We start from the raw sequence: 60,948 nt of genomic DNA, 5'->3' as shown, positions 1-60,948 counted from the left end.
ACTAGCATAAGGCCAAGAACTGACCCCACTAAAAACAATCCTGCTTATTTTGATTCCCTGTTTACAGTTACATTTTGAGACCTATCAGCCAGTTTTTAATCCATTTAACGTGTGCCATATTAATTTTATATCATTCTAGTTTTTTAATAAAATGTTGAGCATTATCAAGTCAATTTAAGCATATGTCTTAGAAGTCTACTTTTAACCCTTGCTTAATTCTACCAAAACAAGCTAAATTGATTTAGTCAGACTAATACCACTTTTCTGGCATAGGCAAGGTCTATAGGACTTGCAAAAGGTCACATTGAGCCAGCTCTCCTGAGCCCCAATCCAGTGTCTTAACCACAAAGTCATCTTTGCTCTCTGATTGAAATTAAGGGAGTTATCTGAGGGTATGTCTACACAATGAAATTAGGTCAATTTTATAGAAGTCGATTTTGAAATCGATTTTATACAGTTGATAATCCCGAGTCTGCAGTAGCTCTTGTCACTTCTGCAGTCCAGCTCCACAGAGATGAGTGACTGCTGAATCCATGTAGCAACAGGTCTATGCCCCCGGCAGTAGATCCTCCGATGTTCCAGAAATCCTAAAACGGACCATCCGTTGCCGGTGTCTTCCATCTGCAGTTAGAAGAGAGACAGTTATTATTTTGGGGCATGTATTAGTTTAGCCAAGGGAGAGTTTAAGGGCCTGGGCTTTATGCTCCCTTACTGGAATCTATTTGTGGGTAGTCGTATTTGTAGTGTTCCCCATAGTGAATCTTCCCCCAGTTGTATCTATCCCTTAATAAATCTTCTTTCTGTTTAAGGTTAGATTCTTTCTATCCTTTAGGTCAATGCAACAGGGGTGGGAGGCACACAGATTTCTAATTCTCCCAATTGATAGATGCTAGTAGGAGTCGAACCCGTTGTATGTGTCACCTCCTTATTATTCTACACAGAGATTTGGGGTAACAAAACTCATGTGCAATGAGAATTACCTTTTAGTTTTACCATGACTGCTCTTAAATTTCAGTTTCCTTTTCTTTTACTTTCCTCCATCTTTGCACATTAGCTTACCCTTTCTGCCTGCTGAGAATCTTAGATTCCGACAATAGAAATGTACTAATTTCTCTCTCTCTCTTTAGTGGCTTGTCATACATCACATAAAAAGAGTTCTATAAAAAATACATTGATTGCGCGATGTTGACCTGTAGGAATGATGTTACACACTAAAAGTTACACCATTGGTTTGGCAGGAAAAGCAAGGAAGGAAGGAAATAGAATTCACTGGAGACTACCACTCCCTAAAATAGAACTGTTACACTTTAAAGGATGGAGCTTCTGAATGTCTTCAGTGGACTGTCCTATCAGTGCAGATAGGTGAATGGAGTGAAACTAGAAATCTTCATATAGAGCATTTCTTTTTCGGGATATATTTACATAATAATAAGAAAAGAATCCTTTAATCTCAAGAAATTATAAAATCCTCTACTGTGCTTGAATAAAGGAATCAAAACATTGAAATCTTTGCTCCTTCCTATACAAACAAGTCAGTCTTTATTAAAAGAAAATTATTTAAAACACTCCAAAATGATACATAAAACTCCACCTACTCAAAAGATAGCAATGAAAATAACAGAGGTATGCTTTTAAACTTGCTTGTAAGGTGTTTTTGGTACATGATTATATTCTGTTAGGAATGTTGCTGCAATTCAAAATGGAGATTAGAAATTCAAGATGGCGCATATGTTAGGGAGGGTTTGAACTCCATCTTGGTGCCCTTCTTCATGGCATTTTCCCGCCAAAACTCTGTTTCCAGGCAGAACTTGAGGGACTGAGAACTGGCTGGAACCGGTTGGGGGCAGGGCCTGTCAGAGTGGCCTCAGAAAGGCGCTCCACAGAGAGCGTCTAAGGCTCGCTGTCAGCGCAGATCTGTTGATCTCCTGCTTCGGCAGTAGATCCTCCGACGTTCCAGAGATCCCCAGAGGGATCATCCGTTGCCGGTGTCCTCCATCTGCAGTTAGAAGAGAGACAGTTATTATTTGGGGGCATTTATTAGTTTAGCCAAGGGAGAGTTTAAGGGCCTGGGCCTTATGTTCCCTTATTGGAATCTATTTGTGGGTAGTCGTATTTGTAGTGTTCCCCATAGTGAATCTTCTCCCAGTTGTATCTTTCTGTTTAAGATTGGATTCTTTCTATCCTTCAGTTCAATGCAACCGGGGTGGGAGGCACACAGATTTCTAATTCTCCCAGTTGATAGATGCTGGTAGGAATCGAACCTGTTGTATGTGTCACCTCCTTATTATTCTACATAGAGATTTGGGATAACAAAACCCACGTGCAATGAGAATTACCTTTTAGTTTTACCATGACTGCTCTTAAATTTCAGTTTCCTTTTCTTTTACTTTCCTCCATCTTTGCACATTAGCTTACCCTTTCTGCCTGCTGAGAATCTTAGATTCCGACAATAGAAATGTACTAATTTCTCTCTCTCTCTTTAGTGGCTTGTCATACATCACATAAAAAGAGTTCTATAAAAAATACATTGATTGCGCGATGTTGACCTGTAGGAATGATGTTACACACTAAAAGTTACACCATTGGTTTGGCAGGAAAAGCAAGGAAGGAAGGAAATAGAATTCACTGGAGACTACCACTCCCTAAAATAGAACTGTTACACTTTAAAGGATGGAGCTTCTGAATGGCTTTATTAGACTGTCCTTTAAAACTTATTACCAGACAATGTTAACATCCCCACAAACTGGAAGTAAACACAGAATATTAGCTTCTGTGTTTAAAACTCCCCTCCCACTTGTACGTGCTTTTCATCGTTTTAATTAAAAAACGCGAAAACAAAATATTAATCACCCTGCAAAGGGAATTATCAAAATTCTGCAACCACATGTTCTGAATGCTGCCAATCGCCAGGCTAAACAGGGGTACTCAACACTGAAAACTCAGTTATATTTTTATTGTTAAGCTCTATCCTCTATTTTTATGTGGTCCTATTACAATGTAATGCCACAGGACGCATCAAACTATTAAACACCTCTGACATGTTGAGCTAGTCTACAGGGAGTGAAGCAAACATTTACCTTTTTCTAAAGAGCATAGCTTGCAAAGTTGCTACTACTGTGTTCTAAAATTTACATCCTTTGGGACAATATTAAAAGACCCCTAGTCATTGCCAAATTGCGCAAATAGAGTAAAAAAATGATACTTATTTGGTTTCCTATAGACTGGCTCCATGTTGCAGGGAGAGCCTTGAATAATGTAATGCCTCCAACTGGCTAAACCATCATGTAAGAGCTGGAGTCAATTATCTGGGCTACACGTCTTGGAAACTAACAAAAATCAGAAATGAGATTTTCAGTATTTGTGTGCTGAGTGCCCTTGTCAGTCTGGCAATTGAGGCATTCAGTGAATACAAGCTAAAGGGGCCAGAATTTTGACAATTCTTTTAACAGCAGGAGCACATTTCAGATCACCAAATTCTAAGAAGGATTTGTCTGTCTGGAGCCTTTGACACCCGTTAACACCCAACAATACTAAAAAAAGCCAGAGTTCTCAGAAAGTTAAGTGCCAAGAAACAAAAATAGAGGGCTTTGTGAGTTTGTTTTGTTTGCTTAAGGACCTTGAACCTTCTGAACACTGCTAAAACTGTTAAATATCTATGTCTTGAAAACATTTGGAATCAGAGTATTCCCTCTTTTGCAGCACATTCTTTCAATGCATATTTCCAGTATGAAGCCTGATTAACTTTTAACTGAAACCAATCATCTGATTAATAGCAGGAAAGATAGGAAATGAACATAACATGGAGCTGAATTTAACAGTGTGATCATGAGAAGATGTTTTACAAATCTATGACAGCAAGGAATACTCCCAGTTTTACACACAGGAATGTCCTGAATCTCATATGTCATTCATTCCTGGCAAAGTCTGTCCTTTGTCTACATATACTTCATTCTCCCCCCCTCCACTCCCCAAAATACAACAGCAGTCAGTTACATAAGTGCTGGTCTAATTTGTGCCAGATTTAACTACTGTATACAATAACTTTTAATGAAGCATTTCATCTTCCTATCTGAACAGTGGGCTAGATGAGCAACTTAATCATACTACCAATTACATCTGAAGTGTCACAATACACAAAATATTTTAAAGCAATGCAAGACAAAATTTGCCCATGTAGATCTTTGTTTAGTTTTAATAAAATGTCTTGACTCAGAGGAACTTTCATACCAGAGCAAATGTGAAAGCGAGAACATTTTCTACACAAGCAAGCAATCCTTTTACAGTCCTTTGCCTGAAACTTGCTAAATCCCCAGTTTCTACCGTTTTAAATGATCTAGGCTCCATCCTTGAAAGTCATTGGGAGTTTTGGGTGCCCAAGAACTGCAGCATCACCCCTTTTAACTATCATAAACTCTTTCTGGTTTTCAGCCTCGCTCCTCTTTCTGCTTAATTCTGCAGTGAAGTCATCATGAAATTGAGAGTCTGTTGCTGTAGAAGCAATCGTGATGTCACAAATTCAGCACTGCACTGTAGACATATGGAGAATATAGTGTTACCAGATGTTCCCATTACTTTGGGGTATGCTCATTTATTCGGGTTACTCTTCTGGGGAAGGGGATTCTGTAATCCTATCAATGTACTGCTTGTGTCACTTGTGTTTTCATATGGAGCTCTACTTCTCCCTTCTGCAAGTCCCCTCCCAATGAAGGTATCCTGCAGGACCTAGGTTCCCTAGGGCTGGGTTACTGCAGCCTCAGAAAACAGATAAACACCCATCCACCCACACATACATTAACAGAGCAAGTCTGAGCAGACCGGGTCAATCAGCACTGTCAAGCTGACCCCTTATATGTCTCTGGACTCACTGGGATGGATGAAGCAGCACTTTCAAGCTGTCCCCCCTTATATGCCCCTGGGCTCCATGGACTGGGTCAAGCAGCACTTTCAAGCTGTTACCCTTATGTGTCCCAGATTCAGCACGTCCCTATCCCCAATCTCACAACACAATTGTACTGGCAATAAACTACTTGATGAGCAAACCCCACAGTATTTTGTGTGCTGCAGGGATCTTTAGCATAGGTAAAAGAAGCGTTGCTGTAGAGTGAATGGGGGAAGCTAAAAACACAAAAGTTTTTAGTAAAGTTCAGCAAGAGAGAGAGAAGCAACCAACTTAACCATAAAAGTTATTTATTGAATAATAGTGATAACTACACAAGGAGGGCTAAACCAACATAATCATACATGATTAAAGGTTAATACCCTAAGGTAGAAAGGAAAACAGAGAGAGAGAAAGAGGGGGGGATCTCACCCACTCCATGAGGCTTGAACTGGTCGGGGTTCCCAGATGATGGTGGTAGCTGAGGGTCCTGAATGCTGGAGACAGGCAGAGCCCCCAGCACGATCAGTCAGGAGAAGATGGAGTTCCAGTGGAACTGATGCATAGTTTGGATCTAAGCATCAGAACCCTGACTAGAGGGTGAGTAGGGATTTTTGTAGAGAAATGACAATGGTTGAAGGGAGAACACTAGATTTGTTTATAGGTAAGCTGATGACTCAAGAGTTTTCTTTAGACTAGACAATAGGAGCTGATCCCTCTTGGCTATGGGTGGTGTTTTCTTCCAGGGAGCTCACAATGCAACTAGGCTGCTTCAGTATTTGGATATCAATTAAGGATTCATTACTAGAATTGGTCTGATAATTGCTGAGCTGGGTGTGTGCAGACATAGGTTCATTGGCATCTGGAGCAGAGATTCCCAGGATGCAGTGCTTCCCTGCTTTTTCTGGTCCCAGAATTCAGTGTGGTTCTCTGTTCTCCATTCTGTACGTAAACTGAGATGTCTTCCTGTCCCATCTTCCATACAGATGAGGCTAGGGGAGTTGTCTCTGCTCTCCATTCTGTATGCTAATGGAGATGTCTTCATCTTGTCACCCTTGTCAGGAGGGATCTAGGTGTGTCTCCCAACACCCTTCACTGCTCTCTGCAAGTTTTGTCCTCTGATATGTTTTGGTTTATGCAGAGGATGGGGGCGAGGGTGTCTTTCATGAGTCAGGCTGGATACTGCACCCTGGTTCCCCAAGAACAGAGGTGTCTGGTATCAAGTCCCCCCGTTGATGGGGTGCTTGCGCTGAGCGAGTATCCCCATCACATCCTTCCTCCGTGGTACCGGGTCTGATCCTCCATCCATTGCAGCCGCCGCATCAGTTCTTGTATCCAACAAACCAGCAGAGCCAGACCAATTGCTAGTATAATTTGGAAACCGATGATCACCACAATGGGGTGAAGCATGAAATTTAAAAAACCTGTTGCTCTGGGGCTCCACCCAAGCAAAGTCTCCCACCAAGAGTGATGGCCTGTGTTTTACCTTAATGGCAATGAGACCCATTCCCAGTGAAATGGGGGAAACCTCCTTGTTGAGCTCAGGATCGGCATTTAAATGTTGTACAGTCCATATAGGCACAGAAAACTTAATATCACAACTAACAATGGTGGTTACATTATAGAAACCGCGATTAACGTAAGGCACCATAGGTGGACCCAATGTCCATTAATTAATACAATATTACATCTTGTCCTTACACACACACATGCTTTACCAATATAGACAATAACAGACCCCTCTTCCTGGATAAATCTAAGGAATGTTGAGACTTATTCTGAGGTTACCCATTCATCCCAACCCTTATGGCTAGTTCCTATCAGGGGAACACATGCAGGTGCAATGTGAATTTAAACCAAATTGCTGGCATGAGCTCGTCACCATGTGTGCCCTTTAATGGAATTACCGAGTCTGGGGGACCTTGCTGAATCAAGTCATGTCCAGCTAAAGTCCAGTTCAGCAGTTCCCAGTTCACAACGAATTGTGTGATATTCTTGCCTGCTGGCGTGATCAGAGACAGCTGCAGTTCCTCTCCAGGTAACGGAGGTGTCTGAGTTCCAATGACAATGATGACAGGTAGGGGCATGGTTGTTCCCCAAACAGCGGAGGAAACCAGGGCTACCCTGCACCTTCCGCCACCCTGGAGGCTGTCACTGGGTGTGTTTGATGGTGTACGTCCCGTTCGAGACCACAATGGCTTACAGAAGAATGGGATGGAGTCTGGGGTGGGCTTAGTTCCATAACAAAACTTGAGAGACTCTCCAGTGGCACTCTGCGTGCAATTGGCAACGCTTTCCCAGGGGCAACCTGAGTAGTTGCCAACAGCGTAGAACTGGTAACGATGCTGCAGGGCCAGGGGCCCTCACAAATCATAACCCAGAGCCACTCACAAATCATGCAGAGGAAGGCACCAGCCAAATCCCCACAGCTCCCAGCCTCGTGCCACCAGAATATATTATCCTAGAGTGGCACGGCCGCTTTTTTTGTTTGTTTGTTCCGCTCCGGCCACCCTGTAGGAGGCGGCGCACGGAGGACAGGAGCGCCCTGCAGCAAGCTCGGCAGGGCAGTCCTTGTCCTTCCCTCCCCGCCGACTGGAGAGGAGCCCTGCCGGCAGGGGTGCGGCAAGGCGGGAGGGGCCGCGTGGCCGCGCCCTGCTGTAGCCCTGGTCGCCCCCCTTCTCTCTCTCTCTTGCCCGCTCCCTCCCCCTCCCCCCGGTAGCTGGTCCCCCTGCACCTGTGCTCTGGCCGCGCCGCAGGTTTTTTGTGGTTTTTTTGCTTTGCCGTTCTGGCTGCCCCGTTTTATTTTTATTTATTTATTTTTTTGCTTGGGGCGGCCAAAAAGCCAGAGCCGGCCCTGCCCTCTACAGCTCTAGATGCACTGTATAATTAAGTGGATTTTAGTCCTTCCTCTGGATCACTGGATGTCAAAACAGCTTCATGATCCCTCTCAATGAAAGATCTGAGATGCACAGAAAAAGCCAAGGTGATATTTTGTGAAAACTAATTAGCTAATGAAAAGCAAAGTATGTGCCCCAAACCTTTTCAACTAAGGTACTCCAAGATAAAAAGGTTTTAGAATAACATGGCCTTTGAATCAGAGATCTTCTATTAAAATGTAACTCACCCAACAAATGTTTCTAGGCACTAGGCAGCCCCAGCAAGGGCGCTGAAAAACAAAATCAGCCTCGTGTTTGAAGGGTTATCCAGAAACAGAAGACCGATGATCTAGCAAGCAAGGCCATATTTATATATGGGGCCTGACATGGCCCCCCTCTTCAACTAAAGTGGTATCTGAATCCCATATGATTGAATTCCCACATATGTCAAAACTCTCAAGGTAGTTGGGCAGATAAGGATGTAATTTCTCCTCTAAGGGTACTTTACACTCTGATGTTGTGATAATTGGCAGCTGGCTGGGCCAAATTCAGCAAAGCTGGCCCAGGAAGGTGTCAAGTTCAAAGCTTTGCCCGCAAAGCTCTATGTGCCCTAGAGGAGATTCAGCCCTCAAGAAGGAGATGGTGTTTCCCCCAGTGGCGCTGGAGGCAGCCTTAATGCCTGTTGGAAATGCATAGGAGCTCCACTGCCGTATGCTCTGCCCAGCCTGGCCCTACCCCCTTTCACAAGTATGGCTCACTTCTGTATTGCAGTGGCTCTGTTCCTGTAACCACGGTTGTTGCCATTTTGCCCTGTTGCACCCTGGTACTCAGCAGAAGTTCAGCTTCGTTCCTCAATGAATTTGTCCCACTGTACTTAAGATGGAGGAACTCCTGTGTTACATCTGCTGTGGAAAGAGATGTCTTCACTAGGCCATGCCAAGGCAATGATATTTATATTTTTAAATAAGCACACTCTTATACATACATTAGCCAGCACACTGTGCTGGGTATATTTATTGTCTGTAGCCAAGTTTTATTGGCAAGTCACGTGGTGATACCTCAGAGGAATTCTCTTCTAATGAACTGCTCTTCCCATGAGGAGGTGGCATGGGATTAAAGAAATGCTGGGACAGCCATTTTCTTGTCCTCTTGGCTTTGCAGTGAAGGCAGGGTAGTTCGCTGATCCAGTGGCTCCCCGTATTCCTTAGCTTCAGTAGTTCTATCTTTCTGTGCCTGAGGCTAGCTGTGGTGGGGATATATTCTGTTTCACTTTCCTTCCCCGAGGATGCCCCTGAATCCAAGTTCTCGCTATTTATGTCTGAGGAGTCGCTATCACAGACAGTCTGCTGGCTGAGCTTTGAGTCGAACCTTGCTTGCTTGCTTTCTAAGTAGGCCCAGGCTGCGGCCATCACCGAATAGAGGGCAGGATCAGCGGACTGGCAGGTGTGCTCTTTGTTTTTCCCATTGAAGAACTTGCTGGTGAAATTCCCGATGTTGAAGCGGCTGTGACGCATGCAGACAGAGTCCCTGGGAACGAACAGAAGAAAAATAGCTTAGCCACACTGTAATCCATAGATTCCTAGATTCTAGGACTGGAAGGGACCTCGAGAGGTCATCGAGTCCAGTCCCCTGCCCGCATGGCAGGACCAAATACTGTCTAGACCATCCCTGATAGACATTTATCTAACCTCCTCTTAAATATCTCCAGAGACGGAGATTCCACAACCTCCCTAGGCAATTTGTTCCAGTGTTTAACCACCCTGACAGTTAGGAACTTTTTCCTAATGTCCAACCTAGACCTCCCTTGCTGCAGTTTAAGCCCATTGCTTCTTGTTCTATCCTTAGAGGCTAAGGTGAACAAGTTCTCTCCCTCCTCCTCATGACACCCTTTTAGATACCTGAAAACTGCTATCATGTCCCCTCTCAGTCTTCTCTTTTCCAAACTAAACAAACCCAATTCTTTCAGCCTTCCTTCATAGGTCATGTTCTCAACACCTTTACTCATTCTTGTTGCTCTTCTCTGGACCCTCTCCAATTTCTCCACATGTTTCTTGAAATGCGGCGCCCAGAACTGGACACAATACTCCGGCTGAGGCCTAACCAGAGCAGAGTAGAGCGGAAGAATGACTTCTCGTGTCTTGCTCGCAACACACCTGTTAATACATCCCAGAATCATGTTTGCTTTTTTTGCAACAGCATCACACTGTTGATTCATATTTAGCTTGTGGTCCACTATAACCCCTAGATCCCTTTCTGCCATACTCCTTCCTAGACAGTCTCTTCCCATTCTGTACGTGTGAAACTGATTTTTTCTTCCTAAGTGGAGCACTTTGCATTTGTCTTTGTTAAACTTCATCCTGTTTAACTCAGACCATTTCTCCAATTTGTCCAGATCATTTTGAATTATGACCCTGTCCTCCAAACCAGTTGCAATCCCTCCCAGTTTGGTATCATCCGCAAACTTAATAAGCATACTTTCTATGCCAATATCTAAGTCGTTAATGAAGATATTGATCAGAGCCCGGTCCCAAAACAGACCCCTGCGGAACCCCACTTGTTATGCCTTTCCAGCAGGATTGGGAACCATTAATAACAACTCTCTGAGTACGGTTATCCAGCCAGTTATGCACCCACCTTATAGTAGCCCCATCTAAATTGTATTTGCCTAGTTTATCGATAAGAATATCATGCGAGACTGTATCAAATGCCTTACTAAAGTCTAGGTATACCACATCCACAGCTTCTCCCTTATCCACAAGACTTGTTATCCTAGCAAAGAAAGCTATCAGATTGGTTTGACACGATTTGTTCTTTACAAATCCATGCTGGCTATTCCCTATCACCGTACCACCTTCCAAGTGTTTGCAGATGATTTCCTTAATTACTTGCTCCATTATCTTCCTTGGCACAGAAGTTAAACTAACTGGTCTGAAGTTTTCTGGGTTGTTTTTATTACCCTATTTATAGAGGGCACTATATTTGCCCTTTTCCAGTCTTCTGGAATCTCTCCCATCTCCCACGATTTTCCAAAGATAATAGCTAGAGGCTCAGATACCTCCTCTATTAGCTCCTTGAGTATTCTAGGATGCATTTCATCAGGCCCTGGTGACTTGCAGGCATCTAACTTTTCTAAGTGATTTTTAACTTGTTTTTTTTTTTTTTTTTTTCTGCTAAACTTACCCCCTTCCCATTAGCATTCACTATGTTAGACATTCCTTCAGACTTCTAGCTGAAGACCGAAACAAAGAAGTCATTAAACATCTCTGCCATTTCCAAGTTTCCTGTTACTGTTTTTCCCTCTTCACTGAGCAGTAGGCCTACCCTGTCTTTGGTCTTCCTCTTGCTTCTAATGTATTGATAAAAAGTCTTCTTGTTTCCCTTTATTCCCGTAGCTAGGTTGAGCTCATTTTGTGCCTTTTCCTTTCTAATCTTGCCCCATAGTGACCCTTACTCCATGGTGGTAGTGCCTTCAGGTTCTCCTTCCTTTGAAGGGCTAGGAAGGCTGATAGAGAGTAGGCAAACCTGATATAAAAATATATCCTCACAGGCAGCAGTGGGTAAAGCTTACATCAGTGGATAAAGACCACATCCATATAGCTAAAAAACACCAACCTTGGAGGCCATGCATCCCTTGAGGAACCTCCCTTAGGTCTAATCCTAACCTGCCCTGCTTTCGTTTAAGGCCACTGCTTCTTGTAATATGTCCTTAGTCAACAGGTCTCCCCTTTATGAGGTTCCCCTTCACTTTCTCAGACAAAGGGGAGCCTAAGGCAGAGATCCTGTCTGTATTCATGTACACTAGCTGCCCCACCATGCTATACCGTCACCTCCACACACCCAAACAGAAGCTTGTAGGACAGCAGCAGTCAAGGACACATGGCAAGGAAGCATTGTGCAAACACATGGCCAAAACATGGGCAGCCTTGGCCTCCAATGGATAATGGGTTTTGGGGGCTGAATCCAGTCTGTTCCAGGAGGAGCAAACTCTCCTTCTCTCCCTCCAAAGGATAGGTAAGCAGCACGCTCTGCCACTAGAGCCTGGAACTCACCACTAGTGAATTTCCCATTTCGAAAAGGAGAATAACCGGGGTAGGGGGTAATTTGACCCTTAGGTCATATCCTTTCAGTATTTAATAGAATCATCCTACCTTCTTTTCTCACTTGATTCCTTTAAAAACAGGGCAAGAGAACCTGTGTCTCCTTAGAGCAATATTACAGCTCCCTTCATTGCCCATGTTCTATACCGCATGGATTCAGAGCCTGCTAATCTGTGCTGCCAGACATTAACCAGTCTCCCATGGTTGGCAGGCCAGCAACCACTCTCATTTTGTAGTAGTGACGATGCTGTGCATGAACTGAGGAGAAGGCAGGATACCTAATCATTGCATAACACTGGCAGTGGCAAAGCAGAGATCCGGGGAGGATCTTGAAGAGGATCATGGATAGGTAAAAGTAAAGGCTTAGATGCATCTTGTAAACCAAATTGGATTAGATTTGTCTCATTCCTCATTTCTTACTTGCAGGCAGCCTGCCTGTGTGTACTCAGGTGGTGCAGCCTATGGTAGCTGGCTACAGGTAAACTTGGCAATTCCTGCATCAGGGAATCATTGTGTAGCATGGAGGGCAGTGTATCCTGTAAGCTGAACAACAGCCTGTCTGTAATAAAACAATGAATCCTGCACAAGCAGTGTCTGCCTCCCTTTTTCCCAGGAGTTAGACGGCCACATTCACACTATCCCTGAGTTACAATTACTGAAGTCCTTTAACCATGATTCCTTTTACATCAGACCTTTCAATCTGTTGATCATCATTTTTGCATTTATTTGTATTCTTTCTATTTTATCACTATCTTTTTAACGGTGAGATACCCAAATCTGTACACACTGGATCAAATTCAGCTCTGTTCATGCTGGAGTTCATGTGAAGTTCATACAGTTCAGTGGAGATAATCTGGATTTACACATATATACATGAGAGAATTTTTCCCATTATTCTACGTGGGGCCTCACTGATGCTTCATACAGAAGAATTTTTACCCCCTTATAACTAAAAATGCTTCTCTTTAGAGATCACATTTACTTTTTAATCCTCAGTCCACTATTTCCTCTTTTTAAAACCCTTTTGATAGCCTAATAGAACTCAAATTTACCTTGTGATTTGCTAGTCCCTTTGCCAGAAGGTAGTCCTTCATCTCGGCATTTCTGGTCAATCTGTGTTTCAGAAAAACATGAATAAATGGTATAGAGTTTGCTATTTAGAAGGATTTTTAATAATTTCTACTCAGTGGATACTGCAACAATGTACAACATTGTTTCTTAAGTGGGCTAGTGAAAGATGTCATCCTGACTGTCCTGGAGAATAAAGTCGATTATTCATATAGAACACATATAGCAATGGCAGCAGCAGTGCAAACTTCTCCATGTTGCCCTGCTGTTGAGCCTCAACACTGACCAGGAGGAAACCTTCTAGTGATGGGAGGAGTGTTCAATGTCTTTGGCCTTTGTGCTGAGACAGACAATAAGGGTGAGGGACAATAAGTGATAATGAGTTTTGTGGTGAGAACATTTGTCGACTGGAAACTGGACTAAGACCCCACATTTATTTCTCAGGGGCCACCAGATAGTTTTTGGGTGGCAACATCTTTCAATACAAACTTGAGTTGGACTTGAACCAATGATGTGGAGGTGAAGGACTCTATTCATTACCACTCCTCTGAGCCATCCAGTTCAGCCCCTCATAGCACAATTTATTAGTAGTAACTGATGATTAACAATTAATTTTTATAAATAACACACTGTTTTTAAAAAAGATTGGGGCATTTGTCTCAAGAGCTATCACAAGAAGTGGTCAGAACATGTTGATGACATCATTTTTGGAACCATAGTAAGATGGATGTGTAATCTAAGCACAAAGAAGACCTATTGTATTATGTTGTGAAGTTGCATTTGCTCCAAACTTGATGTGTTTAGGTTTTTAGACCTGTTCCTGTGAGGTGCTGGGTGCCTTCAACTCCATTTCAAGTTCATGGGAGCTCAGGAAAATCAGTGCCTGCTAGGATTTGGCCCCTAATGTCGCACAATAATTCTGTTTTCATTTTTATGTTTCTGTTGCTTTTGTTCCCATGTTTGGGAAACGGATCAAAGATTGAAGGGCTTCCAGAACAACTGAAACCCTTTGATCACCACCCCGATGGGCTGGCTCTATAGCTCCATCCTCCACCCCCTTCTTCTTTCCTCCCTTCCCCAGGGCAACAGTCTCTTCTTACTATGTGCCTGTTGTGGGCACCCGCTGCTCCTGTCTTTGGGTGGCTGGCACAGCTGCTACTGCTAAATATGTGTTTGATGGTCAGCTGCAGTTCTGGGTCCCCCCTACACTGTTCCTCTCTCTGTTGTTGCTCCCCTTAATGTCCCAGTCTTCCACTCCCACCTAGTCTTCTCACCTCAAAATGTTGTTGTGACAGGATTGCCAGGGTGCAACCTGGGACTGTGCCCCTTTAACTCACTAATGTGGGTTGTCTCTGTCAATAACTTACTGGTGACAAGCAGCGAACCCCTCCAGATGCTATTACCACTCAGTGCAACCACAGATGCAGCCCCATACCCAGCCAGATTGTATGAATGCTCCCAGAGCCAGTCACAAATCATGCAGAGAAAGGCACCAGCCAAATCCCCCCAGCTCCCCGTCTTGTACCACCAGAATATATTATCTTGCAACTCCTCCAGACCCTTTCTTGAGCAATTCAAGTTTATTAATTGATTCACCATTTCCTCAATGGAAAGTGGAAATGCACCAGCCTTTGTAACCTGAGCAGATTTACCAAGCACTTCAGTCAAACCCACTGGTAAGGATAAACACTAGACTAAGTTTATTGATTACAGAAGATGGATTTTAAAGGATTATAAGTGATAGGCAAAAGTCAGAGTAATTACCAAAGGAAAATAAAAGATAAGCACACAGTCTAAATTCTCAACCTTATTAAACTAGGCAATATCTGGACTAAGCAGTTTTTCTCACCCCGCTGGATACTGCAGGTTGGTTACAGTCTTTCATATGCAGGCTCTCCCTGGTAGCCTGGGAACCAGTCTCCTCAGCTCCAGAATTCTCCTCATTGCCTTCAGTGTAGGTTGGAGACAGGGCCGGCTCTAGGCACCAGCAAAGCAAGCAGGGGCTTGGGGTGGCAAATTTGCAGGGGCACAAGAATCCAGCATGAGGGTTGAGAACCAACAGGGAGCCCTGGGAGCTGTAGTTCCTTGGTTAGCTCCCTGCCTATAGAGCCAGCCCTGGAGCAGGGAAAGAACTACATTTCCCAGCATTCCCTCGGCTGCAATTAACAGGAAAGGGAGGGGGAAGGAGTGTAGAACTGAAACCTCATGCTACAGCTTGCTGTGAATGGTAGGGACAGAGCCAGCTCTAGGTTTTTTGCCGCCCCCCACCTCAAAGAGGACCCAGAGTGCTGGCGGGCGGCGTGGCGGGAAGAGGCCTGCGGGGTAACACGGCACCGGTTTCCCGGGAATGGGGCGTTTCGTTCGTTATCAGCACAGCTAAGATGGTGACATTTCAAAAGGCAACAAAACGCTACGTTAGGAGAATCCGGATCTCCCATGGTCAGGGGGCTGGAGAGCTCAGGGCCTTTTATCTCTAGTCCCCCAGCTGGAACCCAACCCAGACAGCTGTTCAGTGACCTATGTGAAATGGGTACATGGCGCAGTGCAGCACAACAGTCCACAGTGTCGTTGGTCCAGGGACCTCCACTGCTCCCTACAAACGGTCTTCCCCTCCTCCCCTCCAGGCAAAATAAGTGACATGCCCACTTCACAGGGACTTCTCCTGAGAACGGATGGGGAGAGAAGTGAAATCCCGCAGCAAATCAGAGGTCAACTAGGAAACAGCACCCAGGAGTCCTGGCTCCGAGTCCTCTGCTTGGCCCACTGGAGGAGATCAGAGAGAATGCCAGCAACGGTGCCAGACATGACAGCAGTTTTGTAACATACACACCCAGCCGCTGGGGACTAGACTGAGACCCCCACCCCCCCGCCCCAACTCATTTAACGGGGGGGCTACCAAGCAGACGTCAGATGTGAAAACTTCTGGTGACCATCCAGGTGAGTTGCAACCCAGCTGGTGACCTAAAGAGTGAAAGGCTCCAATAACACATTAGCAATCCCCTTCCTGCCACCAACACAGGCGGGCTGTGAACTGGCACCCTAAAGGTATGAGGCTCTGTGACATTTAAAGACACTTTATCCTAAGACCGTGCAGAAGCCAGTCAATAGTCCTGGTCACCGGCTTTCTGGGCTGGCTATTTGCTGACGCGCCCGAGCTGTTGGCCGGAACAAATTGAATGGCCCTGTTTGCATTTCAGTTCTGCTTTCACTCACTCCAGCTGTCAATTAAAATGAAGCACCTATTAAAAGAAGAATTCATTTGGGGAAAAGCCAAATGCTCTTAGAAGAAGAGAGAAGGGGGAAGATTAATCAGCTTTGGGGCTGGGTGATTTTTTTTTTGCAGGTTCCCCACAGCTCCACCAGGGCTGATAATGCATCGGGCTGGCAGGTGTCTTGTCTACCAAGCCCAGTTTGGAGAGTCACATGTGCAGTGGCTTCATATGGACTGAGAACAGGGGAGGAGAGGGTTAAACGCACCCAGAGGTTGGTTCTGTCCTGCCCTGCAGGTACAAGCTGTGATGGGGGGAGGAGGAGACTGCAGTTGTGACAACCCCAGAAAAAGAGGAAAATGTTGCTTTTCATACCAAACCCCCCCCCTAATTTTAAAGCCTCCCAGAGAGAGGGGAAAAGAGAGAAAGCTGCATGCGCAGGCCACACCCCACATTTCTCACCATATTTTGCAGCCCCGAGAGGCAGAGGCACCGGAACATGGGGGCCAAGGGGCCATGGCCCTCCCACTTTTTGAAAGTGTATAGGTGTGGCCCCTGTCCACTTTTCACCAGGGGCCCGGCCCTCTGCCCCTCCTCTTCCCCCTGAGGCCCTGCCCACCGGCCAGGCAGGAAGCTGGAGCCTAGCCCAGGTACAAGCGGCCCGGGGAGCCCGAGCAGCTGTGGGGAGTCGCAGACCCAGGGGCTGCTCTCGGGTCCCCCACCCTGGGCAGATGGAGGGGCCCGGGCTCCCCAGCCCAGCTCCAGCTTGGCCAAGGGGCAGGGCCTCAGGGTGGGGAAGCAACCGAAGTGTCAGATTCTTTCTGCTGTGCACTGAGTGGTGCTAAGCATGTCAGGGTTTTTTTAGGCTGCAGGAGACACAGGCCAGGTTCAATTCTTGATGTTGTGGTACCCTGTAGCCTGGCGTTTCTGGGTGTCATGTTCTTCTGACTCAATGTAACGGATTAGACGGGGTCACGTTGTTTCAATGGGACTCAAGGTTTCATTTATCAGAGGGTAGCCGTGTTAGTCTGTATCTACAAAAACAACTAGGAGTCTGGTGGCTAACAGACTAACAGATTTATTTGGGCATAAGCTTTCATGGGTAAAAACCTCACTTCTTCAGATGCGTAGAGTGAAAGTTACAGAAGGTTTCATTATCCACCTCCCACAGGATGGACCATAGGATAAAAAATACAGTAACATCTACCTCACTGGGGGTGAGGGGGTGGCGTGGATTGATGTTCATTCTGCGATTCTAAGAGAGAGCCACTATCTAAGTGCTAACAACAAACAATAAATAGCAATACCAGCTCTTATAAAGGGATTTTTATCAGTAGATCTCAAAGCACTTCACAATGTTACATCATGTGTCTCCAAACAGGTATTACTCACCACTATGTACTTCTCTCTAGTGAGAGATTCGGGGGAGTCCTGGAGCATCCTCCACAGGCTGTCTACTACACTGAATTCCCAGGAGAGGAACTTTACTAGTGTATAAGCCACTTAGATTGGAATCATTTCGCCCCGCACTGAAATGTAGCCAGCGCTGGGATGGAATGAGACAGCACCAATGCACTGAATCGCGGTGGGACACGAAGAATCCGGAAATTCCGGGACGCAGAACGCAATTACCCAGCATGGAGTTTGCCCAGGGCAAATGGGTTAAAGCACCGAAAGTTCTTTGATAACTACAAGTGCCTTGGGTTTACATCTAATCTGAGGGACGTTCCCTCCGCCAACAGGGCTTCATGGCACTGTTTACATGCATGGAAACTCTCAGCTATCGGTTCCCATCTGCAAGAAAGCCATCCGCACCCTGGAACGGATTGGTTTTCTCAGAGCTAGTATCAGCTGTCGCCGATGGATCCCTCTTCCCATCTAACTCGGACATGCCCTGTCCACCGTGAGCCCAGCTACATCTACCAATAGCCACATCTCCTATGAACCTCTGTGGCGGGCCTGGCACTGCACCGCCTCTTTGTGGCAGGGGTGGGATGGGGTGTCAGAACCTCGCCACTCCCAAGTTCACGTGCCCACCCCTCTGTGGGTGGCCCAATCCCTCCATGAAATCACCCCTTGTTTGGGGTAGCGTGACCTAACGGCCAGAGTCCACATAAATTGCTCCCAGCATTGGAGCAGTGCGGCCCAATGGCCAGAGTCCATATAGCTCTCCACTCGCAGGCGGGGTAGTGCGGCCTAGCAGTCAGAGTCCATGTAACTCACCCCAAGTGTCAGGGCAGTGAGGCCCAATGGCTAGGGTCCATATGTCTATGCATATCTAATTTTATATATATATAATATGGGAAGTTTATAGAAATGAATATAAAACAGAACTAGGAATTGTAGAAAATTGATAAGGGAAGCAAAAGAATAAAAAGAGCCTTCTATGGTCAGCAGAGTTAAGAAAAATAAGAAGTTTTTTACAATATATTAGGAACAAATAATCCTAATAATAGCATTCTTCATTATTGTCCATTATTGGATGGATGGATAGTATTTGACTATTACTAGATGGAAAAGATAAAATTATCAATAATAATTCAGAAAAAGAAATAGTGTTCAATAAATATTAGGCAACTAGCCAAAGACTCAAAAAGTAAATAGTAAAATGTTTTTTAAGTACATCATAAGCAGGAAGCCTGCTAAACAACCAGTGGGCCCACTGGATGATCGAGATGCTAAAGGACCACTCAAGGACGATAAGGCCATTGTGAAAAACTGAATTAATTCTTTGTATTGGTCTTCATGGCTGAGGATGGGAGGGAAATTCCCAAACCTGAGCCATTCTTTTTAGGTGACAAATCTGAGGAACTGTCCCAGATTGAGGTGTCATTAGAGGAGGTTTTGGAACAAATTGATAAATAAGTCACCAGGACCAGGTGGTAGTCACCCAAGAGTTCTGAAGGAACTCAAATGTGAAATTGTAGAACTACTAACTGTAGTTTGTAACCTATCATTTAAATCAGCTTCTGTACCAAATGACTGGAGGATAACTAATATGACTCCAATTTTTTAAAATGGCTCCAGAGGTGATCCCAGCAATTATAGACCAGTAAGCCTGACAGTACTGGACAAACTGGTTGAAACTACAGTAAAGAACAACATTGTCAGACATATGGATGTACATAATTTGTTGGGGAAAAGTCAACATGGTTCCCTTTTGTAAAGGGAAATCATGCCTCACCAATCTACAAGAATTCTTTGAGGGGGTCAAAAGCATGTGGACAAGGGGGATCCAGTGGTTATAGGGTATTTTTAGAAAACCTTTGACAAGGTCTCTCACCAAAAAGAAGAACAGGAGTACTTGTCTCACCAAAGGCTCTTAAGCAAAGTAAGCGGTCTTGGGATAAGAGGGAAGGTCCTCTCGTGGACTGTTAACTAGTTAAAAGATAGGAAACAAAGGGTAGGAATAAATGGTCAGTTTTCAGAAAAAAGGGGTAAACCGTGAGGTGGCAAAATTTGCAGATGATACAAAACTACTCAAGATAGTTAAGTCCTAAGCAGACTGCGAAGAGCTACAAAAAGATGTCACAAAACTGGGTGACTGGGCAACAAAATGGCAGATGAAATTCAGTGTTGATAAATGCAAAGTAGTGCACATTGGACCACATAATTCCAACTATATTTATAAATAATGTAGTCTAAATTAGCTGTTACCACTCAAGAAAGAGATCTTGGAGTCATTGTGGATAGTCCTCTGAATTCATCCACTCAATGTGCAGCGGCAGTCAAAAAAGTGAACAGAATGTTGGGAATCATTAAGAAAGGGATAGATAATAAGACAGAAAATATCATATTGCCTCTATATAAATCCATGGTATGCCCACATCTTGAATACTGAGTGCAGATGTGGTCGCCCCATCTCAAAAAAAATATATTGGACTTGGAAAAGGTTCAGAAAAGGGCAACAAAAATGATTAGGGTATGGAATAGCTGCCATATGAGGAGGGATTAATAAGACTGGGACTTTTCAGCTTGGAAAAGAGACGACTATGGAGGGATCTGATAGAGGTCTATAAAATCATGAGTGGTGTGGAGAAAGTAAATAAGGAAGTGATTTACTCCTTCTCATAATAAAAGAACTAGGGGTCGCCAAATGAAATTAATAGGCAGCAGGTTTAAAAACAAACAAAAAAAAAAGGAAGTATTTTTTTCACACAATGCACAGTCAACCCGTGGAACTCGTTGCCAGAGGATGCTGTGAAGGCCAAGACTATAACAGGGTTAAAAAAAGAACTAGATAAATTAATGGAGGATAGGTCCATCAGTGGCTATTAGCCAGGATGGACAGTGATGGTGTCCTTAGTCTCTATTTGCTAGAGGCTGGGAATGAGTGACAGGGGATGGATCACTTGATGATTCCCTGTTCTGTTCATTCCCTCTGAAGCACCTGGCATTGGCCACTGTTGGAAGACAGGATACTGGGCTAGATGGACCCTTGGTCTGACCCAGTGTGGCCATTCTCATATTCTTATATTTCTGTTCTGTATTTGGGGAAGAACTCACGATCTACTCATTGTGATGGGATCCCCAGGGTACAACCTGGAACTATGTGACCACTGTGCTCCAGTTCCTCACAAAGTCTTTTCTCAATAATTCTTTCCAGCCATTTCATCGTGTGACTCGTTTACTTGATGGGTCTGTATAAGTCAGTGCATCAGTGCAATGGTGCCCCCTCTGGCACCTGAGTTCACTCAGCCTGGCAAGGCTGTTAGTCTATTCCTGGTGCCCAGAAATCTGAAAACTCTCTCTGCCCTTAAGTTCATCAGGGGGTCAATAGAGGAACCCAGGCCCGCTCACTCCACTGGGTTCCAGCTCAGGGCCTCAAGCTAGATAAACTGGATCAGTGTTCGTTGATTCTGGCTGTGCCCTGAACTCCTTCCTGCCTTCCCTCGGGTTTCTGCAGGCTCTTCAGCCTGGTGCTCTAGTTGTCTCTTTCTAGGGTGTTGTCCCTGGTGGTTCTTCAGCAGCCTGTTGGCAGGAGTTCCCTTCTCCGCCTGCTCACTCCTCTTTCAGGCGCCACGCCCCTCTGCTACTCGGCCCTATGATACTCCCAGTTGCGGTGAGACTGCCAATCAGCAGTGCCTGTGCTAAACCTTTGGTTGCTGGGCCAGCATGGGATAGATACACCCCATGACCGTCAGTAATTACGACATGCTTCCACATTTCCTTTATGGTTGAAGATAGAGCACATCGCTCGCGCGCGCCACTTCTCGCCACCCCCATTGGCCCTGGACGGCGAACCACGGCCAGTGGGGGCCGCAATCGGCTGAACCTGCCGCATCAGCAGGTAAATAAAACTGGCCCGACCCGCCAGGGTGCTTACCCTGGCGAGCCGCGTGCCGAACGTTGCCGACCCCTGATCTATGTGCAGATCTCTCATGGACATCACTGGTTTTGTGCAAAAATTTAGGATAGAATGTTAAAGACTTTTTTTTAAAAGAGAGAAATACTTTAGTGCACTCTCTTATACACAAAGTGTACTCATTTCCATGAGACCCAGAAGTGTGACAGATACTGTGGATCAGATACAGCAGGGGTCGGCAACCTTTCAGAAGTGGTGTGCCGAGTCTTCATTTATTCACTCTAATTTAAGGTTTCGCGTGCCAGTAATACATTTTAACGTTTTTAGAAGGTCTCTTTCTATAAGTCTATAATATATAACTAATCTATTGTTGTATGTAAAGTAAATAAGGTTTTTAAAATGTTTAAGAACATTTTTAAAATGTTTAAGAACGTCGGGCTCAACGGGTAGTGATCAATGTCTCCATGTCTAGTTGGCAGCCGGCTTCAAGCGGAGTGCCCCAAGGGTCAGTCCTGGGGACGGTTTTGTTTAATATCTTTATTAATGATCTGGAGGATGGTGTGGACTGCACTCTCAGCAAGTTTGCAGATGACACTGAACTAGGAGGCGTGGTAGATACACTAGAGGGTAGGGATCGGATACAGAGGGACCTAGACAAATTAGAGGATTGGGCCGAAAAAAGGTTCAACAAGGACAAGTGCAGAGTCCTGCACTTAGGATGGAAGAATCCCATGCACTGCTACAGACTAGGGACCGAATGGCTAGGTAGCAGTTCTGCAGAAAAGGACCTAGGGGTCACAGTGGATGAGAAGCTGGATATGAGTCAACAGTGTGCTCTTGTTGCCAAGAAGGCTAACGGCATTTTGGGCTGTATAAGTAGGGGCATTGCCAGCAGATCGAGGAACGTGATCGTTCCCCTTTATTCGACATTGGTGAGGCCTCATCTGGAATACTGTGTCCAGTTTTGGGCCCCACACTACAAGAAGGATGTGGAAAAATTGGAAAGAGTCCAGCGGAGGGCAACAAAAATGATTAGGGGTCTGGAGCACATGACTTATGAGGAGAGGCTGAGGGAAACTGGGATTGTTTAGTCTCCAGAAGAGAAGAATGAGGGGGGATTTGATAGCAGCCTTCAACTACCTGAAGGGGGGTTCCAAAGAGGATGGAGCTCGGCTGTTCTTAGTGGTGGCAGATGACAGAACAAGGAGCAATGGTCTCAAGTTGCAGTGGGGGAGGTCCAGGTTGGATATTAGGAAAAACTATTTCACTAGGAGGGTGGTGAAACACTGGAATGCGTTACCTAGGGAGGTGGTGGAGTCTCCTTCCTTGGAGGTTTTTAAGGCCCGGCTTGACAAAGCCCTGGCTGGGATGATTTAGCTGGGAATTGGTCCTGCTTTGAGCAGGGGGTTGGACTAGATGACCTCTTGAGGTCCCTTCCAACCCTGATATTCTATGATTCTATGATTCTAAGAAGCTTCATTTAAAATTAAATTAAAATGCAGAGCCCCCCCCCCCCCCCCCCCCCGGACCAGTCGCCAGGACCAAGGCAGTGTTAGTGCCTCTGAAAATCAGCTTGCGTGCCGCCTTCGGCAGGCGTGCCATAGGTTGCCTACCCTACCCCTGAGATACAGTATCTAAACTGTGCTTAGTGCAGTCTGTGAAGGAAAGAGGAGTAAAGGTGCTTTAAGGTTCGAGTTATGTCTCCTGCGTCTCAGTGCTGAGTAGCTGCAGACCTAGTGCTCAGAATTAAGGAATGTTCCATAAATAAAAGTTGCAATACTACAGTAACATGTATTTGGAAATGTAAAAAATAACCAGTGAAATACATTCAAAAATTAATTTGTAATAATTTGAAAAAACACTAAATACATTATTTAAAAACATTAAATGCTCTAATGGTATGTCTACATTTGCAATTACATAATGGGCTGTTGCTGGGTGATGGTGATGGTTGGGATGGGGTTGGGGAGGTGCCCGGCCCCTCCCTTACAATGCTTCTTACCCCCTCTCCCAGAGCCTCAGCGCGCCGCATCCAGGACGCTGGGGGATGGGATGGGGGAAGATGGAGGCGGGGGGAGCCTCCGACATACTTGGGGCCTGTGGGGCCCCTAGGGCCTGGCGCATTGCCCCACTTGCCCCCCCCCCCCCTCTGGACGGCCCTGCTGAATAGTGGTGACTGGGAATGGGGGCGGGGAGTGTAGCAGATTCCAATTTGAGGTGAATATTCTCTTGGCCAGATTCTACTGGGTTTATGGTGCTTTGTGCTATGGACTGGAGCAAAGTGGCTGGTGAATAACTAAGAATCTGGTTAATAATTATTCTCTAAATTCAGCTTTTTTCTTTCTCTCTGAATTATCACTAATTCAAAATAGTAGTGTGCAAGTTGATTGGACAATGGTAATAGCATAATCTCTTGTTATAACATTGTAAATCTTACTACCTGATTTTTATATTAAACACTTACTATACATAATATAATAAATCCCTGATGTTAGAACCTGGCTATGCCGCTGCTGTAGAGGGCTCATCACCCAGCAGCTGGGGGCCACCATGTGGGCTCGGCGGGGCTGCTGGCCACGGGGCCAACGGGTGTGGGTGGGATCTCGGGAGTCACGTCCCAGGGATCTGCCCCACTCTCCGGCACTGCTCCAGCTCTGAGCTGTCTCCACTGCCTGGGACCTGTGGGGCCCCACCTGCCTCCCCAGGGAAAGAGCCACCTGGGATTGGTGCAGAGGCTGGGCCAGTCTCAGCCAGTCACAGGGGACAATGGGGGCGGCTCAGCTGGGTCCTGCCAGACATGTGGGTCCTGAGGGAGCCTGGCCCGGGTAGGCTCTGCTCCTGCTCCAGCCTGGCTGATTGCACCCCCAAGGGGCCGGAGTTATCCTGCCCCAGGACCAGCTCTGGCTGTGCTGCCAGCTCAGCCTGGCAGACACAGTCACCTCCCATCAGGGCCGGCTATTGTGGCTGGGGGTTAGGGTATGGGAGAGTAGGTCTCTAGTAGGTCTGGGGGGGTATGCTGTGCCGTGGGGGTTGGAGAGATCTGTGTGTGTTGGGGGGGCTGTGCAGTGGGGGAGATCTGTGTGTGTCGGGGTGCTGGGAAGTGTAAGGGGTCTGTGCGGGGCACTGTGCAGTTGGGGCAGTGGGGGGCACTGGGCAGTGAGGGAATCTGTGGGGGGGCTCTGGGCGGGGAGGTGCAGGGCACTGTGCAGTTGTGGGAGGACTGTGGGGGGTCTCCAGATAGGGGGCACTGGGCAGTGAGAGGATCTGTAGGGGGGGGTGGTCTGTGGGTCTTTGGGTGGTGTGGCACTGGGCATAGGGAGTCAGAGGGGTGCTGGGCAGGGGGGTAGCATGGTGCAGCATGGGACTGCCCCGAAGGGGAAGAAGCAGGATGGGAGCGCAGGGCCGGGCTGGCCAGTGTGCATCTGGCAGCTTCCGGTTTGTAAACAGTGCCCTTGTACTGCGCTGGGTGGAACAGGGCTGTCCCTGCCGTGCCATGACCCATCTCATCTCCCATTGCCCCCAGCCAGCCTGTCGCTCTGAGGACTCTGCCCCCCTGCCCCATGTCCCCATTTCCCCCATGGGGGCTCACAAATATGGTTAGCACCAGGCCCACAAAAGGTTAATCCAGCCCTTTTTGCGGTGCAGACTCTGGGATGCAGGAGGGTTGCAGGCTATGGGGAGTTTGAGTGAGGGGTGCAGGCTCTGACCTGGGGCAGGGGATGGGGGTACAGGAGGGGGTGCGGATATGTGGGCTCTGGGAGGGAGTTAGCAACTCAGCATGTTATATAAGAGAAATGAGCTGCAGTGAGTGATTTCATATAGACATAGAAACTGATAGAAAACACTTTTACATATTCAAAATGTGAGAGGCAGAGTTTGAGGGAGGGTCTGTACAATATTTCACCGCAGTCAGTCTCCTGACTAGAGCAGTAACGTAGCCCTGCCCAGGGCTGCCCAGGGGATTCAGCGGCCAGGAGTGGCATTGGACAGCGTTGGAGCCACGGCGTGCTGAGACACAGGGGCTTGGGGGAAGACGGAGGCGGGGACAGCCTTCGATATACTCATGGGAGCCCCTGTGGAAAATTGCCCCACTTGCCCCCCCTCTGGGCAGCCCTGGCCCTGGCCCTGCAACACTTGTATAGGATAGAGAGGAGCTGCAGTGATTAAGCTTTGACAGGCTAGGAATTGGAGGCCTGTGTCTTTAAGACCCCAGTTCCAGGAACCGGCCCTCTGCTCCCGGGCTGACATGCCCTGCTTCTGTCTCAGTGCTGGCAGGGCCTGTGCCTCCCTCCGGGGTCTTCTCCCTCTGCCCCAGCACGGTGTTTTCTTCGTCCCCCGGAGTCCTGTTCCAAGGGGCCTGTCACCAAGGGATCCAGGCCCTGTGGCTGGGTTCCTCTCCCCTCATTCCCAAGTTCTCATCCCCTCTGCTCCACGGATATGGCCCGAGCTGCTCCCTGCGCAGGCTGTGGGACTGGCAGGGGAGGGTGGCTGGAGAAGAAAGGCCCCAGAGGGGATGGCAGGAGAGAGACTGTGCATGGCCATGGCTGGGAGAGGCCTGGGGGAGCAGATGGTCCTGTGGGAGAGGCAGGGGTGCATAGAGGAACGAGGAGACAGGCCTGTGGGAAACGGGTCTGAGACAAGCTGGGGGGTACGGGGCCTAGAGGGAGGCCGGTGGGGGACAGCTGAGAGCCCTCGACTGAATAACATTTAATAGTGTGGGCTGCATCCATCTGTATGGGGTTTGTTTCTGTCGGGGTAGGGCCAAGCGGGGGGGTCGCTGGCCTGGCCCTGGGCGAGGCCCCCTCTAGTTTGAGATGGGCTCCGGCGGGGGCTTCCGGATCATGGAAATGGAGTGGAGGGAGATGACGGCTTGGAGGAGCCGCTGCCCAGCGCTGCTGCCACAGCGGGTCTCTTCTCGCCCAGCCGCCGGCTGGCCACGTGGGCACTGGCCGGGGTGGCCGAGCTGGGCTTGCGGAAGTTGGGGAGGTGGCGGAAGGGCCAGAGGCCGGAGAGCAGGCTGGGCCGGTACAGGGAGAATCGCGGGGAGCGCTCAGCCTGGCACGGCGAGGGCAGCTGATGGAGGCAGCCGGCAGAGATCAGCTCAGGGGCCTTGGCTTCCATCTCGGCTCGGGCGGGGAAGGCGTCCTGTGCAGAGGAGGTGCGAGGGCCTGCGGGGGCTTTGGTTCCCTTGGCGGCTCCCTCGGGAGGCTTGGCCAAGCTCTCCAGGTCTGGTAGCAAAGAGACGGAGCCTCCGCTCTCGCCTGCAAAGGAAGCGGCAGGGATAGAGGGGCCGGTGTCACGTTCCCCTGGCTGCAGGGCGAGCTCCTGTGGGGTGCCCAGGGGAGGGGTGGGGGTCGGTGTCACGTTCCCCCGGCCGGCCGTGGGGCTATGACCTGTGGGGTGCCCGGGGGGGGGGGTACTCCTGGTGCTGCTAGCTGAGGAGCTGTTCAGGGGGGTGGCTCTTTTCTTTGGGGCGGGGACACCGCTGGGCAGCAGTGCTCAGTTCAGATGGGGGGGCTAGGGGGCTGCTGGCTCCTGGAGGGGGGAGCCGGGCCCCAGGCTTCAGCTGCAGTAGGCCTTGGCTCAGGCTCTGGCATTCTGGCACAAAGAGAGAGGCTGGAGCCTGGCGGCCGGGCCTGCCCACGCATTGGCAGGGCTGCTTCCCCGCCACCCTCCCAGCCGGGCTCCCAGAGTGGGGCAGGGTCACCGGTGCCACGTGCAGCGCGCTGGGCTCCATGGGCCCTCCCCCGGCCCCCAGCCACCCCCGCGTGCGCTGCCTGGCTTTTCCCTCCCTGCTCTCCAGGCCGGTGTTTGGTGTGAGGAGGGGTTGGAGTCGGCCTGGGGCAGGGCTTGTGGGGGGCAGCCCTCACTCCTCAGCGCAAAGCAGGAGCCGTGGGGCAAAGGGGGAGCTGGCTCGTTCCCTGCCCCAGCTCCGGCTGATTCTCCACAAAGCCTGACACTTCACTTCCGCACTGCCCTTGTGCCCTTCCCCTCCTGCCTCAGGGCAGCCCCAACCCTGCTTGGCTGCTCAGGGCCCCTGCTCAGGGGCAGCAGGGCTCGCGCCGTGACTCTCCATGGGCAGGTGCAGGGCATGGGCGTTACCTGGGGAGATGGGCTGCCGGAAGGAGGGGCCCTGTTTTATCAGGTGGATCTTCTTGCGAGGCTGGTGCTCTTTGAAGGGCAGCTTCACGGTCACCATGGTGTACAGGATCACACTGCTGCGGGAGGAGGCTGGGGATTAGAGGGGCTGGCACCAGGCCCAGCCTCCCCAGGGACAGGGCATGGGCTGCATGGCCCACGGCAGCTCCCAGCACCCGGTACTCATGGGACAGCCTGCCCCATAGCGTACTGGTGAGCGTGGCGTGGGCCCCGTCTCGGCCCATCCACAGAGGACAGCAGCTGGCACAGCCCTGGCTACAGAGCGTTACAGCAGCCCCCGCTGTTCATTCTGGAGCGCCCCAGTCAAACCCCAGGGCGTTGGCCATCGGGGGGCCCTGGTGCTCTCACCCCCCTGCGGGCAGCCTGCTCGACCCCCACTACACAATGCTAATGGGCCCCACGATGCAGCCGGCTCCACCCAGCCCCTCTTTCCTGGTACTCGCAGTGCCCAGGAAGTGACTGGCTCCTCTCCCCGCTCCAGGGAGCTCCTGCTTCCCACAGGCCATGTCCCTCCCTGCAGGAAACTGGCGCTCACAGGCTCCACAGGTCAGCCAGCTCGCCGTTGTACTTCTTGCTCATGAAGATTTCGGGGGCTGTGTAGGCCACAGAGCCGCAGAAGGTGCTCATCAGGGAATTCAAGGAGTAGCGGTTGGCAAACCCAAAATCTGTAATGCAACGACTCCCCCGGTGAGATGCCTGCTCAGTGCTCCATGGCCTGGCCATGGGAGCCGAGGGGGACATGACCTTTCTCTCTCCCCACCCACCGACAACCGACCAGGTCAGCAGTCTGGCCTCCCAGTGCAGGGCTCTCACACAGCTCTGCCCATGCCACGCCACGCCACGCCTCCAGCCTGAGCTGTCCAGGCTTGGTGCTCTGGGCGACTGTGACAGGCGGTGTAGGGATCAGGCCCCCAAACTCAGATTCAGCAGTGACCTAATGGCTGATTTGAATCCAGTTGAAGGACAACAGGCCCGCCCCCCCTCCTTTCTTGGGCCCAGACCCTCAAAGGTATTTAGGCACCTAGCTTGCATGGATTGCAGAGGCACCCAGTAAAGCTGCACCTAGAGGAGCAGGTGCCTCGAGGGATTGGTCCTGGGTGCCAGAGCCTTTCACCTCTTAGGTGACTAGTTGGAACCCAGCCCAGATGGCAGTGAGGAAAAGGCCCTGCTGTCTGATGGCTGCTCAATGGCCCAGGTGGAACGAGTTCGGTCCCGTTTCCAGTGGCACATCACAAAACCATCACTGCCGCTGGTGCCAGCCTGCACCCTCAGCGGTGGTCTCGGAGGGGAGCCCAGGAGCTGACTGGGCCTGGAGCCGGGACTCCCCTTGAGAGAGACCATGACTTTACAGTCCAATGGAGCCATGAAACTGTTAGCTGAGAGGGGGAGGCACATGAGTGTAGGAAACAAGACCCTTCCCCAGAGGTGGACCTAGACTCTGGACCTCCCTGCCAAAGAAACACAAGACCCGGAGCCATGCTGCCCCTAGAGCAAAATTCAAAATTCACTGATGTGGCAGCTTCTCTGCACTAAGTGCTGCCCCGGCTGCCCCGGGACTGACGCGGGTAGACCCAGTTCCAAGACAAGCTGGGCAGTGTACCCCCATAGCTCAGTGGGGTTACTTGCGTGAGTGTTTTTCGGGTGGGGGCTGATGGGCCATGTGACCGTTACATGAGCATTAAAGGGATGCTGTCAATGGTCACTGAACAACTTGTGTTTCACCCCCCCAAATGCCAGGTCGCACATCTAGGAACAAAGAATGTGGGTCACACTTGTGGGACGGGGCTGTGTCCTGGAAGCAGTGACAGTGAATAGGACTCAGGGATCGCAGTTGGGAACCAACTGAACGTGAGCTCCCAGGGCAGCGCTGTATCAGAGAGGGAACGTGGTCCTCGGATGGCTAAGCAGGAGAAGGACGGGAGCAAGGAGGGGTGTTACCTCTGCGTACAGCACGAGTGAGCCCGTCCCTGGACACTCACTTGAACAAAGACTTTGACAAACTGGGAAGGGTTTGGAGAAGAGCTACAAGGATGAGTCAAGGGCTGGAAAACCGGCCTGAGTGAGAGAGTGAAGGAGCTACTGAGTACATCCCCGAGAAGGTTAGGGGGTGACTTGAGCACAGCCCGTGGGTTCCTACGAGAGGAAGAGATTCCTAGAGCAGACCTCTCTTTAATCTCGCAGGCAGAGGCCGTACACGGTTCAATGGCTAGAAGATGAAGCGAAACATTCAAACTAAAAATGAGGAGCACTGTGATGGTATTAACCATTGGATCATGGTGGGGAGCATTACTTGGGGTCTGGATTAAGACTCGAAAGATTGTTGTAGCTCCCACAGAAGCTATGGGCTGGATGCAGGGATCACCAGGGGAGGGTCACAAGGCTAGATGATCTGTAGGGGCCCTTTTGCCTGTGAAACCTGAAATCTAATCAGTTAAGACCCTGAGTTCAAAGCAGACTGAGGGTCCCTGCAGTCCCCAGCTGATTTCTGTGGCTTTGCAACAAGGTCCTAGTTCTTCCGTGTTTGTGTCTCCCTGTTGTGGTGGGAGAGCGGCTCACTCCACACAAAGAGTGACGCTGGCCCTGCCCTGGGAGCTGGCAAATGCACAAAGGAGACACACTGAAATGAGGGAGCAAGAGCGCGGGGCTGTCCCTGGTGAAACCTCGGCCGGTAGGCGCTGAATGGAAGCTGGCTTCCCGTTTGGAGCTGGGCTCCGCCCGGTGTCACAAGCAAAGTAAAAAGTAACCTAAATGCAATGGCTCTTCTTCCTTCTGCGCCGAGCGCCCCAGCACGGAGCACGGAGCAGCTCAGGGACGCCTAGCCAGGGCGGGCTGAAGGGAAACAATTCCTGCCCCTCGAAATGGGCAGCGCTCACCTGTCAGCTTAATGAAGCCTCGCTCATCCCGCAGGATAGTCTCACATTTCAGGTCTCTGTGGGGAACACAAAGCAGGAGCACCGATGTCACTGGGCGGTGAGACCCCCTGGCCCCGCCCCAGTGAGCATGCGATGGGCCCCCTGCATGGCTCTGCCAGTGAGATATATCCCCGCCAATACCTGCTGGGGTCAGGTACCCAGCCATGCTAAGCGTGCACAGCTGAGGTGGGCAGGAAGGTGGCTCTATCAGCCCTGATCCTGGGCCATTGGGGGATTAAATGGCCCTAAAGATAACTTAGAGCAGCCCAAGGGCTGAACTAAGTTACTCTGGCTGGAGTGGTCCCAGAGCGGCTGCTTCACCGTGTGAAGCCCTGTGTGCTCCAGGCCTGCCCCCTCTTGCACCTGGTCTGGCCCCCCACTCCCAATGTGCCCCCCATGCTGGGAGGGGGCATATGGTGTGAAACTGACTAGGGCACCTTCAAACCTGTTGAGGTTCCCCTGGGAGGGGGCAGGCAGGGACCCGGTGGGGCTGTGAGCTGGCCAGGGGCCCTGCGCAGCAGCATTTACAGTCTCTGGGTTTTTTAGTGATGTTCGTGCCGGAGTGGCGATGGGAGCCCCAGCCCTTGGGACAGTAACGCTGAGCAGGACAAGGCAGGGGGCTAAGGAGCTAGCCCGCCCTAGACCCTGGGGCACCAGCTGGATGGAGCCCTGCATCCTCCCCCCAGGCTACCCATGGAGGACGCATTGCCCCAGGGCTTGTGCTTTAAGGGAGGCCCCAAAACCTGAGTGGAGCTGGCAGAAGAAGAGACGCAGTGGCTGAGCCCCTAGGCTGAGATTTCCAAGCCTGACTAGGGGGTTAGGAGACACAGCTCCACAATTCATTCCACTAGGAGCGGTGTCTAAACCCCCTAGCCTGGGCTAGCCTTTGCCCGCTTGAGACTGAGAATCGCTGCAATCGCTGCCGGCTGCCCCCCAAAGGAAGGCCGATTAGCATCCCTGGCTAGTGTGTGGCCTTCGCCCGGTGCAGTTTGGGTGCCCTATTGACACCGCTCTGGCCGAGGCAGCGGGAGTGGGGAAGCAGCTGGGACTCACCACATTGATGTGCCTGTCGGTTGCATTAAGGGAGTAGATTTCTCTCGGGAGGAACTTTCTGGACTATTCCAAGGGGACTTTGGCTGTGGGTATGATCTTTATGGCCACCTGCGAGTGGAGAGGAGAGGGCGGCTGCTGAGTTGCCCGCAGGAGAATGGGAAGCGGACCCTGAGCCCTCCTGGCCCTTGGAGAGAGAGCGACTCCGGCTGGCCAGTCCCGCGGGCCGTGCGGGCACCTAAAGGAGACACTGACGCGCCCAGCAGAGGGGCAGGCTGGAGGGAGGCCAGGTGGGGAAAGGACTGGTGGGGGTGACCAGATGTACAGCACCATGTGGAGTGAAATATCTTCCGTCCGAGCCAGCAGCGGCAGGCGAGTCTGGGAAACCCAAGTGAAGGGGGGGGCAGGGGGCTGTCTGGGTGTCTCTTCGGCACATCACTTGGGAATGAGTGTCTGGGCGTCCTCTGCCCAGCTGAGCTCTTCACCGGCTCAGCACCCCCCAGACACCAGACACCCAAAGTAATCCCCACGGCCGATCAGTCACCCGCCTGCTTTACCCAATCCGTGAAGAGACGGGCGAGAACCAACCAGCCCAGAAAGGCGGGGGTGAAGTCTAAAGAATGAAACCAGAAATGGGGCCAGGTTATAGAGGATCCCTGAAAGCAGCCAGAAGTGGCTGTTCTTTACTGTTCTGGGTGTGACGCAGCAGCCCCAGTCACGGGCCGGGACCCCAGTGCGCTAGGCGCTGGCTGGGGGCAAACAGCAGAAAAGGCTTGGGAGATAAAGACAAATCGTTAGCAGCCTAGAAAATCCTCAGGTGAATCTGAGCAAATGAATGGGAGAATTCAGAACACAACCACAGGCGGAGACGTGGCCGGGGGACAACAGCGAACGCCACCACGAGTACAATCCCACTGACAACATTCTGCACAGGAAGAGAACAACCCAGCCGGGGTAAAATCCTGACCAGGGAGCATGACGCTCAGCCCCACCAGCACGGCCGGCGCAGCGAGGGACAGGGCTTGGAACAGGAAGTGGGACTCGGCCCAGCTCAGAGAGCTAATATTTGGGGATGGAATTTGCCCAGGGCACCCAGGAGACTCAGTCTCCCAGCTGCCGCTCCAGGCACCAGACTCCCTTCGACTTCTTTGAGCCTAAGAAACAGACGGAACAACCGAGACACATGCCAGCCATCACCCGGCCGGCTTGGCGTGTAAGTGACATCCCCGGTTTCCCAGGGGCTCACCCCCTGCACGGCTCTGCCAATATCCCACCCTCCAGGAGCACAGCACCCCTTGCTATCCAGGACTGGGCTTCTCCCGAGCAACCAGACTGGCTGGTCACATCCCCTGGATCCATGCCCCAAACTCGCTGCACCTCTGAGCTGAGAGCAGGACTGGGGCGGTGCCTTATTCTGCAGAGCCCCCAGGGGTATCGTACGCTCAGTGACTGAGCTCCTTTTCCCGCTGGTTCCCTGGGGTTTCCCAGCCTTGTGCCCCCAGGCCCTGCAGTCCTCACCATGGCGTGCCGGTTGCGCCGAAGGTCTGAGGCCAGCTTGTAATTCTGTCTTAGGTTCTCTTGGGTGGCGTAGCCCAGGTAGACGTTGGAGAAGGCCCCAGAGCCAATCTTCCTGGAGGAGAGGAGGTAGCCATTCTCCTTGCTCTCACGCACCTGTTCCATGAAAGTCTTCCTGTCCGCCTCTCGCTTAGCGCAGCTTTTCATGGTGCCCAATGCGCATTCTTGGCTCCACCCAGGCTCGCGAAAGCAAGGGCAGCAGAGCGATCCTGCTGAGGCGGGCGTGGGGATGGTGATTGCACTGGGGCTGGAGGGAACGCCACAGGGACCAGAGTCCAAATATGACTATTAGCTCCCCAGGAGGGTGAAGCTCCCCCACAGAAATGCAGCCACCTCTGCGCTGGAGCACTGCAGCCAGGTGGGTGATTGGCACAGCTGGGGAGGGGACGGGATATTTTGGCCAAGAACTCTGGAATGAATCCCAGGGGATTTTTAATAACCACATAGAGACCTCACCTCAGGGAGTTCACACAAGAATGCGCGTGGGACTGGATGTGGAGACCTGGGAGAAGGAAACAGATTGTGATGGGTTGGATCACAGAAACCCCCTTGGGAGCTGCCACCCGATGTGCAAAGACTACCCCTGCTTCTGTTTTCCCTGCCAGCTCAAGACTCCAGCACCCTGTCTTGCTGAACCAGACACTCCTGTTTGGCTCCAGACACAGATCCAGGGTCCGAATCACTTCTCCCAAAGCTGCAAGTTTACCTGAAAACAGCTCACAGTAGTGTGCTTGTCTTTAGCACTCAGATGCCCAACTCCCAGTGGGGTCTAAACCCAGATAAATCCGTTTTACCCTGCATAAAGCTTATGCAGGGCAAACTCATAAATTGTTCGCCCTCTAGAACACTGATAGAGAGATATGCACAGCTGTTTGCTCCCCCAGGTATTAATACATACTCTGAGTAAATTACTAAATAGAAAGTGATTTTATTAAATACAGACAGTAGGATTTAAGTGGTTCAAAGTAGTAACAGACAGAACAAAGTAAGTCACCAAGCAAAATAAAATAAAATGCGCGAATCTATGCCTAATCAAACTGAATACAGATAATTTCCTCACCAGTTCCAGAGTGCTCCCTTTTACAGGCTAAGCCCCTTTTAGCCTGGGTCCAGCAATCACTCACACCCCCTGTAGTTACTGTCCTTTGTTTCAGTCTACTTCAAGTATCCTGGTGGGGGGTGTGTGTGGAGAGGCTCCTTCTTTAGCCAGCTGAAGACAAAATGGAGGGGTCTCCCACAGGTTTAAATAGACTCTCTCTTGTGGGTAGAGACCCCCCTCCTCCCTCCTATGCAAAGTCCAGCTCCAAGATGGAGTTTTGGAGTCACCTGGGCAAGTCACATGCCCCTGCATGACTCAGTCTTTGCCGGCCGTCCACATGGCATCTTGCATGTCTCCAGGAAGACTTCTCATGTGGCTTGGAGCATTCCAAGATGCATTGTTCCCCAAGTGTTTCCTGATCAGGTACTTAACCTGGCACATTCCTTCCTAAAGAAGCTGACCCAATGCCTCACAAAGCTTACTTAGAAATCAAGCCAGCATACAGCCCATATTCTTAACCTCGAGTAGAAAATGATATGTATGTACAAATTGAATGAATAGATATAGTAGACCATAACCCTTACGGAGATATGTTACATGGCACAGGCAGCACAAAACATATTCCAGTTATGTCATCCATACATTTATAAGCACCCCCTCCCCATAAAGCCTTATGGGGTACACTGTCACACAGATCTATTTATTTCTACCCCTTTTCGACCTGAGTGTCTAGTCCATGTTCAGGGCCCCGGGCCAGGATGTTCCAGTTGGAAGTAGAAATTGGTATTTTCTTCAATGCAGGCTTGGCTATGCAAAGTCCCGGGTCTCTGAATGCAGAAGGAAGGAAGGACAAGAGGAGCAGTTTCTTGGCTCTCTCGCCAGCTTTTGCCAAGGTCATGCTGTGCTCATAGGCCGCTGCTCAGCGTTCTCGCTTTCTGCCTCTCCCTCTGTTCTTGCCTGGTCTCCGTTTCTGTGTCTTCACTCACACACACACCTGGTCACAATCAGGCGTGACGGACATTCCCTAAAAGTGTGGGGGCCACCGGCGCCCGAACCTTGGCCCCACCCCCCATGTTGCCCCTTCCCCCGAACCGTCTGCCCCCGTGCCACCCCTTCCCCCTGAGCTCCTGCCCTCGCATTGTTCCTTCCCCCAAGACCTCGCCCCCCCTTACGTCTCTCTGCCCCCCATCGCTCATCCTTATGGCCTGTAAAAAGTGATGGGACCATGGCCCCCTGACCCCCCCGTTCAAGCACCCCGGTCACACTACCCACTGGACTCCCCTGCCCGCATGGTGCTAGTTTCTGGACAGACTGGAAGAGGCCCTGTGTTAGGTGTGGCCCCTTAACCCCCTCTCCCAGGTATTTGAAATGAAGGGCATATTCACTCATCCGTTTGAATGAGGTTTTAACTCAACCCTTAACAAGGTTTTACCCAGCTCATCCACCCTCCATCGACCTCGTTACATTTTTCAGACAAGCCCCTTTGTGCTTTCTCCCGTGCTGCCCCGTAAACATCCGCAAAAGTACCTACATCGCCCCGAAAACTCCCCTTTGCCATGGAGCTTACAGGAAGCTAGAGGGTGGCTCGGCTGCTGGTGTGCTCAGACACTGCGTGCCACGCTGACCAGTGTTCCCTCGTGCTCCCCCCGGGTTGCTCTGTATCCAGCTGTTGTCTCTTGTCTTATCCTTCCATTTAAGCTTTGGGCAGGGACTGTCCCTTTGTTCTGTATTTGTCCATCCCTGGGTCTCCTAGGTGCTATGGGAATACACATCCTAGTCATTCATAACACTAGCGATCATCTTCTCGGTGGGGTCACCTTGGGGTTTGGGGCCTTGCAGAGGACCTGGATCTTTGCCCTTCTCAGAAGAAAGCGTCCGTTACCCTCCCAACAGTGGGGACAGACGATAACATCTCCAGTGTGGGGCCGGGAGCCTACCCATGGAGAGACGGCTGCTCCATCGCTCAGTGAGAGGCCGGCTCCTCTGGGCAGTGAGGGGAAGGCTATCTAGGTTTCTCCAGCAGGTGGCACAGACGCATTTCTCTCACCTATTTGTAACCAGGCTTCTGTGCATCCCCACAGACTCTCAGTTTTATTGCAGTATTTCCCAGCCCTGTCGCTCCTGCAGTGCTGGACCGCGCAGGACTACAAATGCAGTTGGGTTTTCTCTCTTCTTCCTCCCATCCTCCCGCTCAGGAGCTGCTCAAGACTCAAACAAACTGATGGCAAGAAATGGGAGCTAGTGAAGGAGCATCTTCTTGCAGCTGCGCTGGTGAGTTAGAGCTGTCCCTTACCTCCGTCCTCTGTCCCAATACACAGCGAAGCCAAGCTGCTGTTCTCTATGCTGCAGGGTTGGCCAGGAAGCGGTCAGTGGGAATTGATTTAGTTGGGATAACAATGTTCACCAAGAGTCAGTGATGGGGAAACCAGAACACAACATGACATGTAATCTGCAGGTTACTAACCAGTAGTAACCCAGTCAGGATGGAGAACACTGCTTAATGCACAACGTGTTCCGTTCGGGCGCTTGTCCATCTGGATGCTCACAGGAGGCGCTGGTGCTGTCTCCCCCTTTCTTTCCCAGTCAGGGAGCATGCTCACAGGGAGCGCGTTTTGCAGTTGGCTGCTGTGAAGGGGACAGCGAGTGTCATGAGCATCTCAGTGAGGGGCTGCATGGGCTCTGGTGGGTAGAATCTGGGTGGACACCACATGTGATGGCCAAGATTTTAAAGTGACTTGGAGAGCCCAAATTGAGACTCCTTAAAAGGGCCTGATTTTCAGAGAGCAAATGCTCAGAGCTGCATAAAACCAGGCCTCGAGTTGGGCACCCAAACCCCGAGGCACAGAAAATCGATTTTGGCCGGTACCTGGGTTAGACTGACCTCCACACCACACCTGACGTGCGACTCAGTGAGACCGGCAGGGGGGAGAGGCAGTCTGGGCGGCAGTAAGGGAACATGCTGGTGTAGAGTGGGAAGTTTGATTTACGTTGGCAGGGCAGTGGTAGGGAAGGAGGAGAGATTTGGGGCCAGCAGTCCTAGGGAGAACTTGCTGCTGCTAGATAAAAAAATTATAGTTCTCCTAAATGGGTTTAGCTTCTCCTGGATACTGGAAACTGCTTCCTTCTCCGTCCTAACCCTCTAACATGGGCGGCGTTGCCCACAGGTGGCTTGTGAGACAGGCTTTGGATTGATGTGGAGGCTTTGCACGTCTGGTGCTATCAGCCTCGTCTACTAATGGGCACAACAATGAATGACTTTGTGGTGTTGTGCTGGGGCCAGCCCTAGGCCTGGACAACTGCCTGGTGCCCTGTGCTCTGAGAGCGCCTGCAGAGCTGCACTGGCACTGTGACTCGGGGACTAGCCTAATTTCTCTTCTCCAGAAACAGGATTGGCGCTGGGAGAAGATTCCCCCTTCATGCAACTGGACTGGATGGAGGGGAGAATGGCTTCACCGGGCAACTCAGGGCACTGCCTCAAACAGCCAGGCCAACCTGTATCACTGAACCCATAGGGCTCCGGGCTGTGGACTGCTGGGAAAGCCATCCTCCTGGCACCTGTGATACGGGCAGAGGCTTTCAGGTGGAAAGCCAGATGCTGGAGACACAGTCACACCAGTTTATTTATTAATGTGTGGGGTGATGATCTCATAACACCAGAACAACCCTTTGCCCTGCCACAGCTCTTGCCATCCACGGAGTTCAACCTGCCTCACTAACGTTAACCAGGGCAGGCTCCTAGTTCCCTGTGTGGGAGGCCACCGTTCCACAGCTGCAGAGGGCGGGGGACAGAGGGGAAAGTGGCTGACTCAAGGTCATGTGGTGAATCGGGGCAGAGCTGGGAACTCAGGTCTCCTGACTCCCAGTCCAGTGGCTTAACCACAAGGTCAGCCTCCCTCAGAAGGACGTGTTTTTTTCCTGAAGTTTTTTCCTGAAAAAAACACGTGTTTTTTTCCAGCGACCCAACCTCCCAGGTCCTTCTCTGAGGGCTGCGTGGCTCCCATGGCACAGTGTCCTTCAGAGCAGGCCTTCCTCACCTCCCAGTCACCACCGGGCTTTGCGCTTTAATATTCCCCACTTGACCCTTATTAAAGCTGCTACAGTACACCCCAGTGATGGGCCAGACTCCTGCAGTTGGGACACTGCCATGTGCTGGGCTGTTACTGTAGAATATGGTGCAGCTGTCAGAGGTTGCTGGCCTGGCCTCAGGGGCAGAGCCCAGCTCTGGGACCCACGAATGCCCGAGCTTTAGTTCTGGCTCTAGGCTCGGGCAAGTCATTTCCCCTCCCTGTGCCTCAGTTTGCTGCTCTGTGTAATGGGGCCGATGACACTTACAGACCTGCCCCTTCGGGGCTAGGCTAGGAGGGTAACTTGTCAGTTTACTGGCTGGCAAAGAGCTCTGTGGTTGTGAAGGACTAGCCAGGAAGAGTGACTGAATACATTTTACAGAGGAGATATTTTTCCTTCAGACTCCCATTTATTAGGAATGGCAAATTAAGCCACACCAAACAATATCCACCTTTCCCATTGGGCTCCCTCCACAGCACAGCACTGCCCTCCCTTCCCCCAGGGAGCGTTGCCTCCCCCACAGCCAACGCGCCCCAGCTGGCTTCCCTTAAAAGCAGACTCTGCAGCCAGCCCCCCTGCTAAACCAGTTCCTGCAGGTGGAGCCTGGGCAAGGAGTAGGGCTGGGTGGAAGCAGCCTGTCCCCTGGAAGGTAAGCATGCAGTCCCTTTGCTGCAGGGTGTTGAGGGCCTGTGGGGCTGCCAGCAGGAAGACTTAAGGGGTGATTAGAGGAGGTGATCCCCAATGTGGGGGCTTGAAGTCCTGGTGGGGATCATCTCTCTGGAGCCTTTCTCTCAGGGTCCTACCTTGCTCCTCCTGCTAATGCTCACGGATGGCAAATGGCCTTAGCGCTTCCTCTTCCCCTGAGACCCCTACAGGCCTTGGCTACCTCGGCTGGAACCTCCCTGTCACACGCGTATGTGGCCCCCCCCCTCCCAGATGTGTATAATGCCCTTCCCCCAAACAAATGGGGAAAATTCCCAAAGGAAAACATGGCATCTCTCATGCCTGAATTTCCCCGTCCTGCTCTCCAATGCACTCCATGAGAGCACGGCTATCTCCTTTCCCCAGTGCCGCTTTGGAACAGCTCCCAGGCAAACACAAGCAGTCTGCCCAGGGCCCTGCAATGCTGGCGGCATCTTTGTGGCGAGGCAGGGCCTTGCTGTGTAAGGGCTGAGTCCCTTGCCCGTGTGCCATCCAACTTGGGTCTGCCTGGCTTTAGGGATTGATCAGGGACTTGACGTCCTGGGCTGGGCTTGCTGCCCCTCCTGAGTCGCTGTGGGTAAGATGGTGGTTGGGGGTCATTCAAGCCAGGCTCTAGCAAGGCTGGATTTGCTGCTGGTAATGCTCTGTGGGAAAGAAAACTCCGGCCATGTTGGCCGGGGATTGCAGCTCTGAGCCCTGTGCTTGTGTGTGGTGGGTGGGGAAAGGAGATGTGTGGGGGTCTCTGGGTGAATGGGGTCCTCGCCTGCTCTGACCGGGCACCACACTCCCTCTGAGCGTGGCTGGGAGGTGATGCCAGGGGAAGAGAGGCACGGTGCCCAGGGGCCCAAGGTGCGGTGCCCGTCGAGCAGGCCCATCCTCCATGCGCATTCGGTGGCGTGACAGACGTGCGCTGACCAGGGCGTGACGTGGTTCCACAGAGCTGCACTGCTGGGGAGGCGTCCACTGTGGGTGGAGCCTGCGGTGTGTGCCCTGTTCCCCACTGGGGCTGGGTGGGGGGCACCTTCTTGGGGTGTGTGGATGTCTCCCCCAGAGCGTAGTGGGGTGGGTGGGGGGAGAGGCCCAGCATGGGGGGGGAGAGGCCCAGCATGTGAGGGGGCAGGGGGGGTCTCCTGTTGCGGGGGGGGGGAGTGAGCCTCCAGGATGTGTGTGGGGGGTCTCCTGTTTGGGGGGGAGGGGGAGTGAGCCTCCAGCATGGGAGGGGGAGGGGGGCGCTTGCAGGGGGTTGGAGTGGGGCTGGGCTGCCGCACCAGATGGGGGAGGGGCTTCGGGGGGCAAGCCTGACACTGACACTATGTGTTTTAATATAGCCAAATGTACATGTGTACATCTAGGAACAGAATTAGGCTATCCTGGGAAACAGTGACTCTGAAAAAGACTGGAGGGTCATGGTAAGTAATCAGCAGAACACGAGCTCCCAGTGGGATGCTATAGCCAAAATGGCCAATGCAAGGCTGTATTAACAGGGGCATCTCAAGTAGGAACAGAGTGGTTGTTTTAGATTGACACTTTCTGTTATGAATTTGCAATGGTGCAACTGCTGCTGGAATACTGCGTAGTTCTGGTTTCCACAATTCAAGGAGCATGTTGATAAATGGAAGAAGTTTCAGAGAAGAACCACAAAAATGATTAAAGCATTGGAAAGCCTGTTGTACAGTGATAGATTCAAGGAGCTTAATCTGTTTAGCATGACAAAGAGAAGGTTAAAAGGAGACTTGATTAAGGACTGTAAGTACCTACCTGGGGACCAGAAAGTTGATAATGGGCTCTTCAGTCTGGCAGACAAAAGTATAATAAAATCCAATGCGTGGAACTTGAAGATAGACCAGTGGTGGGCAACCTGAGGCCCATCAGGGTAATCTGCTGGTGGGCCACAAGACCGTTTGTTTACATTGGCACAGCCGCCTGTAGATCCTAGCAGTCGTGGTTCGCCATTCCCTGGCCTTCGAACATATGAATCTATGAAATTCCTATCCCATTTCCTTTGTTTCCTTTCCTTGAAAGAATTGTAAAGAAAGTGGTATTTTCTCACCTTTATGACCACTTTGCTTAGAACCGCCTTCTTCATTTGCAGTCTAGTGTTCTACTCTTTCTAATAGATGTTGCATCCCTTACTGTTTTCTCATCCCACTTAATCACAGTACATCTTTCAATCCTGTCAATCATCACTCCGCTTCTTGAGCATCTGAAGCAGAACTTAGGTAGTACATGGTCACAAATGTAGCATAAACAATTATGCCCATAATTTTCTGTATGAATTTAACTGCAGGTGCAACTGCAAGAGATCTTTTATCATTGAACAGGATGGAATTTGAATTTTCCTATTTTCTTTTTAAACAATTGGCTTATTAATTCATACAGTGAGAAAAAATCTTTAAAAACAGGTTTTCTAGTTATGGTGAGTCAAATATAGTGCAATGTGTAGTGATACCATTTTGGTCATAGGTCACACATTTTAGTTGCTTCTGTCACACATTGGTAGTCTAGAAAGTTGAGAGTGTGTAGAGTGTGGTTCCTTTTTGTGTGTCCAGTCTGATCCACTTTTTTCCACCTATCATTGGCAGGTAAATTCAGTTTTACCATCATGGATGAGACTTTGATTACAGAGTTAGATTTTTTCCTTATGCAAACTAGCAAACTGATGATATAGGGAATAATTTAAAAAAAAAAATCTCCCTAGCAGCATATCACTATGCTGTCAGCTGATTACAAGTGCTGGTTTCCTGTTTTCTCTTATCTTCTACTTTTGATCCTGCAGGTTGGAAGCACAGTCTTTTTCAGATGTAGGAAGAATTATCATATTCAAGGCTCTACTACTCGATCTTGTCTTGCAAACTTAACTTGGAGTGGTATACAGTCTGAATGCATTTGTAAGTCCTTTTCTTTAAAATTTACATGTAATATAGTCTTTGACAAGGAAATAAATCAATACACTTTTTAATCTCATGTGGTCCAGACCCTCCAGAAGTGAACACTTCTATCCTCCTATGATGATGTCAGCATTATGGCAGCGAACCCAGTCTGTTTCTGGGGATTATAGATTCTATTCTAGGAGGTGAAGGTCTCCAACCTCTTTTCAATGCAGATTTCTCCCGAATCATCCAAAGGGGCACACTCCACCACCTTTTCCTCTATCACTTGCTGAAATTTCCACAATGGAAGAACACAAACATATTTGTGGAACTAGAAATGTGGTGATAAACAACCAGGGTGAGTCAAACTCTCTGCAGGATGATCTTGATGCACATATATGGCTTCTTCGCATGACAGTAAGATTCTCCTGACCCCTGACAATCTTAATCCATTCAATGAACTTTTCTTAACGTGGTTCAGAGGTTCCAAGCTCCACTAGAAACACTGCAAGCTAATTGGTACTTTTGCATGATGGTCAGTCTACTACATTTACATTTCTCATAATGGAGCCAGACTGCTTTTCTCTGGTGTGTTTAGTGTTGTGTGAGTTTTTTAAATAACTTTACTGGAACTATGGCAAATTTTTTTTGCTTTGTTCTTGGCTGTGATGCACCAAAATGCTTCTCAAACCATTTTAAAACAAAACAGACGGGACTTTTGCTGCGGTGTCTGTAACTTACAGACCTAAGTTGCTGGATAGCCTGTAGTATTTTTAGTGGAAATTGGAAGCTTTGAATATTTTTTAGAAATCTTCAAAGTAGAGAGAAGAAAGTGTTTTTGACAATGGGTATTGCTGACATGACTGTATTTCGCAGACATAGTTGGTGAAGATGATGATTTTATCCTTGAAGACATAATGATAGTGTGTGGCCTAAACAAACTCATAAAAAACATGTCCTTTAAAAGACAAATTAGACTCAACTCTAATATGTCACAGATATGTGTAAATACCCTGGTTAATATTTTCAAAAGGAGTCTACATTTCCCATTGACTTTCCATGAGGTCCTATGTCACTTATGAAAATGGGTCTTAGGCTCTGAAGTCACTTAGACCCTTTTGGAAATTTTACCCAGTGTGATTATTTTGAAGGATGTGAATGAGCCGTATCATAGCAGTGCTTACTGCATGAATATATGAGGCGAACATTAATTATATTGTTCCATATCAGTGTACTGACGTGTATAAAAAAGTGCCAGTTATGAGATGGAATGAATGACAGGGGAATGAGTAATTTTTAAAGCCTGCATTAACTACAGATGTATGAAATATGTACACCAGCACAAATATTACAGTTCTTGAGACATCTGCACAAAACCAAATAAAGTACTAGTAGACTTGTGACTTCCCTCCAGCTGAAGAGAGAGAGAGAGAGAGAGAAAGAAACCCTTGGGAATCCTGAGCAGTAAACAGCTTACAAATGAGACAGGTTGAAAACTTGACAGCTTGTCTAAATGCTTGTTTTACTGGATGGCACATCAATGCTTAAAGCTAGTGTTTTGTTTAATTAGGATCAAGTATATTTGTGGATAATAAAATGGTTACCAGTCTCAAATACAGATAATGTATTCATAGGACAAAAATGCAAATAGTATTTTGATGCTTGTTAAATGTTTGTCAATGGTGGCTTTTTAAATTTTGAATTTGTACTTGGTAATTGCAGTGAATTATTTAAGACATCAACTCTTTAGTAACTGGTGTATATTTGATGTCAAAAATAGATGAGCAAACTTTGCTACTTCAGATATTACATTGCACAGAACACTTTAAGGAGGGAATGAAGTATTCAAAGGGTTGGGGTTTTTTGGAAGAGGACAATAACTAATGATATAATATATCTATGGAGTGGAAATCGAAGAAGTGAGGTTTTTACTCACGAAAGCTTATGCCCAAATAAATCTGTTAGTCTTTAAGGTGCCACCAGACTTTTTTGTAATATATCTGTGTGTGTGTGTTTACACAATTTTCAGCAAATTTCTGAATTTACTGTTCCTTAGCAAACATACTTTACAGTCATTCACAGTTTTAGAGATGTTACTTGTCTATGAAATGGGAAAGTACTTCCATGGGATCACGACCATAAAGCTATTTTCTCTCCCAAGTATATATTCAATAAACCACACTAATTTGGCCTAGCTGTCAGGTAAATTTTCAATGTAGTGCTTGGGGAGTTGTGTGCAAAACTCTCATTAGCAGTGACAGTTGTTACTTGAATTGATACTCATAAATCACAATGTGAAAATAAAAAAACAAACAAAAAAGACATTGTGCTATTTTTTTGCTACTTCAGTGAGAAATAGAACCCACCTCAAAGTGTGGGCCCTGTGCAAGAAAGATGTGCGAGTTTCAGGGATGGAAAAATGACCAGAAAATAATACATAGTACAAAGACACACATTAAACCTTATTTATATACACAGCGGTGATAGAGAGACCACAATCAATACATGGGGATATATGTCAGGTTAAACTGTCTAATCTACTCATCTGTCTACAGACATGCAGGTATATACCATATTTGCTGGATATTCGTTGCAGCATCAGAGTATGTCTGACATATATTTCTGTCTGGGTCTACTGCTTTCCCCCCCGCACTCTCTCCCCTGTAAAGTACCATCACAATACTTATGTTGTCTTTTCTGAAACTACAACTGTTGCTGCATACATCAGTCAACCGGGGACATTCAGTGAGCAGACGTAAACTCGTCATAGCAGATGTTGTGGCTTGTTCTATGTTTGTATAGCACCTGGCTCAATGGGACCCCAATCTCAGTTGGGCTCCGTAAGTGCTACCATAATAGTATTCAAAATAATAAAAGAATAAGTTGGTCCGCTGTTCAATACCATCACTCGGATAAAGAATTGTAATTGCAGCAGGGAATGTTTTCACCAGTACTGAAAATCATCCCTTCCCCTTCCTACCCACATCCCGTGAAGGTCAGGAAGCCTGGGCTCATGCCAGCTGAAATTAGCTGAACATCATGTTAACGAAGTGTGAAAGTTGTATGCTTATACTGGCACAAAAGAAGCCAGTTTGAAATAAATAATTAAATAAACCCTCTGTGAGGTAGGCAAAGGACTGAAGTGACTAGAACAATGAAACATGGGAGATTTACAAGAGGACTGGGTATATTTCTTTGTTTTAAAACTTTTTGTGAGTCATTAAAAAAAAGCTGTGGGAAAGTGACAGACATGAATTGACTTAGACAGTAAAAGCATGAAAGAGAGGACGCACAATAGTAGACACAGTACCAAAATTTTGTGTCACTTTAAATAAGCTTGGCCTCCTAATAGCAAATTTACTTTTATTTTTAAACCTGAACGGCATCAACACTCAAGATTTACCAAGTCTAAGAGCTAGTTCCTCTCATCACCCTCTTTCCATGGAAGGACATTCTGTATTTATACATCTGTTGACTAACTAGGTTTTGGAAAGGTCTCCTCAGGACTTTCCCATCCATACAACCTATCACCCCTCAGTGGCACCTCAACCTCATTCTATCAGCGTTAATGAAACTGCCCTTGTAGCCTCTGTGCACCTCATTTCCATGAAAGTTGCCTTTCTAGTGGCTATTACTTCAGTGAGAAGGGTACAGGCCATGATGGTGGATTCTCCTTTCACCACATTTCAGGACAAAGTCTCCTTGTGCCTACACCCAAGTTTCTACCAAAGGTTGTCTCAAATGATTGTTTTGCCAGTATCATGCATCAGCAGCCATGCCATGCTTGTATAAATTGTATTAAAACATTTAGACTTGGTTGAGTTGGTGAGTGTAAGCTTTCTTAATGGAGCTCTGTCTTGGACTTTGGCCAGTTCCTGAACAGTATCTGTAATTTGTTTTTTTACAAACAAATTCCAGTTAGTCCTTTAGAAAACTGGAGGAATTCCAGTCTGACTAATCTCAAATTTAAGAAGTGTTGAATACTCTTTGGAATTCTTCCTTTGTATTGTATTCACTGCCTGAATGAATTTGGCTGGCTATAGAATTATTCTAGGGTTACCATTCGTCCGGATTTACCCGGACATGTCCTCTTTTTTGTACTAAAAATAGCGTCCAGGGGGAATTTGTAAAGCACTCACAATGTCCGGGATTTCCCCCCTCCCCCGGCAGAGCAGACCGAGCGGCTGGGAGGGCTGCAGGAAAGTCCCGGGCTGGACTCCGGAGCAGCTGGAGAGGAGCCGGATCCGCCCTGCATTCTGAGCAAGTGTCTCAGCACAAAGTGCAGCCCTCCCCTTTTGCAACTGGGAGCGGTTTCTGCCATGCAGCGTAGCAAAACGGGAGCGAGAGCACTTTGTGCTGATACAAGGGCAGCTCTCCCCTGCAGCCCGGTCCGGGCCAGGGACCAGGTTTTGTTGTGCAGGGCCAGGGACCGGGTTTTGTTGTGCTGGGGAGCTCAGCCACGTGTCCGGCTCGCACAGAGCCCAACACCCTGTTCTGAGCAGCAGGGTAAGGGGGCCAGGGGGCAGGAGAAGGGGCAGGGAGGTTCTGGAGGTGGCAGTCAAGAAACGGGGGGGGGCTTTTTGGGGGGAGTGGAGAAAGTTTTGGGCAGTCAGGGCACAGGTAGGGGGTAGGGTCCTGGGGGGCAGTTGGGGGGGGTCTTAGGAGGGGGCAGTTAGGGGACAAGGAACAGGGAGTCTTAGGTAGGGGGTGGGGTTCTGGAGGGCAGTTAGGAGCAGGGGTCCCAGAAGGGGGCAGTCAGGGGACAAGGAGCGGGGGGGTGGGGGGCTGAGAGTTCTGGGGGGGAGCTGTCAGGGGGCAGGAGTGGGGAGAGGGATCAGAGCAGTCAGGGGACAGGGAGCAGAGGGGTTTAGATGGGTTGGGAGTTCTGGGGGGGCTGTCAGGGGGCAGGAGTGGGGAGAGAGATCGGAGCAGTCAGGGGACAGGGAGCAGAGGGGTTTAGATGGGTTGGGAGTTCTGGGGGGGGCTGTCAGGGGGTGGGGAGTGGTTGGATGGAGCGTGGGAGTCCCAGGGGTCTGTCTGGGGGTGGGGGTGTGGATAAGGGTTGGGGCAGTCAGGGGACAAGAGGCAGGGAGGCTTAGATAGGGAGTGGAGTCCTGGGGGGCAGTTAGGGGCAGGGGTCCCAGGAGGGGGCAGTCAGGGGACAAGGAACGGGGGGAGGGTTGGGGGTTCTGGGGGGGCGGGAAGTGGGAGGGGCAGGGGCGGGGCTCCTCCCGTCCTCTTTTTTGCTTGCTGAAATATGATAACCCTAATTATTCTAATTCTAATGCCAAAAATCCCCCAGACAGCGTTTGCTGAATTGAAGACAGCTTCTTTCATCCGTATGTGTGTGTGTATACACACTGAAATATCAGAAAGCTGTTGGATAATCAGTTTGTGAGATGGACATTTTGAATTATAAAATGTCCAACACTTGCACTGAATTCGCAAAATAAAATCGTCCTAACATAGACTATCCTAAAACAACTTAACCCAGTTGGTTATGAGGTAAGAAACATGATGGTAAGAAACAACATGGAGGCTGTTTGAATATGGCCTTCTGCGTGCTGGGTGGGGCGCGTGAACGGCTTTTGGAAGGATAAAATATCCTTCTAAAAGGTATTATCTTGTCCCTCTCTAATTCCATCTGAAATGTAATTCCCTCCTTTCCCCTCTAGTTCCCTTTTTAACATTAGATATTCAATAAATTCCCATCAGTATCAAAAGATTACAAATGAAATGGCACAGCCTGGAGCCTCTCTCTGTATGTGGCTCCTTAGAACAAGAGCCTGGGACTGGGGGCTGAGAACGAGGCTAGAGAATTCCTGCCCAGGCCCCAACTCGTAGCGAGACACCCGCAGTTTGCGGTCAGAACTCCATGTGACAGAGACTGGTCCATTGTCGGGCTGGGGGGAGCAAAGCTCTGTCTGCCATTGGCTAATGCCCAGCGGGGTCCCCGCCCCCGGCACGCGCCCATTCGGCGCGGCGCTGCTGCCAGCTGAGAGCAGGAGGGGGAGGGGCCGGAATGCACCACGCTGGGGGAGGGGGGGGAAGCTTGGCTGTGGCAGGACCAACCTTCTGCCTCCTGCCCCTGCAGGGGAGAGCGGGGGGGGGGGTCCCGGCCCCCCCACTCAGCCCCCCCGCCCACCGCTCTCCCCTGCGGGGGCAGGAGGCAGAAGCTTGGTCCTGCGGCAGCCCAGTTTCCCGCCTCCCCCGCTTCTTCGCACAGCTTGGTGCGTTCCGGCCCCTCCGCCCCCGCCCCCGCCCCTCCCTCTCCCTGCCCGCATGGCCCTTGCGAGGGGGGGGGGGAGAGAGCGGCCGCCTGCGCACAGCTCCCTAGAGCCCGCAGAGAGAGGGCGGGGCGGGGCGGGGCGGGGCGGGGCGGGCCTGGGGGGAGGGGCTGGAACAGGGCATGTCCCTCCCAGCCCCCTGCCATGAGCCGCCCAGGGCAGGGGGCTGGGAGCACCCGCATGAGCCGAGCACCCCAGTCCTCTGCCCTGCAACCCCACAGCCCCCCCATCCCTCTGCCCTGAACCCCCCCACCCCAACACACCCCCAGCCCTCTGCCCTGCACCTCCCCACCCCAACACCCCCCCAGCCCTCTGCCCTGCAACCCACACACCCCCAGCCCTCTGCCCTGCAACCCACACCCCCCCAGCCCTCTGCCCTGCACCTCCCCCCAACACCCCCCAGCCCTCTGCCCTGCAACCCACACCCCCCCAGCCCTCTGCCCTGCACCTCCCCCCAACACCCCCCCAGCCCTCTGCCCTGCAACCCACACCCCCCCAGCCCTCTGCCCTGCACCTCCCCCCAACACCCCCCCAGCCCTCTGCCCTGCAACCCACACACCCCCAGCCCTCTGCCCTGCAACCCACACCCCCCCAGCCCTCTGCCCTGCACCTCCCCCCAACACCCCCCCAGCCCTCTGCCCTGCAACCCACACACCCCCAGCCCTCTGCCCTGCAACCCACACCCCCCCAGCCCTCTGCCCTGCACCTCCCCCCAACACCCCCCCAGCCCTCTGCCCTGCACCTCCCCCCAACACCCCCCCAGCCCTCTGTCCTACACCCCACATACCACCCCCATCCCTCTGCCCTGAACCCCCCCACCGCAACACACCCCCAGCCCTCTGCCCTGCACCTCCCCCCAACACCCCCCCAGCCCTCTGCCCTGCAACCCACACACCCCCAGCCCTCTGCCCTGCACCTCCCCCCAACACCCCCCCAGCCCTCTGCCCTGCAACCCACACACCCCCAGCCCTCTGCCCTGCACCTCCCCCCAACACCCCCCCAGCCCTCTGCCCTGCACCTCCCCCCAACACCCCCCCAGCCCTCTGTCCTACACCCCACATACCACCCCCAGCCCTCTGCCCTGAATCCCCCCACCGCAACACACCCCCAGCCCTCTGCCCTGCACCTCCCCCCAACACCCCGCCAGCCCTCTGTCCTACACCCCACATACCACCCCCAGCCCTCTGCCCCGCACCTCCCCACCCCAACACCCCCCCAGCCCTCTGCCCTGCAACCCACACCCCCCCAGCCCTCTGCCCTGCACCTCCCCCCAACACCCCCCCAGCCCTCTGCCCTGCACCTCCCCCCAACACCCCCCAGCCCTCTGTCCTACACCCCACATACCACCCCCAGCCCTCTGCCCTGAATCCCCCGACCGCAACACACCCCCAGCCCTCTGCCCTGCACCTCCCCACCCCAACACCCCCCCAGCCCTCTGCCCTGCAACCCACACACCCCCAGCCCTCTGCCCTGCACCTCCCCCCAACACCCCCCCAGCCCTCTGCCCTGCAACCCACACACCCCCAGCCCTCTGCCCTGCACCTCCCCCCAACACCCCCCCAGCCCTCTGCCCTGCACCTCCCCCCAACACCCCCCCAGCCCTCTGTCCTACACCCCACATACCACCCCCAGCCCTCTGCCCTGCACCTCCCCACCCCAACACCCCCCCAGCCCTCTGCCCTGCAACCCACACCCCCCCAGCCCTCTGCCCTGCACCTCCCCCCAACACCCCCCCAGCCCTCTGCCCTGCACCTCCCCCCAACACCCCCCCAGCCCTCTGTCCTACACCCCACATACCACCCCCATCCCTCTGCCCTGAACCCCCCCACCGCAACACATCCCCAGCCCTCTGCCCTGCACCTCCCCCCAACACCCCCCCAGCCCTCTGCCCTGCAACCCACACACCCCCAGCCCTCTGACCTGCACCTCCCCCCAACACCCCCCCAGCCCTCTGCCCTGCACCTCCCCCCAACACCCCCCCAGCCCTCTGTCCTACACCCCACATACCACCCCCAGCCCTCTGCCCTGAATCCCCCCACCGCAACACACCCCCAGCCCTCTGCCCTGCACCTCCCCCCAACACCCCCCCAGCCCTCTGCCCTGCAACCCACACCCCCCCAGCCCTCTGCCCTGCACCTCCCCCCAACACCCCCCCAGCCCTCTGTCCTACACCCCACATACCACCCCCAGCCCTCTGCCCTGCACCTCCCCACCCCAACACCCCCCCAGCCCTCTGCCCTGCAACCCACACCCCCCCAGCCCTCTGCCCTGCACCTCCCCCCAACACCCCCCCAGCCCTCTGCCCTGCACCTCCCCCCAACACCCCCCCAGCCCTCTGTCCTACACCCCACATACCACCCCCATCCCTCTGCCCTGAACCCCCCCACCGCAACACACCCCCAGCCCTCTGCCCTGCACCTCCCCCCAACACCCCCCCAGCCCTCTGCCCTGCAACCCACACACCCCCAGCCCTCTGCCCTGCACCTCCCCCCAACACCCCCCCAGCCCTCTGCCCTGCACCTCCCCCCAACACCCCCCCAGCCCTCTGTCCTACACCCCACATACCACCCCCAGCCCTCTGCCCTGAATCCCCCCACCGCAACACACCCCCAGCCCTCTGCCCTGCACCTCCCCCCAACACCCCCCCAGCCCTCTGTCCTACACCCCACATACCACCCCCAGCCCTCTGCCCTGCACCTCCCCACCCCAACACCCCCCCAGCCCTCTGCCCTGCAACCCACACCCCCCCAGCCCTCTGCCCTGCACCTCCCCCCAACACCCCCCAGCCCTCTGCCCTGCACCTCCCCCCAACACCCCCCCAGCCCTCTGTCCTACACCCCACATACCACCCCCAGCCCTCTGCCCTGAATCCCCCCACCGCAACACACCCCCAGCCCTCTGCCCTGCACCTCCCCCCAACACCCCGCCAGCCCTCTGTCCTACACCCCACATACCACCCCCAGCCCTCTGCCCTGCACCTCCCCACCCCAACACCCCCTCAGCCCTCTGCCCTGCAACCCACACCCCCCCAGCCCTCTGCCCTGCACCTCCCCCCAACACCCCCCCAGCCCTCTGCCCTGCACCTCCCCCCAACACCCCCCAGCCCTCTGTCCTACACCCCACATACCACCCCCAGCCCTCTGCCCTGAATCCCCCCACCGCAACACACCCCCAGCCCTCTGCCCTGCACCTCCCCACCCCAACACCCCCCCAGCCCTCTGCCCTGCAACCCACACACCCCCAGCCCTCTGCCCTGCACCTCCCCCCAACACCCCCCCAGCCCTCTGTCCTACACCCCACATACCACCCCCAGCCCTCTGCCCTGAATCCCCCCACCGCAACACACCCCCAGCCCTCTGCCCTGCACCTCCCCACCCCAACACCCCCCCAGCCCTCTGCCCTGCAACCCACACACCCCCAGCCCTCTGCCCTGCACCTCCCCCCAACACCCCCCCAGCCCTCTGCCCTGCACCTCCCCACACACATCCCAACACACACCCAGCCCTCTGCCCTTCACCCCCCCCCAGCCCCCCCAGCCCTGATGTTCCCCCAACACCCAGCCTTCTGCCCTGCACCCCCACACCCCAACACACACCCATCCCTCTGTCCTGCACCTCTACACCCCCCCAGCCCTCTGCCCTGCACCTCCCCACCCCAACACCCCCCCAGCCCTCTGCCCTGCAACCCACACACCCCCAGCCCTCTGCCCTGCACCTCCCCCCAACACCCCCCAGTCCTCTGTCCTACACCCCCTAGCCCTCTGCCCTGCACCTCCCCACACACACCCCAACACACACCCAGCCCTCTGCCCTTCACCCCCCACAGCCCCCCCAGCCCTGATGTTCCCCCAACACCCAGCCTTCTGCCCTGCACCCCCACACCCCAACACACACCCATCCCTCTGTCCTGCACCTCTACACCCCCCCAGCCCTCTGCCCTGCACCTCCCCACCCCAACACACACCTAGCCTTCTGCCCTGAACCCCACACCTCAACACACACCCATCCCTCTGTCCTGCACCTCAACACACACCCATCCCTCTGTCCTGCACCTCTACACCCCCCCAGCCCTCTGCCCTGCACCTCCCCACCCCAACACACACCCAGCCTTCTGTCCTGAACCCCACACCTCAACACACACCCATCCCTCTGTCCTGCACCTCTACACCCCCCCAGCCCTCTGCCCTGCACCTCCCCACCCCAACACACACCCAGCCTTCTGTCCTACACCCCCCACACCCCCCAGCCTTCTGCCCTGATGTCCCCCCAACACCCAGCCTTTTGCCCTGCACCTCCACACACACCGCAGCCCTCTGCCCTGCACCTCCCCACACACACCCCAACACACACCCAGCCCTCTGCCCTTCACCCCCCACAGCCCCCCCAGCCCTGATGTTCCCCCAACACCCAGCCTTCTGCCCTGCACCCCCACACCCCAACACACACCCATCCCTCTGTCCTGCACCTCTACACCCCCCCAGCCCTCTGCCCTGCACCTCCCCACCCCAACACACACCTAGCCTTCTGCCCTGAACCCCACACCTCAACACACACCCATCCCTCTGTCCTGCACCTCAACACACACCCATCCCTCTGTCCTGCACCTCTACACCCCCCCAGCCCTCTGCCCTGCACCTCCCCACCCCAACACACACCTAGCCTTCTGCCCTGAACCCCACACCTCAACACACACCCATCCCTCTGTCCTGCACCTCAACACACACCCATCCCTCTGTCCTGCACCTCTACACCCCCCCAGCCCTCTGCCCTGCACCTCCCCACCCCAACACACACCCAGCCTTCTGTCCTGAACCCCACACCTCAACACACACCCATCCCTCTGTCCTCTACCTCAACACACACCCATCCCTCTGTCCTGCACCTCTACACCCCCCCAGCCCTCTGCCCTGCACCTCCCCACCCCAACACACACCCAGCCTTCTGTCCTACACCCCCCACACCCCCCAGCCTTCTGCCCTGATGTCCCCCCAACACCCAGCCTTTTGCCCTGCACCTCCACACACACCGCAGCCCTCTGCCCTGCACCTCGCCACCCCAACACCCCCCCAGCCTTCTGCCCTGCAAACCCCACTCCCCCCCCGGTCCTTCCTAGATGTCAGGGTGGTTAAGCACTGGAATAAATTGCCTAGGGAGGTTGTGGAATCTCCATCACTGGAGACTTTTGAGAGCAGGTTGGACAAACACCTGTCAGGGATGATCTAGATAATACTTAGTCCTGCCATGAGTGCAGGGGACTGGACTAGATGACCTCCCAAGTCCCTGCCAGTCCTATAGTTCCCTGATTCTATGATTCTACCCACACTGTGATCACTAACATAGTGGAGGAGAGCTAGAAAGAGTTGTTGCATTCATATGGGGGAGAGGACAACTCCCTCCTTTGTGATGAATTTGTTAGAAAATGTGAAGAGTCTCTCCCTCCGGTGACAAGTGTGTTTAACAGGCTCGCTTTTGTTTCCCTCACCCAAATCACCCAAGTTTTATATGACAAATATTCCAGCTGGTCAATTGCTTCTGGTTCCACTCGCCATTGGGAAAGGAAGTGCAGACGCACTGACCCAGGGATATGGTACACACCTAGGAGATGTTTGGCTGCTGCCCCAAATATACACTACATCCCGGTACAGCTACTGACTCTAACAAAGGACGGGGCACCAGCTCTCTCAGTTTCGATTCCTGATGTGCTCTCTCAGTTTCGATTCAATGACTCGTCGTGTGGCCCTGCCACATTGACTTAGAGACAACACTGTACAATTGGTTGTTACACCTAAGATGTGTACAACTGAAAGACATTAACAAAAAAATGTCTGTTTTTCTTTTTCAGTTTGTTTTATGCATTGGACTGTACTTTGTGTAGCGGTGGTGTCAGTGTTTACAGCACCTGTACATTCATTTCTACCTTGCTGGAGAGACCATTATGGACATTAAACAAAGCAGAAATACCCTTGTAGAAGACCTGTGAAAAAATTCCAAACATTCTGCACTGTCAAAAACTGGAATGATTTTCTTTGAAAAGACCAGAAATGTCCAGTATCGCTGTTTCAGTAATCCCATCTGTAAAATGGACTTCTAATTTATAGGAGGGCTGGAAAATGTAGCGTCTGTAAAGCACTCTGAGCTCTGGAGCAAAACTGAGCTAATTCCCTGACGTTCCCGGCAAGTGGACACCAGCACGACATGTGATCACTCAGCTCACCAAGTGGGAACCGAATCTCCACAAAAAGCCCCGACAAAGCGCAAACAATAACAACTCCGCCCCCTGCACAGCCCTGGGTGCCGTTCTGAACTGGGGAGAGTCTCCTGGGGGTTCGGAAAAGGCCACGGCCAGCCAATAAGGCTGTAATGTATTATTGAATAGTCCCGTACAGATAGTCACTCAACGGCCAGCTGTGGGAAGAACAGCGTCTCTTGCACTAAGATACTGAACACTTAAGGCCAAGTGTGGCTGTGAGACACGTGTCTCCAACTCCCAAAGTCACGAGCCGGGGAAGAATTTGGCTCTTAGCGCCAGGAAGGAAATCTCAGAGCCAGCCCTGGGGTTCGCAGAGGCACAAGATGGTCATATTGCAGGGGAAGGCTGGGTTAACGGAGATCCCCATGGTCCTTTTCCCACAGGCCTGCTCCCGGGGCAGCACAGAGCAGGGGGGCCATGGGCCACAGGGTCCCCACAGGGAGGCCAAGCCAGTGCTCCTCTGTTTGTAGCAAAGGCCATCGAAAGTAGAGTGGGGAGTGGAACAGTGAGGGGCCCGGTTGCCCCCACATGCACCCGCAGAGCCTGGTCCCCATCCGCTTTCCTCATCCAGGCCGTTCGGTCCCGGGACACAGACACGGAGCCCGCAGGGGGGAGAGGCTGCGACTCAGGACCTGCACTTCCAGCTTGTGTCCCACCAGGACAGCCCGGCCCCCTCAGGAGAGACCCTGACACAGCATCGCTGTGACAGCAATAACCCCTCGCCCCCGCCAACCGGGCCCCGGCATCCATGTTGAATTACAGCTAGTTCTATTTTTGTCATTGAATTAAATCTAAGCAGCCCAAATGCAGCCGATTATGAGCAAACTAGTCCCAAATCCCACAACCCGCGACGCCGGCTCAGAAAACACCACCCCTGGCACTGCAGACTTGGCAACGCGTCCACTCAAGCGCCTGGTGCGACCAGCTTCCTCAGCCGGACATGGGTCAGCAAATGGTCCCCACCCCACCCGTCCCTCTCACACCCCCCGCTCCAGGGCAGTGCCCTGCTGCCCCTGCTCGCTGGAGGGAGCTGGACGTGGGCGGCCCCCACCCCCTCGCCGTGCCATTGCCTTTGGTTCCTGACCAATCCGTATGAGCTCCTCCAGCTGGGCATGGGGGGACCGGCTGGCCTGGCACAGACGCCCAACCCAGCCGTGAGGCTAGACTCTGCTCACGACGTGGAGCCCAAGACCCGGACGGTGACCTGTTGTGACATTAGGAGTGTGATATAATATCTCATTGGAAGGTGACAGGGCCAGAAAGAGTTAATTAACTCACAGACTGACCTGACCCATGGCCGAACTTTAGAGACTGGTTAGGAAGATCTGTAAATGAACAGAGCTTTGAAATGCAAGTCTGCATTGTTAGAGATCGAAGGGTAGGTGTTTGCTCAGGTCTTGTGATGTAAGCAAACCCACGAAAGCTTATGCCCAGATAAATCTGTTAGTCTTTAAGATGCCACCAGACTTCTTGTTGTTTTTGGAGATACAGACTAATACGGCTACCCCCTGATACCAAACAAGTCTTGTCTATTGCTATAGCTTTGATTCAAAGATCAAAAAAGGAATATTAACATTTAGGAAGACACTTGAGGGAAATAGTATTATTGTCTCTATGTCTCTTTGAAGGTTGTGGTAACCTGTATCTGAACTGTTTAATGGATAAATTACCCTGTACTAATTGCCAGGATGTTTGGGAGAAGGGGAGTTAAGCCTATTGTTTTCTCAGGCCAAAAGGCTGCTGGAAATATATAAAAACCCTGGGACACAATCCTGCTTCATCTCAGATCTGCTTTGGGTTTCAAGACGGGGAAACCTTAAGCCATAAGGATTGAGATCCCCAGTCATTGACTGGAGCCACCCTGAATATGGACATTGGACTATAACCTATGGACTATTTCTAAAAGGACTTTTGGCAACTACAAGTTCATCTCTGCCATGTACCTGAACCTCAAGAGTTGAATTCAAGTCTGTATGTAGATTGATCTTTTAACCAACACTCTCTCTCTTTTTTTTTTGAATAAATTTTAGTTTAGTTAATAAGAATTGACTATAGCGTGTATTTTGGGGAAGATCTAAGTTATAATTGGACCTGGGTGTGTGGCTGATCCTTTGGGATTGGAAGAACCTTTTCTTTTCTATGATGAGATCAGATTTTCAGTAATTATCATCCTATCTGACGTGTGTGTCTGGACGGAGGCCGGAGGCTGGGCACTTTAAGGGAACTGCGTTGTTTGAACTTCTGAGTCACCAGTTTTGTCTGCCCCCATTATTTTGCAGTTCACTCTAATTGAGTGACCGCAGCTGGCTCCCCCGGGCCGCACCGTCACACCTGTATTAGGACCCAGAGGGCACCAGAGCAGAAAAGATAAGTTTCTATTTCTCTGCTCAGACACTTAGTCTCTCGGCGGAGCAACCAGAGGCATCATCTGAGTGGGACCTAGTGCTGCCAACAGTCTCTTATTACAAGGGACCCTGTCCAGCTCAGCACCGGACCTGGCTGCCCACAGCTCAGCGCCCTGGACAGGACCCGGCCCGGCTCAGCACCAGACCTGGCTGCCCACAGCTCAGCGCCCTGGACAGGACCCGGCCCGGCTCAGCACCGGACCTGGCTGCCCACAGCTCAGCGCCCTGGACAGGACCCGGCCCGGCTCAGCACCGGACCTGGCTGCCCACAGCTCAGCGCCCTGGACAGGACCCGGCCCGGCTCAGCACCAGAACTGGCTGCCCATAGCTCAGCACTGGGGGAGGTACCAGAGGCAGGGGCACAGTGACAGACGTGCCCGGTATGCAGAGGGGAGCTAAGCTAGAGGGCTCAGGCTGCTAACGGGACTCTCCATCCGGGAGACACAACAGGGCAGGGGGACAGAGCGGAAAATGTGGCTGTAAAACCACAGAAATTGGCAGGAGGCTCAGGCACAGATGCTGGCAGGTGCACTGGGGGGGGGGGGGAGGCTCAGGGACGGAGGCGGGTGGGCGGACAGCACAAGCTGCTGGGGGTGTGGATAAGGGCGGGTGACACTGGGGCTGGGAGGGGGTGGATGCAGGCAGGTGGCACCAGGGACTGAGGGGTGGACGCAGACTGGTGGCCCTGGGCAATCAGGGATGGAGGCAGACAGGTGGTGCCATCGGGGGCTGCGGGATCAGGGATTGAAGTGGGCAGGTGGCCCCGGCAGCTGGGAACTCGGGGATGGAGGTGGGCAGGTGGCCCCATGGGCCGGGGACTCGGGGACGGAGGTGGGCGGGTGGCCCCGTGGGCCGGGGACTCGGGGACGGAGGTGGGCGGGTGGCCCCGTGGGCCGGGGACACGGGGACGGAGGTGTACAGGAGGCACCGGGACAGTGAGGGCAGTGGGAGCTGGGAGCTAGGGGCTCAGGGGCAGATGTGGGGTAATCCTTCTGGCCCCATTGCCGTGTGGCTCCCCAGGGTGTTCGCTAGAGGTGGGCACATGCCCTAGAGCCTGGCCCCTGGCAGGGAAACGCTACCCGGGCGGGAGCTGACGCCAGCCTGTGGGCGCCTGGGTACCAGCACCGCGTGTCAGGCAGTGTGGGTAGGACACAATCCAGCCTGGCCTGCACGGGGAGCAGCTGGACCTAGTGGGATTTTCCCAGCCTCGGCGGCCAGGACTCGGGGGCCCCTGCTGGGATTGGGGGGGTTCAGGGACCATGCACCTGTCGAGGGGTCTGGTCCCCCCAGCCCAGAATCAGGGGTTACATGGACGCCTCCTCTCGCTGGTCTCACACCCTGGCTGCTGCTTCCCTCCTGCACCTCCAAGATCCAGCCCTTTCGGTCTGGCCGGCCCCAGAGCCAGGTCCCCTGGCCAGCCCCCAGCCCTCACAGGCTGCAGCCCCCAGCCCCCCGCCTCGCAGCCCCCAGCCCTCACAGGCTGCAGCCCCCAGCCCCCCGCCTCGCAGCCCCCAGCCCTCACAGGCTGCAGCCCCCAGCCCCCCGCCTCGCAGCCCCCAGCCCTCACAGGCTGCAGCCCCCAGCCCCCTACCTCCCGCCTCGCAGCCCCCAGCCCTCACAGGCTGCAGCCCCCAGCCCCCCGCCTCGCAGCCCCCAGCCCTCACAGGCTGAAGCCCCCAGCCCCCCGCCTCGCAGCCCCCAGCCCTCACAGGCTGCAGCCCCCAGCCCCCCGCCTCGCAGCCCCCAGCCCTCACAGGCTGCAGCCCCCAGCCCCCTACCTCCCGCCTCGCAGCCCCCAGCCCTCACAGGCTGCAGCCCCCAGCCCCCCGCCTCGCAGCCCCCAGCCCTCACAGGCTGCAGCCTCCAGCCCCCCGCCTCGCAGCCCCCAGCCCTCACAGGCTGAAGCCCCCAGCCCCCCGCCTCGCAGCCCCCAGCCCTCACGGGCTGCAGCCCCCAGCCCTCACAGGCTGTTGCCCCATACAGAGCTTCCCTGCAGCCGACGTGGCCTGGTCACCCCCATCTGTGCTATCCCAGCCCCTCCACTGCCCCCTGCAGCTCTGTCCCCCCTCCCCCCGCATTGCTCACCCAGTGGCGCCAGCTGGCACCAGGGTAAGTCAGTCAGGTCCCTGCACGGCTGTGCTGTCTCCACTGCAGGCCGACACCCAGCCCCACTCTCTGCCCACACGCAAACACGGCATTAGCTGAACCTCCCCGTGCCAGGCTGTGGCCAAACGCCTCCTGCACCTGCACCCGCTTCCGTGCAGCTCCATCCGTCTGTCTGTCTGCCCTGGCAGCCCCCCTCCATCCATCTGTCTGTCTGCCCTGTCAGACCCCCCACATCCGTCTGTCTGTCTGCCCTGGCAGCCCCCCCCCCCCCACGGCCGTCTCTCTATCTGCCCTGGCAGCCCCCCCCACATCCGTCTATCTGTCTGCCCTGTCAGTCCCCCCCACATCCGTCTGTCTGTCTGCCCTGGCAGCCCCCCCCACCCCCCACGGCCGTCTCTCTATCTGCCCTGTCAGCCCCCCCCCCCACATCCGTCTGTCTGTCTGCCCTGGCAGCCCCCCCCCATCAGTCTGTCTGCCCTGTCAGTCCCCCCCACATCCGTCTGTCTGTCTGCCCTGGCAGCTCCCCCCCCACGGCCGTCTCTCTATCTGCCCTGGCAGCCCCCCCCCCCATCCGTCTGTCTGTCTGCCCTGGCAGCCCACACCCACATCCGTCTGTCTGTCTGCCCTGGCAGTCCCCCCCCCACATCTGTCTGCCCTGGCAGCTCCCCCTCCCACGGCCGTCTGTCTGTCTGCCCTGGCAGCTGCCCCCCCGCTCCCCTTCAGCACGACCTCGAAACAGGGCTGTAATCCAGCCAGTCCCAACCCCGTGAGCCTAGCTCACCCCCCCTCCACATCCACACATACACAGGCAGAAACACACCCATGTGCACAAGCACACACATCCACACATGTACATGCAGACACGGGCAGACATGCACGTGCACATGGACACATGCAGAAACACACCCATGTGCACACACAGACACACATATACACAGACACACATGTACATGCAGACACAGGCAGACACATACATGCACACACATGTGCACGCAGCTACACCCCCACACAGATGCACATGTATAAGCACACGCTGATGTGTGGCATAAGAACATAAGAACGGCCACACTGGGTCAGACCAAAGGTCCATCTAGCCCAGTATCCTGTCTGCTGACAGTGGCCAATGCCAGGTGCCCAGAGGGAGTGAACCGAACAGGTAACCATCAGGTGATCTCTCTCCTGCCATCCATCTCCACCCTCTGACAAACAGCGGCTAGGGACACCATTCCTTACCCATCCTGGCTAATAGCCATTAATGGCCTTAACCACCATGAATTTAAACCCTGTTATAGTCCTAACCTTTGCAACCTCCTCGGGTAAGGAGTTCCACAGGTTGACTCTGCGCTGTGTGAAGAAGAACTTCCTTTTATTTGTTTTAAACCTGCTGCCTATTAATTTCAGACCCACACACGCACACATACACACAGTTGCGTGCAGCCGCTCACACCTACACACGTACACACTCCTCCCTCCTGGGAGTGTAACTAAGCTCCCCGCAGTAAAAGCTTTGGGGAGGTTTCGCTCGCCGCTGACGCCTGCGGACCCTCCCAGCATAGAGCGGGCGCAGGGGTGCTGGGCGCTGAGCCAGGTACCTGGCCCCAGGAGACCCCAGGGGAACAGCGGCCCAGACACCTCATCTCACCTGCACTCAGCTGCAGAACTTGGCTCCACCTTAGCTCCGCCCCAACTACAGCCCCCTAAACTCCGCCCTGGGGCCCGTATGGGGCGGGCAGTTCCCCGGCAGTGCCAGGCGGAGGGTGTGGCCTGCACAGCCGCTGCCCAGTTTGGCTGTGACGCTTGCAGGGCTGTTGGCCCGAGGTCAAGAACCGGAGGGTTCCCAGGAGTCTGGTCAATGCACCCAGCAGCCCCCAGGGCGTCCGCAAAGCCGGGAACCAGGTATTGCTCCACTGGTCCAGCCTTGAACCGGACCAGCTCTCGGATGCCCTGACAGGCCGCCAGAATGGGACTCAGCAAAGGGGGGAGGGGAGAGCCAAAAACTGCAGCCACCAGGACATGGAGAGCGGTGGTTCCCCAGACACAGGCGCTGTCTGAGCGAGAGGGGCCGGGGGCACACACAGGCCGGGGCACACACAGGCTG

At 52.3% G+C, this 60,948-nt stretch overlaps 1 protein-coding gene and 1 pseudogene across 1 annotated transcript; both read right to left on the bottom strand.

Annotated features, from left to right (window-relative positions):
• Window positions 1-1,972: 1,972 nt before the first annotated feature.
• Window positions 1,973-18,017, bottom strand: LOC128834304 (serine-rich single-pass membrane protein 1-like). Its single transcript, XM_054022912.1, has 3 exons — window positions 17,942-18,017; window positions 8,811-9,304; window positions 1,973-1,996 (listed from the first exon to the last, which is right to left on the bottom strand). Exons 1-3 carry the CDS (start codon window positions 18,015-18,017, stop codon window positions 1,973-1,975), a joined length of 594 nt encoding a protein of 197 aa, XP_053878887.1.
• Window positions 18,018-26,270: 8,253 nt separating this feature from the next.
• Window positions 26,271-33,274, bottom strand: LOC128834303 (testis-specific serine/threonine-protein kinase 5-like; annotated as a pseudogene).
• Between the last annotated feature and the right edge of the window lie 27,674 nt (window positions 33,275-60,948).

Source organism: Malaclemys terrapin, chromosome 3, assembly GCF_027887155.1.
Source record: "Malaclemys terrapin pileata isolate rMalTer1 chromosome 3, rMalTer1.hap1, whole genome shotgun sequence".
Classification (NCBI taxonomy): domain Eukaryota; kingdom Metazoa; phylum Chordata; order Testudines; family Emydidae; genus Malaclemys; species Malaclemys terrapin.
The sequence above is the reverse complement of the archived record's forward strand: the minus strand, read 5'-3'. Positions and strand labels throughout refer to the sequence as shown.

Coding starts and splice junctions, on each gene's coding strand:
- LOC128834304 (XM_054022912.1), bottom strand. CDS start 18,017: ATGTCCGAGTTAGATGGGAAGAGGGATCCATCGGCGACAGCTGATACT. Junction 9,305..17,941: donor GAAAACCAATCCGTTCCAGG/GTGCGGATGGCT, acceptor AGTGTGGCTAAG/CTATTTTTCTTCTGTTCGTT. Junction 1,997..8,810: donor TAGAAGAGAATTCCTCTGAG/GTATCACCACGT, acceptor TTCTAACTGCAG/ATGGAGGACACCGGCAACGG.